We start from the raw sequence: 68,860 nt of genomic DNA on the forward strand, positions 1-68,860 counted from the left end.
AGGCTTCCCTTCAGCTTCGATTTGGGTCCCAGAAGAGCTCCTGGGCCCCCTGCAGAACTGTCGAGGAAGCTGTCCTCGCTGTCGCCGCCCGAGCCCTCTTCCTCCTGCTCGCTGCTGCCCGCGGGGTCTCCTGCTGGGGCCTCCAGCTTCTCCTCATCAGAGCTGTACACCTTCCCCTCTGCTGCGCGGGGCGGATGGAGAAGCCAGTGGATGCAGGAGGAGAGGCATGTGGAAGCATGGCCAGGAATGAGCAATTGACAACAGGGAACAACACATTCGGAGAGGAAGAGATGGGTCAGAAGAGACGGGATGGACGTCCAAGGGGGAGCGGGAAAAGGTTTAGAGGAGACAAAGAATGGGAAGAAAGGTTTTAGCCAGTAGACTTCACTATGGAAAGCAGGGAGGCCACATACATGCCAGTGATTCCCGCCCCCCCCCGCCCCAGCTTTCCCACCAGCCCAACGCATGCTCCCTACCACCTCCCGGCTCCCTCCAAACCTGGTACCCACCTGAGGTCCCATGTTGCACGTACACCCACCCTCCAAACCCAGACCTGCGGTCCCAGGATGAAGTAATGTGGAAGCTGACTGGAGAGAACTGGAGCTACACACAGCTTTTGTCCTCCCAGGAATCCTCTCCAGCCCCAAGAGCAAGCGGTATCCAGACTCTTAGCCCCTCAGACCCACATACTAGATCCAGGTCACGGAATCTTATGTCAAGATGGAAACTTTAGAGTCATCTGGTCTCATTTTAAGTCTGAAGCCAAGAAATTCTAAAGGCCGGAGAATGAGATCTCTTTGTCCACCTGGTTCCCCTTCTTTTTCTTTTTTTCTCCCCCCCCCACCCCCACCCCCGCCCAGACAGGGTTTCTCTGTGTAGTTTTGGTGCCTGTCCTAGATCTCGCTCTGTAGACCAGGCTGGCCTTGAACTCACAGTCTGCCTGGCTCTGCCTCCTGAGTGCTGGGACTAAAGGTGTGCACTGACTGGCTCCCCTTCTTAACCAAGACTGCCCTGATGGAAAGCTCCCAGCACTGCCACCTCCTTATCTGTGGCTGAACTTTCTCCCTGTCTCTTGGCCCCCTGGTCCCTTTCTAGGGCTCATCCTTAATATCATCAGCATGCCATCATCTCTTCCCTGCACAGACCCTGGCCAGGGCTGCCTGCACAGCACCAATGGAGGCTTCCTGAGGCTTCGTAGAGAGCTTGACGTCAGCAGAGAAGGCTGGAGGGAATGTGGGAATGTGACAAGGAGAAACTAGACAAGAGGGTGTAGAAAGACATCTTGACTCCTAGTGGGCGACTGTTGTCACAGGGTGTAAATATTTTAATCCATACTCAATTCTAAAAATCAACCCCTGGTTTTACTCGGATCCACTGATGTCTTTGTCACGGCTGCAAACAAAGCATTTCAAGTGCTTTTTAGGGCTGGGGAGATGACTCAGCTGTACAAGCATGAGGGACAGAGTAGGGATCCCCAACACCAACATACAGAGCCACATGTGGTCAGGTGTGGTGGCTCATGCCTGTACCCCCAGCCACGGGGCAGAGAGAGATCCTGGAGGCCACCAACAAACCAGTCTAGCTAAAATAAGCTCCAGTTTCAGTGAGAGACCCTGTCTCAAAACACTAAGGTGGAGGGCCAGAGAGATTGGTATAAGGGTGCTGCCAAGCCTGATGACGGTGTTCGGTCCCTGAGACTCACATAGTGAGAAGATGAAACCAACTTTCAAAAGCTGTCCCTCTGACTCTGTCTCTTTGTCTCTGTCTCTGTCTCTGTCTCTCTCTCTCTCTCTCTCTCTCTCTCTCTCTCACACACACACACACACACACCTAATTTCCTTTAAATATTTTTTTTCAGTATTTGAGTTTTACAAAGTCCTTTGTTTTCTGCCGAAAGGAAACAACAGAAATCCAAAAGACAGCCCACCAACCAGTAAGGGAAGAACACAAGGATGCTGTAACCTAGGAGCTCAGTGAAGGTAGCCTGGGTGAGAACAGTAGTGCAGCCCACATCCCCACATCCCCCACACCACACTCACACTCCTTAGGTGTGTTCAGAGGGGAGACCACAGCTCAGCAGGGCCTGGATCCCGGGTGCAGTGAACAGTGTATAAGATAAGAGGTATACAAAGGCATGGCGCCCCGGGGGCAGGCAGATGAGAACGGTCCTGCCTTATTGCAGCCCTCCTATAGACTGGGCCTACAGTCAGCAACCTCTTTCCACCCAGTGAGTCCACACGTGTTCCTTCATGCCTGCTCCTTCTTCTCAGGAGCTACGGCAACGTTTGCCTCGGAGGCCAAGTCCTCAACTGCACTACTACAGCAGTACCTTCATGCTGCCCAGGCCCCAGCCTGCAGCAGCCCAGCCAGGCTCCAAACTGCCCCTTACCTTCCCAGAAGCAGCCTGCCATTCAGGTGTCTCATGATGTCTACAAAAAGTGCCAACCTTGCCAGGCACGCCTTTAATCCCAGCACTTGGGAGGCAGAGGCAGGCAGATCTCTGTGAGTTCAAGGCCAGCCTAATCTACAGAGCAAGCTCCAGGACAGCCAGGACTATTATACAGAGAAACCCTGTCTAAAAAAAAAAAAGTAAATAAAATTTTAAAAAAGTGCCAACCTTACCTCAGCTCTGGCCACAAACACTGTGTTTTCTGCAAGATTAAGGCCTGGGAGCTGGAGAAATGGCTCAGTGGTTAAGAGCACTGGCTGCTCTCTCAGAGGACCAGTGTTCTATTCCAGTACCCACTAACAACGTGGTTCACAACCATCTGTAACTATAGTCCCAAGGTATCTGACGCCCTCTTCTGGTCTCCATGGGCACTGCACACACATAGCGCACAGACATGCATGCAGGTAAACATTCATATACACAAAATAAAAACAAATAAATCTTTTGTTAAAGATTCAGGACATGGGTGACCCTCCTTCCTCTTGCTAAGGGATTTTTGTTCACACCATTTTTTTTTTTTTATTTCACAGACTCAGATTTCTCAAGTCCCAAATGGAAATCTCAACCTTTCTCCCACCTTCCACCCTTAGCATTCTTCTCCACCTGGCCTGGTAGTACCCCTCCTCCTCATCTTCAGACGCCACCATGACAGCATTCTTCATTTCTCCCTCTCATGGCCCCACCCCATCCCCCCACAAATCTGCCTCTCAGATCTGACCAGAGCTGGGCCCTTCCTCACCACCTCCTCACCGACTTGGCTTCTTCTAGTGGTTTTCCTGTCTTCTGTGCCCACCCATCCCCAGCCCTCTCTCTGTTGGGGACACCCCATTCCTCCCCAGATCAAGCACTGGCTCCTCCCCTGGCTCCTTCAGGCTGGCCCTTCTTCCTTGACATCCTCTTAGAATTTAGATGCTTCTTGGATTCATCAGCTGCCATAATATGTGACATCAACTTCATTCACTTTATTAAAAAAAAAAAAAACAAAAAAAACTATGTCTCTTCCTATTAGAATATAAGCTTTGTCGGGCGGTGGTGGCGCACGCCTTTAATCCCAGCACTCAGGAGGCAGAGCCAGGCAGATCTCAGTGAGTTGGAGGCCAGCCTGGTCTCCAAAGCGAGTTCCAGGAAAGGCACAAAGCTACACAGAGAAACCCTGTCTCGAAAAACCAAAAAAAAAAAAAAAGAATATAAGCTTCACAAAAATATGGATTTCAGTCATATTTTGTTCATGGTTATAGCTTTGGTATCTTAAAAATTACCTATAGAGTAGGCATTTAATACATATTTAACAAGTGAAAGCAGCTGTTCCAGTGCGTGCCTGCCTGCTCTCCCCTCTCTCCATCAGTTCCCTTTCTCTCTTCTCCTGAGATACCCCTTCAACTCCACCCTTTCCCAGCACCAGTGGACCCCCTCCTCTGCTCATACCACCCCAGTGTCCAGCGTGCCTCAGATCTTCCCCGACACAGAGGAGTCCTGTAGGATCTCACGATGCTAAAAAAAGTGAAGAAAGTCCCAACACTGTTACTAAGTCCTGTGGTTTCAATTTTAAAAACATACTCTGTAGTAATTAATAATACGTTAACAAAAACATAGCCCAACGGTGCAATGTCTTCAACAGTGTTAAAAAGGCAGAAACTGGATTTCAGGGCTTGAAGGATAGAGCTATTTAGTACAGTGCCAAGCCCCCGGGGGGGCTTCCAATAAATCTAAATTGATGATGATGGAGAGCAGGCTCCCCGCTCCTCGATCCGGCAGAGCCCTCCTGAGATCATCTCATCCATCCCTCTGTCTTCAGACAGATCCAGAAACTCCAGCCCACACAAGCAGCCCGCCCTCGGTGCCGCTTTTAAAGCCGTCTGAGGAGCGAGGGTTCATGGCCTCTCTCCGTTTCTCGATCCCGGTGGGACACTGAGTGGCAGGGGCATGAGTGTCTGTCTGTGCCTTTATGATCATGACATTGAAGACTCTGATAAGCTACCTCTAGACCGGGGGTGGGGGTGGGGTAGCTGAGAGGAACACACAACCACTGGCCTCAGAGGACAGCTTTTGGAACAATGAAGGGCCCCGAAAGAGGGGAGACCGAAGGAAGGGGAGAAGCAGGCAGGAAGGGGAATAAAGTCAGCGGGAAACGGGGTTCAGAAGTGGCAGAAAATTAAATGATGAACCAGACAAAGTGAAAGGCTGAGTTCCATACAGAGACAAGGCAAACGGGGGGGGGGCGGGGCCAGGGGGAGCGACGACAAATTGAACAGTGCCATTTCCACCCTCCGCCCCCAACCCCCAGGACAGACACATCTGCTGCTGTCACTTGCTCTTTGCTCGACCAGCAGAGGGCACACTGAGAACCTGGATGGAGTCAGGGACCGGGAATGAGTGAGCTACTCAGCTACCCGTGGAAGAAGACAGGCCTTGGCAGGCAGCAAGTTCACTCAGCTTACCATTCCCACATAACTTAGTTAAAAAGAAATGCAGGGAGCTGGAACAACGGCTCATCCCAACCATCCGTAACTCCAGTTCCGGGAGATCGGATGCTCTCTTCTGACCTTCTTGGGTATCAAGGATGAGTGTGGTATACATACATGCGCACAAAACATTCACACATAAAACAAAAAATCCTTTTCAAAAAGAAAGCAAGGAAGGAAGGAGGGAGGGAGGGAGGGAAGGAAGGAAGTGAATGCAGCTGGATGCGATGGCATACATCTTTAATGCCAACATGGGACGCAGAGGCAGGCAGATCTTTATGGATTCAGGGCTAGTCTGATGTACACAGCGATTCCCTCAGCCAGGACTGCTTTAAAGAAGAAGAGGAGGAGGAAGAAGAAGGAAAGAAATGCAAGCCATTCTCCTTCTGCTTTATAATAAATGTCAACAGTGAAAGAGTCGAAACAAAAGTCACACATTTTTGTGGTTGACAAAAACGAGCAGAAGGCGGAAGCCTGCCGCTTGCTTGAGGTCAAGTCTCTCAATGGAGCCCTGTGCTTGGAACTTGTGATGGAGACCAGGCTGATCCTGAATTTGCAGCAATCTTCCTGTTTCTGCCTGCTGAGGGATTACATGGGTCTGGTTTATCATGCCTAGCTGTCAAACCTTTCTGGTAAATTTTCTGTTTGTGAAGTTTGATTTATAGGAATTGGACTAGATAGATGTCAGACTCACAGAAGTCAATTTCCAGTTGAAAATGAACATCTAAAAAAAATTTTTTTTGAGGCCAGGTCTCTCTAAGTAGCCCTGGCTGTCTTGGTACTCGCTATGTAGACCAAGCTGGACTCAGACTCACAGAGATCCACCTGTGTATGCCTCCTCAGTGCTGGGATTAAAGGCACGTGTTATCACAGCCAGCTTCCATTGAACAGCTTATAATGGAAAATAATGATCCGGTGCAGGAACTCTCCAACAAAATGAAAAGTGTTTTGAAATGTAAGTGGCTGAGAAGGCAGAAAGATCATGACCTCATGTATGAGAATGTCAGAACTGGTACCAGAGTGTGTGCTGGGCTCCCTGTGAGTCCAGAGCCTGTGGAAGCCTCAGTCTGGCCGGGGTGGTTGACGGTGCAGAAGGCTGGTTAGTTGGACACAGACAGAGTCCACAGGACTGCTCCTGTGACTTATAGACTGCTCATGGACTTATCCTGGGAACCAGAGATCTCAAAGCTTGAACTACAGTTACTCAGAGAGTTGATGCCGAGAAAGCTGTTACCCGACTGAGTCCAGAGACGGCACCAACATGTGGACAGTGGCTGCTTCCCAGAGGAAAGGCAGTGGCTCCACAGACTGGGAACACTATGGAGGTAAAGGGCCAGTCTGTGGAGGCCTCAGTAGTCTTTCCCCCATTTACTAAACAAAGAACTATGGGCAACTAAGGGAAAAGCCGGGAGAAAGAGCCTTCTCCATGGGAAGAGCACACCAATTGCTTATCCAGTAACAAAGTGGCCAGCCCTGAAAACATATATACCAGTAACATTATACAGACCAAGCAAGCTGTATTTAATACTATTCATGTATATACATACATGTATGTAATAACAATTAATGAAAAGAGGCCATGAATTTGGAAGAGAACAAGGAGGGGTGTGTGAGAGGGTTTGGAGGGAGAGAAGGGAGGGGAGACGTGATGTAATTATAGTATAATCTCAAAATCAAAGGGATAAAAGGGGTCCAGTTGGGCTAGAAAGGAGCCACACAGAATCTAGGGGAGGTATTTTCCCAGCAGAGAGAATACACAATGCTAAGGCTGGGCATCATAGTGCATGGCCGAAATCCTGGCACCAGGGAGGTCAAGCCTGGAGGCCAGCCTGGGACAGCACTGGACTTGCCTGCCAAAGGTGAGAATTCCACATTGGAGTCATCAAGGATGATGACCGCCATTGAAGGAATGTCTTCAGACTTACGGCCCAGGAGCACTCTCAGACTGAGCTGGTCTCTGGTGTCCCAGCTGCTGCTCTGTGCTCGCTTAGAGGAAAGCGGCTGTCTGGAGGACTGGAAGAAGTCCCATAGCTCTGACTTCGCCACTTCCTGACTCAGTTCCCAGGACACAGACCCTCCCTTCGTGAACTCCTCCCTGGACAGCCATCCTTTTCCTAGTAGTGAGGGTCAAAAGGTGGGAGAAATCCCAGGTCACTTCCCCAACGAGACCCAGCTGCACTTCCCAGTCCTCGGGGCACTCGCCTGCCAGGTGCCATCACCGAACCACTTTCTCCTGTCGGTGACTCCTCAGCCCCGCTTCAGATCATTCTTTGCGCATGGTCAGCATGCCACTGTCGCTCTGTTCCACGCCACGCCCGTAAGGAGCATTGCCGTCTCTTCCCTCTCCTCCGACCCCTTAGCATCCCTTGCTCCACATAACCAGGAGGACCTTCACTAGATCACTGATTCTGCCTCTCCCAGCTCTGTGACAAGCTCAGGGTGGTTCCAAGTCCCCACGTGTCCCAGTTAGTTCTTCTGTCTTGGCACAAGCTAGACTCATCTGGGAAGAGGGACTCTCAATGAGGGATTTCCTCCATCAGATTGGCCTGTGGGTATGTCTTTGGGGACATTTTCTTTTCTTTCTTTCTTTTTTCTTTCTTTCTTTTTTTTCTTTTCTTTTCTTTTTTTTTTTTTTTTTTTTGAGACAGGGTTTCTCTGTGTAGTTTTGGTGCCTGTCCTGGATCTCGCTCTATAGACCAGGCTGGACTCAAACTCACAGAGATCCGCCTGGCTCTGCCTCCCGAGTGAGTGCTGATATTAAGGGTGTGCGTCACCACTGCCAGGCAACATTTTCTTGATTAATGATTGACCAGACCACTGAGGATGGTGCCACCCTTGGGCAGGCGGTCTTGGATTATATTGGAAAGCAGGCTGAGTAAGTCATGAGTAAGCCAGTAAGCAGTGTTCCTCCATGGCCCCTGCTTTAGTTCCTGCCCCTGCTCCCCTTGACGACAGGCTCTGATTGGGACATATAAGCCATATAAACCCTTTCCTCCCCAATGCTCTATTGCAACAACAGAGAGCCAACAGGACACCATGCTGTTTCAGACCCAGCAACCTTTCGCGGTCCTCCACCATCAGTGTCCTGCATAGCCTTGGGCTTTTCAGAGTGGTCTCCAGGTTTTTTTCTTTACCCTGCTCCACTCTGTCAGCACAGACCCCAGCGTCGCTAACCTGACTATCAGGTGAAGGAAGTGGAATTGCAGAAAGACGAAATGGCTTTCCTAAGTCCCACAGCCAGGGACATTGCCCCATGTCCAGAATCTCGGTCTCTGAAATCTCCTGGCACTCCTTCCAGCCTTTCCAGCAGATTTTCTTCCCTCGCCTCCCACCTGAAGTAACAGCCCTTCCCAAGGGCCTCCTGGGAAGAAAACCTTTTTAAATTGTGTGGTTTGTTTTTATTTGTATGCGTGTTTTGTCTGCAAACATGTCTTGGTGCCAAACGTGTGTCTGGTGCCCAAAGGAGGCCAGAAGACAGCAGCCAATCCCCTGGGAATGGAGTTCCAGACGTTGTAAGTCTCCGAGTGGGTGCTGGGAATTGAACCTGGGTCCTCTAGAAGAGCAGCCAGTGCTCTTGACCGCTGAGCCATCTTTCCAGTCCTAAATAACCTTCTTATCAAACCTAAGTGTAAGACTCATTTCTTCCACATACACACAGACTCTAATTTAATCACTGAAATTACACCTGGCACGCTCACAGAAGATTCCTGAAATTGCCTCAGAAGAGGGCCCGTCACCAAGCATCACATTGTCTTTAGCAAGTGAATTCTCCCATTATTCCCAAGACAGAATTCCTACCAGATCTTTCTTACCCTTGAGAGCTTGTGTGATGGAATCTTACCAGTGAGTATACCTTTTCTTTGAAGATGTATTTTCTAAGTCTGGAGAGATGGCTCGGTGACTAAGGGCACATTCTGCTCTTGCAGAGGACCTGAGTTCTGTTCCCAGGACCCACTTGAGCTGGTTCACAATTGCCTGTAACTCCAGGTCCAGGGAGATCCCCTGTGGGAGTTCACATTCACATGCACGCACCCACCCACAGGCAGACACATGCACACTTAACACACAGAAAAACTCACACACATCCTCACATACACAGACATACACAGACACACATACACACACTTCCCTACAGACACACAAATACACACAATTAAATGTAAGTTTTAAAAAAGAGAAAAATATACCAGGCAGTGGTGGCACACACCTTTAATCCCAGTACTCATGAGGCAGGTGCAGGTGGATCTCTATGAGTTCAAGGCCAGCCTGGTCTTTAGAGTGAGTTCCATGTCTTGAAAAACAAAACAAAACAGGAGAGAGGAAAAAAAAAAGGTATAGTAGCACACACCTATAATCCCTGCACTCAGGAAGCTGAAGCAGGGGGATGGTGAGTTTAAGGGCCAGCCTAGGCTACAGGGTAAGACTACCTCAAAAGGGAGGAAGAGGGAGGACCAGGGCTGTAACTTAGTCAATCGTGTACACAAAGCCCTGAGTTTGGCGACCAGCACTACCTCGGCAGAGCTTCCTTAGGTTGGAATGGGAAGAAAAAGCCACAGCTTTGTGGAAGGGTAGAAGTTTTCCAACCCTGCCCTCCCCATCGCAGGTCCCAGTCTCTCAGGGCCTCCCTGACCTCTTCCCTGACCTCCGGCTGCTTCGCTGGTCCATGAGGAACCTGAGCATCTTCCCACCGGTGTTTCTCCCCCGTCCTGAAAGGCACTGGATGTTGCTTGCTGCCCTCCTTCTGGATCAGGAGGACTGGTGATTTTTTCCTTCTCCCTTTGCTCAACGACAACATCCCCTTCTTTGGGGCCTTGTTTTTCTTGGGCTGCACAGTACCTGGTAGCCCGTCAATCACATTTTTCTGTGCTTCTGTGCTCAGGTTGGCCTGTGGCTAGATGGGACCATAACGACATGCACATCCTGAGCACAGGTGTCATCCTGAGTTGTACACACAAGAATTTTAAGCAGGCGCTATGACAGGTGAGAGCTGTGGTATTGTGCCTCCTCGACTCTCTCTAGGGTGGGTGTCTTAGGGAAAGAAAGAGGGGAAGATGGAGAGAGGAGCCACAGAGAGAGGAGCCACAGAGAGAGGAGCCACAGAGAGAGGAGCCACAGAGAGGAGCCCACAGAGAGAGGAGCCACAGAGAGGAGCCACAGAGAGAGGAGCCACAGAGAGGGGAGCCCACAGAGAGAGGAGCCCACAGAGAGGGGAGCCACAGAGAGGGGCCCACAGAGAGAGGAGCCACAGAGAGGGGAGCCACAGAGAGGAGCCCACAGAGAGAGGAGCCACAGAGAGGGGAGCCACAGAGAGAGGAGCCACAGAGAGGAGTCCACAGAGAGAGGAGCCACAGAGAGGAGCCACAGAGAGAGGAGCCACAGAGAGGAGCCGACAGAGAGAGGAGCCACAGAGAGAGGAGCCGACAGAGAGGGGAGCCCACAGAGAGAGGAGCCCACAGAGAGGGGAGCCACAGAGAGAGGAGCCACAGAGAGGGGAGCCACAGAGAGAAGCCACAGAGAGGAGAGCCCACAGAGAGGAGCCACAGAGAGAGGAGCCACAGAGAGAGGAGCCCACAGAGAGGAGCCACAGAGAGGAGAGCCCACAGAGAGGAGCCACAGAGAGGAGAGCCCACAGAGAGGAGCCACAGAGAGGAGCCACAGAGAGAGGAGCCACAGAGAGAGGAGCCCACAGAGAGAGGAGTCACAGAGAGGGGAACCACAGAGAGGAGAGCCCACAGAGAGGAGCCACAGAGAGAGGAGCCCACAGAGAGAGGAGCCCACAGAGAGAGGAGCCCACAGAGAGAGGAGCCCACAGAGAGAGGAGCCACAGAGAGAGGAGCCACAGAGAGAGGAGCCACAGAGAGAGGAGCCACAGAGAGAGGAGCCCACAGAGAGAGGAGCCACAGAGAGAGGAGCCACAGAGAGAGGAGCCACAGAGAGAGGAGCCACAGAGAGAGGAGCCACAGAGAGGGGAGCCCACAGAGAGAGGAGCCCACAGAGAGAGGACCCACAGAGAGAGGAGCCACAGAGAGGGGAGCCCACAGAGAGAGGAGCCACAGAGAGGAGCCCACAGAGAGAGGAGCCACAGAGAGGGGAGCCACAGAGAGGAGCCACAGAGAGAGGAGCCACAGAGAGGGGAGCCCACAGAGAGAGGAGCCACAGAGAGGGGAGCCACAGAGAGGAGCCCACAGAGAGAGGAGCCCACATAGAGGGGAGCCACAGAGAGGGGAGCCACAGAGAGGAGCCCACAGAGAGAGGAGCCCACAGAGAGGAGCCACAGAGAGGGGAGCCACAGAGAGGGGAGCCACAGAGAGAGGAGCCCACACAGAGAGGAGCCCACAGAGAGGGGAGCCACAGAGAGAGGAGCCACAGAGAGAGGAGCCCACAGAGAGGAGCCACAGAGAGAGGAGCCACAGAGAGGAGCCCACAGAGAGGGGCCACAGAGAGGAGCCACAGAGAGAGGAGCCACAGAGAGAGGAAGGAAAACCCAACAGCATCTGCAGCTTTGGATGCTCTCAGGTACTTTGGTGTTCCATGAATCAACAAATGCCCATCTTAGCTTAAATTAAAGTTGAGGAGCTAGAAGCAATGGCTTCGTGGTTAAAAGCACTTGCTGCTCTTCTGGAGGTCCTAGGTTCAGTTCCCAGCACCCATGTCCAGTGGCTCACAACTCTGGTTTCCAGGGAATCTGATGGCACATGGAACATATACACACTCACACACACACACACAAAATAAATGATAAGTGAATTAATAAATTAATAAATGTTTTTTTAAATTATGGTTGAGCTGCAAAGCAGTCCTGAGTTAAATGTTGTCCTGAGCTGGCAGGTGGTGGCACACACCTCTAATTCCAGCACTTGGGAGGCAGAAGCAGGCAGATCTCTGTGAGTTTGAGGCCAGCCTGGCCTACAGAGTGAGTTCCAGGACAGCCAGGGCTACACTATGCGGGGTGGGGATGCTGTCACAAGTAGCAGCAACGATCACCAGACTGCAGACACATGAGGTCCTCCGCCCAACACCTCCAACACCCCATCCACACAATCCTGCCCCATTTCCCGAAGCTCTTCCTCAGAGCACCACCTAGTCTGGAAGTCGTTTGGAAGTTAAACATCTCTATAATCTACCAGAGTAAGAATTAGTATCATTCAATCAGCAGCTTTGCTCCTGGCACCGAACGGAAGCAGACAGGAGAAAAGGCTGGAGAGGGAGGGGCGTTCAGGAGAGAGCTTCGGTCAACATGGGAGACAGGGCCGGGCGCTGGTGGCGCACGCCTTTAATCCCAGCACTCGCGAGGCAGAGGCAGGTGGATCTTTGTGAGTTCGAGGCCAGCCTGGGCTACCAAGTGAGTTCCAGGAAAGGCACAAAGCTACACAGAGAAACCCTGTCTCGAAAAACCAAAAAAGGGAGACAGGGAAGTCTGAAGGGAAGAGAAAGAGTCAGGCACACAGGTGGCCGTGGTGGGCCACGTCTGAAACCCCAGTGTTTGGGAGGCTAAGGCAGGAGGATCATGGTTCAGGGCCAGCCTGGTCTACATAGTAAGACACTGTCTCTGTTCTCCCGCATTGGGGGGAAAGGCAGAGACAAACTGAAGCCTGGATTGTATTAGGCTCAGCAGGACATTCCATCCTGCCTGTCCCCTACAAAGTGCTGGGACGAATGTGTGCACCATCACCCCGGAAATGTCTCTTTGTCAGCAATGGTACCTCCCCTGTGTCACCCTAGGAAGGAGATCTCTCACAACAAGATTTTGTGGAAAGCTGCCAGCTATTTGAAGAGCTAAGACAATGATAATTCTGTTCCTATCCATCCATCCATCTATCTATCTACCTGTCTATCTATCTACCTGTCTGTCTGTCTGTCCGTCCGTCCATCCATCCATCCATCCATCCATCCATCCATCCATCCATCTATCTATCTATCTATCTATCTTTGAGTGTAGGGGTATTTTGCCTGGATGAATGTCTATTATTGCACGCATGCCTGGTGCTCATGAAAGTCAGAAGACAGTGTTGGGTCCTCTGGTATTGGAGTTATGGAAGGTTGTAAGCCATCGTTTGGTTGATGGGAATAGAACCCAATGCTCTTACCTGCTGAGCCATTGTTCCAATAATGCCCACCCCCCAACACTTTGATATAGTTTATCATATAGCTCCAGGTTGGCTTCAAATCCTCAAATCTACTGTTCATCAAGAATGACTTTGAAAAAAAAAAAAGAATGACCTTGAACTTCTAATCCTCCTGCCTCTACCTCCCCAGTGCTTAAATCCAAGGCGTGAGCCACCACACTTGGTTTTATGCGGTTCTAGGGATCTGGCTCACAGCTCCATACATTCTAGGCAAACAGTCCCTGACTCAGCTATATCCCTAGCCCTCCAGTAATACTTTCTTAAGTCCAGGACTCAGTGCAAGGGTCTTTCTGTTTACCTGGTAACTCTGAGAGATAAATGCCATGGCCCTCACTTCCCTCGTAAAGGGCTTTACAGGCTAGTTTTAGTTGTCTTCCTCCAAGAACTAGCACCACCGGCTCCATGCCTGTCGTTCCCGGGCACAGCCTGCCCTGGTGCCTCTGTACCCCTCCCGTCGCTAATACTGTGTAAAGAGATGGCATTGCAGTGTTACCTGACATAAAGAAGAACCTGGACGGGCAACAACAGAAAGTCAGGCACAGACTCCATAGCCCAGCTTCTCCTGCCCTGGTTGCCACCCTCCATCCACACCAGGGACACGCAAAATCCCTTCCACTGAGATGCCATAGCCTGGTTCCGCCTCCCTAGTCTCTGGTGGTAATGTCTTCCCAGCCTTAGACCCAGGCATGACATCCCCACACGGTGCACACAGCCAGCCGGCCTCTGACTTCTCCATGGACACTCCTTACCAGGAAGCACAGAATTCTCAGACCCCCTTGTTCAAGGTGCCTTTAATATATATTAAATATTACACACACACACACACACACACACACACACACACACACACACACACACACACAAGAGCCAAGGCATATCAGAAGAGGCATTAGGTCCCCCGAACTGGAATTACAGGCAGTTGTGAGCCACCACCTGGGTGCTGGGAACTGAATCCAGGTCCTCTGCAAGAGCAGCCAGCGCTCTTAATGGCTGAGCCGTCTCTCCAGGCTTTTAATGAAAGAATGACTCGTCAATAAAGGTATCCTTAAGGATCAAGCAGAATTGTAAACCAGGCTTGGTGGCACACACCTCTAACCCCAGCTAACTGAGAGGCTAAGGCAGGAGGACTGTGAGCTCTGGGCCAGCCTGGAACTGAGACCCACCCTCATCTTTCAAACAAACAAACAAATAATAAACTCAAGCATATTAAAAGACAAACAGGATTGTACAGCTCGAAACAACCGTAAAGATAACTTAATTCAAAGCCCTCATTTTACCGATGAGGAAGCGGAGAGGTGATGTGGCCAACACTGTGAGGTTCTGTGCGTGGGTGCATAATTCACGGGATTCCGGCCCTCGGAGCTTTTCTCCATCTCTCCTTAATGCTCCCTGTGAAAGCTCTCGCTTCACCATGACCCCCATTCTAACCTCTTTGCCCTTCACGGTTCAGAAAGCTGCTGCCACTACCCAGGCCACAAATGATTCTGTGTTTGGCTCCGTCCTGGTGTTTGCAAGGTGCTCACAGCCCGCATCCCCATGATTACCGCTGATCCTAACTCACATACAGATGTTCCTGCTACAGGAGACTCACTACTCGCCTCTACTCCATGGCCAGTGAAGACCCTACTCCATGGCTTTCACCAGCTTGGGCTGTCTTTCCTGAGGACACCTGAATTCAGCTCAGACTGCTCACAGCAAAGCCAAGCTTCTCTCCCTCTCTTCAGTCAATAGTTCCCTCCAAATTCAGGCAAGCTGGCGACTCCCCCTCCCACACACGTTCACAGTTCCACAAAGGCTGCCAGCCTCTCCTCTGCAGCTCGGAACCCAGCCTTCCCTGTGTCTGTGCACATAGACTGCAGCAGACCTTCACTTTTTTGTTGTTTTGTTTCTTGAGACAGGGTTTCTTTGTGTAACAGGTAACAGCTCTGGCTGTCCTGGAACGCTCTCTGTAGACCAGGCTGGCCTCGAACTTACGGAGATCCGCCTGCCTCTTCCTCCTGAGTGCTGGGATTAAAGGTGTGCGCCACCACCGCCCGGCTCAGACCCTCACTTCTCACACCCACTCCCACACGGCTGCTTCTCCCCACCCAGCCCGGGCATTCGTCCCCCATTCCCTCGAAGTCCGTGATTCTCAACCTTCCTAATGCTTCGGCCCTTTAACACAGTCCTTCATGCTGCGGTGACCCCTACCAAGACATTGTTTTCATTGCTGCTTCGTAACTATAATTTTGCTGCTCCTATGAACCATGATGTAAATATCTGTGTTTTCCAGTGGTCTTAGGAGACCCCTGCGAAAGGACCATTGAGAACGGATGCTCTAAGTCATGTTCTTGACTCCACCTCAACTCTTCTTAGTGCCCACCTAAGTCTCTTTTTTTGCACACCTGATTTCTATTTCCCAAAGTCAAGTTAGCTCACGGAAAAGACCAACTCTTGTACCACCTTCCAGGAGAGCACTTGCCTGTGGTCTTTTAAAGCAGCCTTGAGCTCAACGCAAAGCACTTGGCTCGAAATATCGCTATGTTCCCTCTTCTTTCCAATTGAAATATTTTCACCATCTCCACCCACAGAAGCAGCAGCAGCAGCAGCATTGAGACAGAGGCTCACTGTGCAGCCTTGGCTGGCCTGGGACTTTCTAGGTAAATCAGCCTGGCCTCGAACTTAGAGATCCACCTGCCTCTGCTTCTGGAGCTGGCAATTAAGGCGTGCACCACCACTCCCAGCCATTTATTTCTCTCTCTCTCTCTCTCTCTCTCTCTCTCTCTCTCTCTCTCTCTCTCTCTCTCTCTGTCTCTCTCTGTCTCTGTCTCTCTGTCTCTGTCTCTGCCTCTCTCTGTCTCTCTATCTGTCTGTCTCTGTCTCTGTCTGTCTCTCTCTCTCTCTTGAGACAGGGTCCCATGTAGCCCAGGCTGACCTCAAACTTATTCAAGAACAGAAAAGGCCTGGAATCCCTCCCTGCGTGCCTGACTGGCGCCTCCCACTATTCTTAGTGTCTTTCCCCCACTGTTCCCAGAACAGCCTCCCTGCCCATTACTCTGAGTGAAACAATTTTTTTCCTAAACTGGGAGTGATGGCACACGCCTTGAATCCCAGGTGGATCTCTGAGTTCAAGGCCAGCCTGGTCCACAAAGCAAGTCAGGGCTTTACAGATAAACCCTGTCTTCAAAAACCCAAAACAAGAAGAAAGAGCGTTTTCTCCCTAATCACCTGTAACACACGCTTCCACAGGTGTGCGCTGCTGCAGGAGCTGCTCCGCCCCACGTGAGCCAAGGCATCGAAGCTCTGTTCCAATCCCCCAGCAAAGCCTCCGATGAGAGGGCACCTCAGGAAAGGGACTTGGAGATTTCCCACTCCTTAGGGGTTCTCAAGCTCTTTGTACCATGAACTCCCCTGGCAGGTGATAAAAACCCACCAGCCCCTCCTTCTCAGCTTCAGCTACGTGGCAGAGAGTACAGTTTTATACGGGAAGCCAATTATATGAGAACACAGTTATCCAGGGCCGAAGAGATGGCTCAGGGGCTGAGTGTAGACCCCTCTTGCAGAGGACCAGAGTTCAGTTCCTACAGCCATGTCCGGAAGCTCAAATGTCTGCAACTTCAGGTCCAAAGGATCCAATACCTCCTTTTGGCCTCAGAAGGCACCTGTATTCATGTGCAAATACCCACATATAGTCACACATATTAACATATAATTAAAAATAGGCTGGGCAGTGGAGGCAGAGGCAGTCAGATCTCTGAGTTCAAGGCCAGCTTGGTCTATAGAGCAAGTTCCAGGACAGCCAGGACAAAAACCGAATAAAATAAAATCCTGAAAAATAAAGGAGTTGAAGAAATGGCTGGACAGATAAAAGCACTATTATTTGTTTGTTTGTTTGTTTGTTTGTTTGTTTGTTTGTTTGTCTGAGACAGGATTTCTCTGTACAAAAGCCCTAGCTGTCCTGGAACTTGCTTTGTAGACTAGGCTGTCCTCGAACTCAGAGATCCTCCTGTCTCTGCCTCCTGTGTGCCGAGATTAAATTAAAGGCATGTGCCATGCCCAGCAAAGAGTACTGGCTCTTTAAGACCCAGGTTGGGTCCCCAGCACCTACATGGTGGCTCACAACCATCCATGACTCCAGTTCCAGTGTATCAGATGCCCTCTTCTGACCTTGGTGGGCACCAGGCATGCACACGGTACACATACTTACATACAGGCAAAACATATGCATAAAATAAAATAAATTTTAAAAAGTTAATTAAAACAAAATACTTTTAAAAATACAGTTATCAAATATTTAAACTTAATCTTGTCATGTAATCATGCTTCTTTATTAACACGAGAAGCATTATCTCTCCAAAGAATGCAAACCTTCATAAAAACATGTGATTTCTATCCATGAAAAACTTCATGTATTGCTAAGATGATCATGGTTTTTTTGTTCCACAATCACACATTAAAGGACACACCAAGTTTTAGCCAGGAGTCAGCAGGAATAAAGACGTGACTTCTTCCACCCTGCCAAAAGATTCCTGAAAGGAGGTCCTTAGAGCTCAGGTTCAGATCCCGGCTTTAAACACTTGGTCTAGGAATAGAAAGGGACATCAAAGATCCCCTCAGTGGCTGGTGTGGCACACGCCTTTAATCCAGAGACAGGCAGACCTCCAGGAGTTCAAGGTCATCTTGGACTATATAGCAAGTTTCCAGGCCAGCATAACAGGTCTCAAAAACAAACAAACCACCGCAACAACAGGCAAGCAAACAAAACACAGTCAAACAACACACACACACACACACACACACACACACACACACACACACACACACAAACACACACACAATCACCTCAATGAAAACTTGATCTACACGAGGAAAGTAAAAGCCTAAAGATGTTTTGTGACAGTGACCCTCCCAAAGTGTCTTGAACACACTCGGCTCATAACAGACGTACAATAAAACATTCTCTCACTGGAGCAGTGTCAAAATTACACAGCAAAATAGTGACAAAGCTGAGACTTGAGCCCTTGAGTCAGAACTGCTAAAAAAAAAAAAAAAAGTTCTTTCAGCTACATTAAGGGAATGCAACGCTCGTTTTTAAATTGTATAATTATGTTACTATTCAGTGTGTCTGTGTGAGCATGCGCATGGAGGTCAAAGGACAACTTTCGGGAGTCAGTTTCCTCCCATGGAGGGCCCAGGGATTGAACTCAGGTCTTTGGACTTGACAGCAAGAGCTGACACCATTTCTCTCACCCAACTTTTGTCTTCCTTTAAAAGTCAACGGAGTTCTGGGCGTGGAGGCGCACGCCTTTAATCCCAGCACTCAGGAGGCAGAGCCAGCAGATCTTTGTGAGTTGAGGCCAGCCTGGTTCTAGGTCAGCCAGGGCTACATAGAGAGACTGTCTCAAAAAGAGAAGAGAAGAGGAGGGGAGGGGAGGGGAGGGGAGGAGACGGGAGAGGAGGAGAGGGGGGAAGACAGAAGTGAAGGAAGTCAGTGGAGGGTTAGCTGAGGCTGTAACATCACAAGTTCAAGGTCATCTTGTATGCGGTGAGTTTGAAGTCTGCCTGGGATACACAAGCCCTTGTCTCAAAATAAAAATAAAGATGGCTGGAGAGATGGCTCAGCAATTAGGCACACACACTGTTCTTCCCGGCACCCACGTCGTCAGGTGGCTCACAACTGCCTGTAGCTGCAGCTCCAGGGGCCCCAACAGTCTTCTGACTTCTGTATATATATGCATATAATTTTAAAAAATAAAATATTTCAAAAGACAAAATAAAAATAAAATGCGAAAAATCAACTGCACAAGCTGAGTGTAGTGGTTCACACCTTTAATCCCAACCCTTGGGAGGCTAAGGAGGTGGAGTGCCGTGAGTTTGAGACCAGCCTGGGCTACACAGTGAGTCTGAGGTTAGCCTGGGGAACAGAATGATATACCCTGTGTTAAAAAACAAAACAAAAAGTCAGTGGAACAATCAATCTCTCTGTGCACTTTCTCCAAAGTTCTAGGAAAATATACTCTAGGTCTTGGTCACCCCCCCAAAAAAAAAAATCTCTCGTTTTTAAACAGTAGAAATCTCTGGCTCTACAGCACGTCATTTCCTGTCTCCCTTTCATAGATAAATATCATATCTTGACAGTCATAATAGGCACCTATTCAGAAATTAATTAATGGTCATTTAAAAATGTTCCCCAGCTACAATCAGGCGCTCAGCTTACAGCAATCAGCCCTTGAACACCACGCTGCTCTGAAGTTTCCTGGTCCCTGTGTGATTACCATTATTACCGCAATCTCCATTCGGAAATTAGCAAATCCTTACCTGTTCAGTTTTTTTAAAAATAGTGCTCCCTACACTGACATCTCCCAGGTTGGTCCCTCACACTCTCTCATCCTCTACACCACCCTAGCTACAAATGTCTTCATTTGTTCCGCATCCAACACAGGCATCATGCCTCATGCCAGTCTCTCCTTGTATTTCTCACCCATCAAATGGTTACGCATGGCATACCCACACCCACTCACTGTCGAAGCTCCTGCATCCAAGAGGTCCAGCCTTCAAGTGGAAGACTCCAAATACTCTCTGTTTGAAATCCCAGCGTGCATTTTCCCCAAAGGATGGTTTTTTTCCATTACTCCCCAGCACACAGCGTCCTTCCCGGAGATCAGCTGTGTGATGCACAGCCTTGCCGTATCTGGCACACGGGTTAGCTGGGACTGACTTTCCCGCAGCCAGAGCTCACACACTTCCTCAGATCCCCAAGACCAGCTCAGACCCTCTTGGGGCTGAATCTGGTCTGTCCTCTGCCCGTTTCCTGGGATGCTGAGGATCTGCTACCCTACTTCCTTCCTCCACGGCTTTCGTGAGACTGGTCTTACAGACTCTTTAGATGTATTGATAGGGTCTCGTCAGCACCTGAAACATGGCTAGTTTGAAGACAGCTGAGCTGGGAGTGGGGAATATATGCACTGATTTCAAAGATGGTATGAAAAGAGGACACAAAATATGTCACTCAAATATTTATATGGATTAATGCTGAAAAGATATTTTGGACATATTTGATTAAAGAAGATTGTTATTCATTGCACTAGTTTCTTTTATCTTTTTAATGTGGCTAGTGAAACCTTTAAATTACATATATTAATAAAATAAAGGGCTTGCTTGATATTTCTAGTAGTCAGCTCTCACTTCTTTGGGTTTCTGTTGGTGTGTATGTGTGTGCACATGTATGTGTGTGAGCGAGTATTCGAGAGCTCAAGTGTGTGAGCACTTGTGTGTACTGAACACAAGCTAGGCAAGCCACCCCAGCTCCACTGGTCCGTATTTAATCCTCCCTACACCTTCAAAATTCTCTCCTAGTAAAAGGCTGCCTCCAGTTAGCCCCACTGCACCCCATGCTCCCAGCCTGGCACCCTTTCAACCTCCCATTCTCAGTGCTTTTCTGATCCATCATTTCTTGTCATAGTCCCCCCCCCCTCCATTTGCTAACATAGCTTTTACCCCTACAGTCAAATTATAATGAAGTTCAGGGCGTTTCCTTCTTCAGTTCTCATACAGAGCGACATCTGTCTTAATTCTTAACCAACTGAAAAAAATTTTCCTGTAATTCCCAAAGTATAGAACTTTTTCATTCTCCAAATTGGCCTGTCTTCCCTAGACGTTTTCTTCTTTTCTTTTCTTTTCAAAGATAGGGTTTCAAGTAACCCAGGCTGTCCCCCAACATAATATGGAGCTGTAGTTGGCTTTAATTCCTCTTCTGCCAGCCTCTACCTCCTAGTTATGGGTGCCACCCCACCCAGCTACTCTATAAGGTCATTTAAAGAGGCTAGCGATTATACATTACATATTCAACAAGTGTGAATGAGCAATAACTTCAGTCCAGTGCCACCCACTCATCCCCACCAGGAAAACAGCTGTCCCTCTGCCATTCTAAAGACTGTATTCCTTCCCAGACTTTTCTGTGAGGGCTCCTGTTCCATGCACAGTGAAGAACTCTCCTACTTCATCCCAAGTCCTCTGAGACAGTCCCCCAACAGAAGAAGGTTCCATTTCCCATCAGCCTCGGGGGCCATGTGCAGTCATTCCCCGGATGGATTTCATGCCTAACATTCCAGTAACTGCATTTTTTTTTCTTTCCACAGTCATGTCACGGACCACTCACACCTGGGAAGGCAGGGGAGTGGTGTTGGCCAAGGGCTGGGACAGCTGAACTGCAGGGGAAGACAGGTTCCAGCCCCTCTGAAGCCTGACTTCCTTACTGCTCTTCCGGTGCCCACAGTGATGCTGCCACAGATCTTCCCAGGCTGGGGCATGACCTTCAGCACAGACACTGTCAACACCCTCCCCTGCACCGGCTCCTTCCCATTATATCGCCAACAAAGCCCCTTCCTGGCGCTCCAGCGCACACACACACACACACACACACACACACACACACACACACCTCCTTTTCTTGTGGATTACATTTTCCTCAGATCAGAGAATCTCTTCTTTCTTCCCGCCTGTGACACCACCCTGTCATCGTCCTCAGTCCCCAGACCCCGTCTAGGAAACATTACTCCTGGTGCTGAAACTCTCGGCACGCCCTGGCATTTTTATTTCGCTCTCTCCCAGCCCTCCTGTGACAGAACTCTGCCTCGCACACTTTTTCAGTGAGATTGCTCACTTCTCATTCAGCCCAGCCCAGAGTTCCTCTTCCCACAGACAACCTGTTCCCTGTCCCCATCTCCAGTCAGTCCGCGTCTGTCGTCACCTCCCCCCCTGCCCGCCCCCCCCCCAGCTCTTTCCTCACTCCTTTCTTCTCAGGACTTCTCTCCTGTCCTCTTCTTCTGTTGATATATTTGGTTTACTAGCCAGTACTGGGTTTATTTCAGAAAAGAACCCCCTTTATACATAAGGGTGGAGAGGAGAGCCGGGGACCCTGGCAGTGTGTGGACGAGCTGTTTGCGCTCGCTCCCGTGGTGAGGGCACACCCCTCACTGTTGCTCCACCTCTGTGTCCCCTCCCACCTTCCCTGGCTTTCTTCTGGGCCTGGCTCTGCCCCCAGGCTCCATGGGTGGCCTCCACAGCACCTCTTCAGTAGCCAGCCCTGTTTTCCTGCTTTTGAATGACCCCGATCCCTCCTTCTTAAGGGGTTCCTGCTGCTCTCCACCCTCCGCCCTGCTCTGCCCCAACCCCTTGTCCTGAAGACGCTGTCTCCTATCTCCAGGTTTCTCATCTGCTCAGGGTCCTCCTGAGGAGCCTCTGCTCTGACTTCAGATCCTCTTGGGTCAGTTTAGAAAAGGAATTGCCAACAGAAGAATCCCCACAGTCAAAATGCCCAGAACTAAATCAAAACTGAAAGACAGGCTTCTTGACTGCCCCGTGGGCAGTTCACGGCAGAAGCCTGTCATCAGGAATTGCCTGCCTGCCCCGGCCAATGACACTTGGACCCTCTTCTTGCCTCTGCAATGGTCATCCTCCAGACCCATCGGGTCGTTGCCATCGGCTGAGCTAGGTGCCATGAACTGTGGAGCAGAAGTGGGCTCATCCCAGCGTGAAGGAAGTTTAAGCTCTCTACCCTTACACGGGCTATTTTTCTTAATTAGAACTCACCAGATTGCATAAGCCTTGATCTCGGCACACCTGGCTCTGCCTGGCTAGGAGAACGCTTTTTGGCCTTAGGATGCCGAGGGCAGGACAAGAGGACTTTGAGGGAATGGATTCTGATCAGGGTCCATTTACTACAGCCTGTCCCCGCGGAGAGGGCATCCTCCCAGGGCTCTTGAACGACCTGTCAGCTGAATCTTAGCAGGATCCTCAACTCTTCGTCTTCATGCCACACCCAACTCTAGCAGCCTTTAGCATCTCTAGTGCTAGGCTGCCCTGGTCCAGCGCCCTACCTGGTTCTCCAACGTTTAGGTCTAGTCTAAATGAGAATTCAAGAGTGATCTCTGCTAAGGGGAAGAAGCTACAGGCTCATCAGACCCTCCTTAGCCCTGCTTCCACAAAGCCCATGCCTACCATTTGAGTGCTGAGGGGTTGATTCACAATGCGCCCCCACATTCTAAACTGACAGTTGCCCCCAAATGTCCTGCTGGGGCCCTCAGGAAAAAACGAAGGGATTCTGAAAAAGAGACAGGGCTAGGCTTGTGGACTACAACGCCGCCGAGAGAAGCGTGCCACCGGTGAGGCTTCTGGCGCTCCGAGGCCAGAGCAGGGCTTTGGGACCTGGAGGCGTTGGGGACCGAATACCGCTCACGAGCTGGGATCTGGCACTCCAGGGCTCCAAGCAGGTGGTAGGAATCCTGGACTGACTGGTCCCGGTCTGGGACTTCCTTTCGGTGGAACCCATGTCGGTCCCAGCACTTACCCGGCAGACTCGGGAAAGTCTCTGAGAAGTGCGGTGGCTGGGGCGGCGGGGGTTCAGCCACTTTGTCGCGCGCCGGCAGCAGCTCGTCGGCGTCCAGCGCTCCCTCCGTGCGCCGGGCCGCGGGCTCGGGATTGCTTCGTGAGGCGGTAGAGGCGGCGGCGGCGGCGGCGGCAGCGGCGAGCTCCGGGGGTCCGTAGTAGGCATCGGGGGGCTCTGCGAAGCTGGGCAGCGCAGTGGTCAGCGCCACCATCGAGGGCACCGCCTGGCCCAGCCCAGCGCAGAAGGTGTTGCTCAGGCGGCCCGCGAAGGAGGCGAGCGGGGCGAGCGGCGGCAGGCCGGCGGGCAGCGGCGCCGGGGCCAGCGCCTGTGGCAGCACGAGGGGCCGGTAGGGCATGAACATGGGGTAGCCGGTGTAGAGCAGGTGGCCCGAGCGCGGCGGCGGCGGCCCGATGAGCGAGTCGATGGAGAAGGCGGCGCCCGGGCCGCCGCTGCCCCCGCCGCTGCCCCCGGGGGCGCCGCCGCCCGCCGCTCTCTGCATGGCGCTGCCCGGGCCCCGCCGTGCGCCCCGCGCGGACACGCAGGGCTCGCTGCGGGCGCGCGGGCCGAGGTGGCGGCGGGGCGCGGGCTCGGCGCAGTGTGGCTCCGGCGCCGCGCTCCCTCGCTCATAAGGAGGGAGGGGGCGGGCGGGCGGGCTGGGGGTGTCGCCCTCCGGACTCATCCATCTTCCTCAAATTACGCTTCACTTGCTCCCTCCGCCCGCCGCCGCGCCCGGCTCCCGCGCCCCGCGCCCCGCGCCTTCCCAGCGGCCGGGGCCGGCCCGGGACCCCGCCCGCCCCCCGCGGCCCAACCAACTATTATTAATGCAGATTGATGAGGCCGGACCCGGCGCTTTGTGAAAGTTTGCGGCGGGCGAGGAGGCGGCGGCGGCAGCTGGCCAGGTCCCCTCCCTGCGCCCGGACCTGCTCCCGGCTCGGCCCACGCGGCCCCGGCTCTGCGCCGCTCGAAGGGCGAGCGGGGCGCGGCGGGCGGGGCGGGGGCGCGGGCTGCGAGGACGCACCCCGGCCGGCATCCCACCCCGAGCCGGCGCAGGGACGCGACGGGAGACAGCAGGGGGCGCGCTCTCCGCCCAGGGCCCCGTGCGCGCCTGGGGCCACTCGTGGGCGACCGCTTCCCTGCTGTCGCCCCAGCCCCTTTGCACTCTCTGCCCTGGACTCGGTTTTCTAAGCATTGACTCTTGCCCCTTCTCCCTCCTTTCTCCTCCATCTCCAACTTCTCGCTTCTGTGGGAATTCGGGTGCCCACACTGGACCAAGCCCTTACCCTTCCTTCACCTTTCCCCTGCACCTCTCTCCCACCCTTTCCATTCCATTCCTTTTCTTTCTCTCACCCTTCTTCCCTCCCTTTCGGCCGGCCTCCTTTTTAATTCCGATTCCTCTCTTTTTGTTTCCCTATCCCAGTCTGTCTTACTCTATTTTCTCACTCCCTGCCTTTATCTGTATCTCTTCTGTCTGTCTATCTGTCTGTCTGTCTCTCGTGTTCTCTCTCTCTCTCTCTCTCTCTCTCTCTCTCTCTCTCTCTCTCTCTCTCCCCCTCTCTCTCTCTCCATTAATTTCCCTGATTGGCTCCCTGGCTCCAGCGCGTCTGATGAGCCCTATTCATTCTCGGGCCTGACACTCTCGACCTGCCCTGGCTGATTGCTGGGGGCTGGCCCCAGGAGCGCTGATGAGCCCCAAGGGTCAGCAGCGCTAATTATCTGCTAATTGCAGATGACTCTGCTCACCTCCCCCATCCTGCCTTGACTGTCCCCCTCCTCTGGTTCCCAGCAGCCGATTTGTCGTTCTAGAGGCAGAAGTCATTGGCTTTTGGCTGCATAAGCACCTCAGGTCAGTGAGTGAGGTCAAGACAAGCAAGAAGGGTGGCCCAAACCTGAGGATGCAGAGCAAGCTGGCCCACAAAAGTGCTGCCGCCTGTGGACGAGGAAACTCTTCAGGTGGGGCCAGGAAGAGCCTAATAGTTCTCAGGGACAATAGCAAAGACAGACAAGTTCAACAAGATGCAGCTTAGGAGTGCAAGGGATCCTACTCAGGTAAAGAGGAAAGCCTACCACACAGAGCTAGAGAGCTTGACAGAGGACAGAGGGGGGCAGAGGGGGGCAGAGGGGGGCAGAGGAGGGCAGCCGGCACTGCTGGGTCTCAGTGACATTTGTCCCAGTCGGGAGTGTTGTATTAGCTAGCGAGCAGAGCTGGTGTTAGGCTGAGGTACTCTAAGTGCCTTGGGTAGCCCCGAGGGAGGGGGCAGGATTAAACGAGGCAGGTATTAGGCTGCTTGCAATATTCTCAGCCTGAGAAGCAGAGGCAGGAGAATCAGAAATTCAAGGTCATCTTCAACTACATAGTGAGTTCTAGGCCAGTCTGAACCTGAGGCCAGGGCAGCCAGGGCTACAGAGTGAGGCTCTATGAGCTGGAGGAGCGGAGGAGAGAGGTCATGCCTCCAAAATCCACCAGAGAAGTGAGTGGAAGATGGTGTCATTTCTGTGTGGTCCAGATATACCTTGGGGTCTACATTCACCCAATGAAGACAAGAGACAGAACTGGGGAGAAGATGCCACCTTAGAGAGAGAAGAGGTGCTTGGGCTTAGGTCTGGGAACCCCAACTCACAATAAAGAGCTAGAATACACCATTGACGAAAGTCAGTCTGCCAAACAACTCTTCGTTGAGTTAACCAAGCCCTCCCCGGTGCTGATAATGAAGACCAGATTTCAGAAGCATATTGTACTGAAGAAGGGAGAGGTCAAGCACTTGGTTTGATGGCTTTGCAGTGTTGGATACATAATAGAGGCTTATTGACTTGATGAATTATGGAGGGAACTTTGAGCTTACAATTACTGCAATTAAAGCTGTATGAGCAGCTCCCGCACCAATCAAATGACACACGGAGAAGAGCCATTTTTAAAAGTAATTGCATTCATTTTTTGCATAGGTAATAACATCACATAGAACAAAATTTCAAAAGCTCAGGAGGACATATGTTGAAATATCTCTGCCCCAAAGCTCTGATAGGAAATGCACACTTAAACAAGCCTGCCATTCTCTGTGGCACAGAACGGATCATGCACTCTCAGGGACTGGAGGGTAAAAGACCTTCTGGTCTCAAAAATGTATGTCACCTACCTCAAGCCAAGAGCCTATTGTCTAGCACTTATACTCAGGGCAGTATACTCCCCACTCAAGCTGGCAAGGAGGTGGAGGTTTATATTTTGGTACCAATGAATCCCAGTGGGCAACCCACTTAGAAGTGATGATCTACGTGAGACCTCGGGGGCTTTGTGTTGACCTGGCATGTATGCCAGACACTGAGCTCTGCAGACCATTTATATCTTCAATCAGTCCCTTGCCCTGCTGGGGTCATGAAGACTGACTGCTCTGGTCTTTGATGTTCAGTAGCTGGTATCACATGTTTAGGGGTGACTGCTGCAGCCCACTTTCTATCCTTGCTCTTGCATTCAGGGTGGAACTGAGACCACACAGTAAATGGGGAAGCATTGCTGGAGATTACAACAAACAAACCAAAAACTGGAAAGCAAGTTCTAGCCTTCCCTGAGCCACATGGGCCTTGGCACCTCCGACTTAACTTTTCTGTGTTTGAGAGAGGGGACATAGGATCTACTCTGGCTGCTTACAAAGTAAGGATCACATGGAGATGAGGCAGTGTCCTCCAAACCGAATTCTTCCCGCAGGGAACAGGGGAAGAGCATGTCTGTCCAAGGTAGAGGGGGCTCACCTTCCACCCAGTCGGCAGCACTTCAGGACCAAGGACAGATGCCGTTGGCATCCAACCTGTCCAATTTGAACAAAGCTGGCTCTTGACTAGCAGAAAACTGGGACCTTGATGACGAATCCTTGAACACCTAGTACCTGGTCTTTCCTAAAATGGAACCAGGGAGCCAGAGAGATGATTGAGCCCTTAAAGAGCACTGGCTGCTCTTCCAGAGGACTTGGGTTCTGCTCCCAGCACCCATGTGGCTGCTCTCAGCGTTCTGTAACTTCAGTACCAGAGAATCTGACTCCCTCTCCCAACCTCCCTGGGAACCAGGCATGCACATACGTAGACAAAGCACTCATGCACATAAAACTAAATCTAAAAAGATTAAACACAAAGAATAAAATAAAATGGAGCTGTACATGTGCTCTGAGTCAGCCCGCTCTCACTGGACACAGCTTTGGGAAATGCTCCTGCACAGGAATTTGGGGGTTTGCTTCTTTTCATCTCTTTGTTGGAAATACTGTCTCAAATATGGTTATTTACTTATTTGGTTTTTAAAACAGGGTATGTGGGGAGGTGGAGGGTTGGCACACACCTTTAATCCCAGAGGCAGAGGCAGGTGGATCTCTAGGAGTTCGAGGCCAGCCTGGTCTACAGAGTGAGTTCCAGGACAGCCAGGGCTGCACAGAGAAACTCTATCTCCAAAAACAAACAGGCAGCAACAACTACAACAACAAAAATATGGCTTCGGCGGCCTGGCTGGCCTAGTTCTTGCTGTGTAGATCAGACTGGACTCAAACTCACAGAGATGCCCTCTGCAGGCATGCACCTCTACAAGTGGATAAGTAATTTGATCTACCCTCTCTGCTTGGTCTGTGTCAGGCCTCATCTTATGACCTCTCCTTCATGTGCTGGCAACTGCACCTAGGACACAAAAAATGAGCAAAATGTTCTAAAGCCAAAGCCAACAGGTCCATATTTCCGACTCACTCTGGCGGGAGTGCCCTCCCACTGCGGGCCAAGTCGGGTTCTGTCCGCGAGTACCCTCTGGTGGCACTAGAACGCAACTACAATCACAGCGAGGGAGGCGCGGAATGCCGCAGCGCCCCCTGGCGTTAGTCAAGAGAGTCACCAAGGGCAAAGGAACTAGAACTAGGCAAGAGGTCCAAGCTTCAGAGCGCTTCTTACTCCGGCAATGACTGCGGGGATCGGTGCGGGATGGTACTCGAGTATCTTGAAGTCTAGTGTGCGTGCATGTAGATATGTGCATCTTCATTGTGTCAGGGTTCTCGAATTCGGTGTATCTGTTATGTTGAATGTGTGATATGTGTGAGCCCACCCGTTCACGGGCGGATAGGTTGGTGGTAGGGAGGTCCGCGCCTCCAGTGCAGGGCGGAGTCCTCACGGAGGCGTGAAATTGGTTTGGAGCAAACACATTATGGAAAGCAATTACCAGGGAGAGGTTTTGGGCCCGGGGGACCATCAGCCAGGAGGCTGGGGAGGAAGCTCCCTGGTTTGCAAGTGTCTGGTTGTCTAACCCCAGAAAGGGCCTTCCTAATGCTGCTTCTTTAAGGGGCAAGGCATGGAGCTAGGCACAACCTCTTCAAACCAACCACGCCATACCACCTTTCTTGCCTTCCCTTCTTGGCTCCTGGAAAAGGAGTCCCATCCCTGGCATTCCCCAGACATGGCAGAAGAGCCTCTGGGGCTCCAACCCCTTTGTGGAGTCTTCTCATCATTCCCACCCTCCACACCTGGTTCTTTGTATTGTAACTTGTTCACATGTGTTCTGTGAGGGGGGTGTGTGTGAGTGTGTCGATAATGCTCTTAGGGCAGGGCCATGTCTCAGAGCCTTATATTTACCACCTTAACCCTGGCAGTGTGTGGAAGGGATTAAATAGAATCGTAAACAGGATGCATAGACAGTTGTCCCCTAGGCAACAAGGTCCTCTTGAAATAGGGTTCATGTACTTCAAATTCATTGGTCCATCCGGCCTTTGAACGCTTCTTCTTTGAGATGTCTAACAGGCTAATCTGGCTAACACAGACCTTTCTATCTCTCTTGCCTTACTTGTTCAAGCCAAAAAAAACTGTGAGGCATGCTAGGTGAGTCCCACATACAGACCACCAGCAAGCACTATCCATCCCCACAAAGACTTCCAAAGCTACTCCATTGCTCTCCCCGTCCCATCCCAGGATGGTTGCTAATGCCTCCGACTGACCTGGATTCTCTCTGCTTCCCCCATAAGGCAGCCACTCCCGGCCCGGCAGCCTGAGGGACACAGGCCCAGTTGCTCCTCTGCGATTCCCCACATTCACTTCCACGCTGGCTCCTCCCTGTCATTCTGATCTCAGGTTAAATGCCAGCCTCCTCAAAGAGTACGTTTCCCTGTCACTGAATCCAAAATAGCGCCCCATTGGCGTCACATCGCTGTCTGCATCTGTCTCTAGACTTAGTGCTATGTGCAGTAACTCTCTCTTGTTGGCCCGGCATTTCCAGCAGAGTAGTGAGGACCGAAGACCAGCCCCGGTGACCCCTGCAGCCTTGTCCCTGCCCAGCCTAGAACACAGGAGGCACAGCAGTTATGGGCAAATCAGTGAACTCCGGACATCTCAGGGATGAGACGGGGTCTCCCAGAGAGATTCCCGCAGGATGACGAAGGGCCTTCTTCAGTGGGTTCTCATCAACACCTGGAAATCTTCTTCTCCTGGTCCCAACCTTTATCTTTGCAAAGTGAAGGTCTGCGGGGGACCAGACAGCCAGGCGTTTCCACGGCTGAGGGTGCAAACAAACCTTGACCCTCTTGGTCGTACCAGGGGCCATTCGCCAGCTCTCAAGCCACATGCTCGCACCTGAAGCCTAGGCTAGCGGGTGAGTCCAAGGTGAGTCCAGGCTCAGGGGCCAGGCCACCCACCGCCAGTCCACTTGCCTCTATGGCCTTCTCGCCTCCAGGCCCCGCCCCACATAGTCTGGCTTCCTGTAGCCGGCTGGAAAAGCGCTCCCAAGCCTGGGAATTCTGTCCAGTGACCCTTGACATCAAGGACCACAGCACACTTGCTGCGTGCTCTGCGGCTGGATTGCCCCGCCCACTGCTGGCTGCCCTGGCTTCAGCTTGTAGGGTCCTGGTACTGCAGTGTGAGCAGCGGCACCCCCGGTCTATCGGTCCACAGAAGCAGCGGCACCCCCCCGTCTATCGGTCCACAGAAGCAGCGGCACCCCCCGGTCTATCGATCCACAGAAGCAGCGGCACCCCCCGTCTATCGGTCCACAGAAGCAGCGGCACCCCCCGTCTATCGGTCCACAGAAGTAGAAGCTTGAGTCTAGGGGAGGAGAATTTTGCTCCACAACAAGCTAACGGCAGAGTTGAGAGTAGAACCCAGCTCTGGTGACAGTTCCACATTCTTACCACGAAACTATGTTTAAAGAACCCAATTAATGCCAGGCTGGTAGCGCATGCCTTTCTTTAATCCCAGCACTCGGGAGGCAGAGGCAGGCGGATCTCTGTGAGTTCGAGGCCAGCCTGGGCTATAGAGTGATTTCCAGGACAGCCAGGGCTAATAGAGAAACTCTGCCACCACCACCCCCAAATAAACTGGATTAAAGGTGCAGAAAAGATGGCTCAGCAGTTAAGAGCACTGGCTGCTCTTCCCAAGGACCTAGGTTCAGTTCCCAGCACCCACATGGCAACTCACGATCATCTGGAACTCTAGTTCTAGAGAATCTGACTTCCTCTTCTGGTCTCCAAGGACACCAGGCATGTACACTATGCACGCCCACGTCCTTAAGTAAAACACCCTTCGGTAGAGTAAAAAATGAAGAAGCAGAGTCAAAGGAACAAGGACAGATGTGCACCGAGTGATGCTCCCTGACCTACAGGGTTAGGCAGTGGGTAAAAACGGTTGTTTTCCTAACCCTGGGCCTTGCTTCCTTTCTCTCCCACATATGCTGAGCGCCCCCCCTTCTCTTCCAGCCCCTGGCCACCAGCTTCCCTTTGCTCTTGCCTCTGTGGGCGCCATGGGCCCTGGCCCCCGACTGGGAGTGGCTGCAGCCTTGCTTGCTTGACCTTGATCAGATGTCCTCCCTATTCAGATTCCCTACCGGTATCCACCCTTCTGAATGCTTAAGGGAAGTTCCTTGTTGTGTATCCTGCATTTTGGGCGTTAACTACTTAGATGCAATAATGTAGAACATTGAGTCTGGAATGTAGACAGACCATTGACAGCGAACTTCTGCCCTCCGGGGGTTCCTCCATTTGTGCTGTAAGCCTGTATTTAAGGTTTCTTCCCCCTTTCAATAAACGGCATTCGACATCCAATCGTACGAATGACTCACTGTCTCTTGTCTCTATTTTTTAATCCGCAGCCCTTCGCTCGGACATGGTGAACGGTTATCGGTAACGCGGGCGTTACCGCTAAAGCCTCGGCCTTGCCCAGCCTTCAGGCTACCTATTCTGGCAAACTCTCACTCTGGAGGCTATTTACCATCTCCTGTGGGGAGAGGGGCAGGCCTGGCACCTGCTGGCGGATGCTGAAGGGAGAGGTGGGGCAGCTTGGGCAAGGGGCAACCCACACGGATTCTGTGTGGAGGAAATCACCTCAAGGAAGGTGGAGGCTTGTCGGAGACGGGACCAAATCACACGCCTTGCAGGGTGTAGTGGGTAGCCATTCCAGCTTTGGTCTGGAAGTTCCAACCCCCATTGAGGCTTCGGTAACTGTCACGCCTACGAGGCGGGGCTGAGAAAGGACCCTGAAGACCCGAGATCCATATGCGCCGCTTCTCTTGGTTTCTGGACCCTGGACACTGGAGGCAGACCGAGCAGAGTTCTCCAGAGAACACCTCCGGACTGTGCTACATCTTTCCCAGACCCTGTTACCTATCCTTTCACTTGTAAGTTACCCCACAAAATAAACCTCCCTTTTAACTACGTGGAGTGGCCTTAATAATTTCACCAATAGCAGGGGTTTTGTTTTTGTTTTTTAAAGACAAAGTCTCACCAAGTAGCACAATGTGACCACTCCCACCCTCCTGCCTCTACTTCCCAAGGACTAAGAGAACATCTGTGCCATTACGCCGGGCTTCAGCCTGGAGGTTTCCAGTGCACATACAGCTCTCTCTGCATCAGTATCGGCTGGATGGTCATCTGTTTTCTTCTCTCCAGTGTGGATCAAGGCATCCATTCCTGTCTTGAAGATGGACCTTGTGCTGGTGGGATGACCTGACTTGAGTCCCTGCAGAGAGGTGCCCCTTGGGGAGCCTGCTTTGTTCTCAGGGCAGGGCACACCTGGAAGCAGAGGAAGGGCAGCAAAGAACTCCAGTGGCCCTGGAAGCAGCTGCCTAGGGCCGGAACCATCGTCCGGCTCTCTTGCCTCCTGCCCATGTCCCGTCCCCAGGCATGGTGGCTGTCCCCGGAAGCCAGGACTCACCTAGTAAAGCACGTCCTCAAAGTCCAGCTGCAGGTAGCGGAGCAGACTGGAGGGCAGGGGAAGCCGTGGCAGCGCGTGGGGCAGAACGCCCTCCAGGTGACAGCGCAGTGCACAGCGGCTGAGATGCTGCAGCGACCTGGGCTGCCTCACCAAGGCAAAGAGGGACGAGTAGAATCGTTGGTGCTTCTGCAGACGGGAGGAGGGACTCGGTGAGGATAGCCTTGGAGCACCGGCTCCCGCTTCTTCTAACAGGACCAGGATGGTGACCACTGGGAGCCTCTCAAGAACCTCATGAACACTCTCAGAACTCACTCCAGAGCGTATACTTTTTCTAGGACATGAGTGGGCTGCTGGGTAATTTCTAGGGAAGATTGACAAGGCTGCCCCTTAGGGAATGGTGTCTCTCAGGGCCAAGCTGAGTGATGTGTCCTGGACACTGACCTGTGCAATTTCAGGTGGTACCAAGCCCTTGGCCTCCTCGGGAAGCTGCACCACACAGTAGGTGTTCATCAGGACCTCGATGGTGCGTGGGCACATGCACCAGCGCTCCAGCACCTGCAAGAGAAAGATTCATTAGGGGATCTTATCAGGTCACGTGGGATGTCGGGATGACAGTTGTAGGGTCAACTTTCTCCCCCAAATATACTAACAGCTGACATGCATGTGACCTCGTGTGAAAATGGGGGCTTATTTACTTCTGTTTTTTTTTTTAATTCTTATTTGCTTATTTAATTTAAAGATTTGTATTTAAAATTATTTCTGTGTATGAATGTGTTGCCTGTGTTTACGTCTGTACATCACATATGTGCAGTGCCTGTGGAGGCAGAAGAGGATGTCAGATGCCTGGAACTGGAATTAGAGACAGTTGTGAGCTGCCATGTGGGTGGTGGGACTCAAACCCGGGTCCTTTGGAAGATAACAAATGTTTTTTAACTGCCGAGTCATCTTTCCAGCTCCTTTTAATTTATTTATTGAGATAGGTCCCACTGTATAACCATGGCTTGCCTCAAAATTGTTATGTAGACTTGGTTGACCTCAAACTCACAGAGATCAACCTGCTTTTGCCTCCCAAGTGCTGGGACTAAAGATGTGTGCGACCTAATGCCTGACAAGAGTTTATTATTTATTTATTATGTGTCTTATGTGTCTGTGTGTGTATTCTAGTTTGTGGGTGCCTGCAGAGGTCAGATCCCACGGAACTGGAGTTACAGGCTGTGGTGAGCCACCCTTGTGGAGGCCCTTGAATTCTTGAATGCTGACATCACACATTTGCACCACCATGCTCAGTTTGGAAACAGGACTTTTGCAGATTCAGCTAAGTCAATGGTTATTAGGGTGGTCTCCATCTAATATGGCAGTTATTCTTATATGAAGACCAGGGCTTGGATATAGCTTAGCAATTTGCCTAGTGTTTCTGAGCTCCTGGTCCGATCCCCAGGACCACATAAACCAGGTGTGTGATGCCTGTGATCCCAGTAATCGAGAGATGAAAAGAGGAAGATCCAAAATTCAAGATCATCCTTGGTTCTATCACAAGTTCAGGGCCTGTCAGAAGAAAGGTGGCCCCGCGAGAATCTCAGAGTGATACGGCCACAAGCCAAGGAATACCAGGGAATCACCAGCGCTAGAAAGAGGTGTACAGTACACCTCCCTTGGAGCCTCCAGGAGGAACCAGCCTCGTCAGCATCTCTATTTCGTGCTCCAGGCTTCAAACCTGGGAGGGGAGGACTGCTGTGGCTGTCCACGGCCCTGTCTGTGGTACTTTGTTGGAGCAGCACCAGAAAACCAACAACTGTGCTTCTGGTGTTCCCGTGGCTTGTGCCCAATTCTTTCCCCATCACTTTGGAGGCATGGGCCTTTAATCCTCAGTCCTACTAGACAGGGACTGTTATTGTCCCCAGGTTACAAGTGAGGGAAACTGAGGCACAAAGAAGTCACAAAGCCTGGCCAGATTGCAGTTCTAGTAGGCATGCCTGGCCCAGTGGCTCTTGGCTCCCAACTACTACACCACTGTCTCTCCTGGACTTTTATGCTGGCTAAAAGGTAGCCCTGGCCTGGCTGTGGGCTCCTGAGCAGACACAAACACCCGAGCTTGTGTTTGGGATGCAGCTCAGGCGGTAGAGGAGTCGCCTTGCATACACAACGTCTTCGATACAATTAATTGTAAGCACCATGTGAACTTGGCGTGGGGTACAGGCCAGTCATTCTGGCACCGGGAAAGTGGAGGCAGAAGGATCAGAAGTTCAAGGTCATCTTTGGCTCCATAGAGAGTTTGAAGCATCTGGGCTACACGAGACCCTTCTCATAAACACAAAAGCCCTCACTGGAGGGATGCCTCCACGGTTAAGAGCACTTGCTGCTCTTGAAGATGACCCAGCATCTACGTGGCATCTCACAACCATAGTAACTACAGTTCCAAGGGACCCCACACCCTCTTCTGGCTTCTGTAGACACCAGGCATCTATGTGGTGCACAGACAAGAACGCAGGCAAAATACTCAATACACGTAAAAATGTTTTAAGTTAAAAAAAAAAATCAGGCACAGTGGCACATGCCTTTAATCCCAGCACGCAGAGGTAGTGAATTACTATGTGCTGTCTCCCTGGGGAGCATTTCCACACAGGACCTGCACCTAGCCCATCATAGACACCACGGCCCACGCCAGGAACCTGGAAACCCCTGCTTCCGGTGAGCAGTGGGGGCAGGTGGAAGGACCTTGTTCCAGCCCAGGGGCTCCTGGAGTCAGCACTTGATGGGTCTAGTGCTTCCGGTTCTTGCCCTGTCTCTGGGCTGTGCTTACCAGAGCTGTCTCAACTTAGTCTGCCAGGACTTTAGCTTACATCTCCGCTGGAAGTGCCTGCTCTGATCCCTCCCTCTCTCCAAGGAGTCCCTGCACCAAGTCCCACCTCCAGGAAGCCCACACGGAGGCTGCGCCAGCCAGCCTTGCCCTCTCCCCTGCCTCATCTGTATATTGGTGCAACGGATGCCTGACAGCTTAGAACGATCTTTCTCACGCATCAGCTTCATCCCAGAACACCAGTTAAGGCACCCTGAGCACCATGCATAGGCCATGCACCGTATTTCCCACGCTATCTCTAAGATGTAAGGAACTCCCCCGACCCCACTATCTTTTTAAAGATGAGGAAACGGGCATGGGAAGATGAAGCATCTTGCACACACCCTGCGCCCTGCCTTGGAGCCTACTTTTTTCATGGTCACCAGACTGGCAGGCTGTTGGCGGGCTGGGCAGCCCAGTGTGCACTGTCTGGGAGGCACTGGCCTTCTCTGCACTACTACAACTTCCTATCCCCTTCAGCACGGGCTATATGCCGTGCTAGGAGCTTGTCGAAGTCAGAGCCGCATGCAGTCTTCAGCAACCAGCGCAGTGCATGTCTCCCCGAGAACTGCTGAGGCCGTCGGGGCACACAGACAGTCTCAGAGCCAGCCTTGCTGGGAGGGCTGGGACTCTAGCCAAGGCCCGAGGGGCTGCGGACCGTGAGAAAGGGACACACGCTGTCCTTTACTCTGCCAGTCACCCCGTTCCCCCGGAGACAGCTAAGGGCCAGAGGAGGCTGGCGGGGGCAGGTGTAGGGGCAGAGGTGGGGGTCTTGGAATGTCTGTCTGCTGCTGTACCAGGTCCTCTTCCTGCCCCCGCCCGGCGGGGAAATCATTAGCTGTCAGAACCGCAGTCAGATTACAGGGAATTGCTCGTCTCCTAATTATCTGGTGTTAATAGGAGATTAATTAGTGTTAATTGTTGATTTTCTTGTATTTTCCCAAAGGGGAGACCAATCTGCCGAACTCTCGGGCTGTTTAATTATTTGGTCTTGCTTAGGAATCCAGACAGATGCTGCTAGGTTTGTTGGCAAAGGGGAGAGGCGGGGACCACAGGAATGACTCAGGGGAGGAGGGCTGGGCTAGCGGGCCGTGCCTGTAGCCGGCACCCCTCCAAGAAGGCCAATTTCGTCTTGACATATCCCTTTGAGAACAACTGTCCGCCGCCGCAGGCCCAGCAGCCTCCACGTTACAATGCAGCTCAGCGCAGCATGAGCCAAGTTCCTTCCCAGGACACCCTACCCCAGCATCTCAAGTGGAACCCACTTCGGAGACGCTGACCTAAGACACAACTGAGAGGTGACAGTGAAAAGCATTGTCAGAGGTGGGGACAGGTGGCTGGCAGTGGCTGGGGGCGGGGGGAGGTTGTCCTAAACGTCAGAAAGCAGGGCTGTGTTCCCTTGCCCTTGAGCCCTGGGGAGCAGTGGATTCAAGCTCTGTCCACGGGAAGGCTCGCCCAGGTCCAGGGCACATCTTGCTCAGCGGATCCTGCTGCTGCGTCAGATCTCTTCCGACTCTGTCCCAGGGTCTGAGGAAGGCCCCCTAAGCCCTCACTGCTCCCCTCATCGGTCCTGGCTCTTCTGTCCACTAATCTGTCTGCTCAAGGCCTCCCAGTTACTTGAAGAAGTAAACATGACTTTGAAAGGCAAACATGTCTCTCCCGGCCCCCAAACCACAATGACCTTCCCCTGCCTTCAGCCCCATGCCCCCTGTACCTTGGGGAGCGCCCCTGGCCAGACTCGGACGGCACCGTGGTTGAGGAGAGCTCGCACCGTGTGCTCGGGGCTGCGGGCCAGGGCTGTAGCTGGGCCTTGCAGAGCACAGTGCAGAGGTGTGTGTCCCCCATAGTCCATGGCGTTAGCGCTGACACCGCAGGACAGGAGCAGCTCCACGACAGTCGAATGGCCACGGCGGCAGGCCAGGTGCAGGGGCCGCTGCTTGTCCTGGTCGGCAGCGTCGGCATCCGCCCCAGCCGACAGCAGCAAGCTGCACAGTTGGAAACAGCGGCCGGTGGTGGTCGCGGCATCGGTCGGGGATGGACAGCGGACATCACAGGCAGCCAGCAGTGGTGTCCAACCTTCGGCATTGCGGGCGTCAGGACACGCACCCCATCTCAGAAGCAGGTCTGCTAGTTCCACATGGCCCAGCCGGGCAGCTGTGTGCAGAGGAGTCTCTTCTTCATCCTCAGACCGACCATCCACGTGTGCTCCAAACTTCAGGAGCAACTCCACACACCTAATCAGGGAGAGAGAGGAGGCAAGCAAGGTGCATTTCTGCCGGTCTGAGCACAGCAAAGACACCAGGACTCTGCGGACCTCAGGGTTCTACACCCTCCTTCCATCCAGGCTTTCCCAGAAACAGGAGGCAGAGTCAGCAGGGGACCCTCTGTGCTTGCTCTCCAGTTCTGGAACTCAGATGATCTCTTCTCTGCCTCTAAAGTTCTGGGATTACAGGCACCAGCCATCACAGCCCATGGTGACACCTTCCTGGGTTTTGTTTGAAAAGGTTTCTTTTTACTATTTTTAAAATGGTGTGTGTGTGTGTGTGTGTGTGTGTGTGTGTGTGTGTGTGTGTGTGTGTAAGCATGTGTGCTCAAAGGCATTTGATCCCCTGAAGCTAGAGTTATTGGCAGTTGTGAACTGCTTGATATGGGTGCTAGGAATCAAACTCGGGTCTCTGTGAAAACAGTACACGCTCTTAACTGCTGAGCCATCTCTTCAGCCACTAGCCTCAAAACCAAACTCTCAGGAGTTGGAGAGATGGCTTAGCAATCAGGAACATTGCTGCTTTTCCAGAGGACCCAGGTTCAATCCCCAGCAACCATATGGTGGCTTACAACCATCCAAACTCCAGTTCTAGGAAACCCTATATCCTTCTTCTGACCTCCTTAGGCACCAGACACATACATGGCACACATACATATATGTAGGCAAAACATACACATAAAATAAAATAACCTTTAAAACACAACAAGCCGGGCGGTGGTGGCGCACGCATTTAATCCCAGCACTCGGGAGGCAGAGCCAGGCAGATCTCTGTGAGTTCGAGGCCAGCCTGGACTACCAAGTGAGTTCCAGGAAAGGTGCAAAACTACACAGAGAAACCCTGTCTCAAAAAATAAATTAAATTAAAATAAAATAAAATAAAATAAAAATAAAAATAAAAAAACAAAACCTGAGTTCTTTCTGCAGGAATCATCCTCATGCGAACACAAGCCACAAGAAGTCACCATGTGGTTGGAACATGTTCCTCTGATGGCCCGGCCTCAGTCCCTGGTACTCTATCACTCTCACATCCTAGAGCACACCAAAGCTGTTAGGACGGGGATCTTGCACAGCCTTATGCATTAGTGAGAGATGGAGCTGACAGAGCTCAGCGATTAAGAGCACTGACTGCTTTTCCAAAAGACCCTTGTTTGGTTCCCCGTACCCACGTAGTACCACCATTCCTGGTATGGATTTATTTTATTTTTTTGAGGCAGGGTTTCTCTGTAGTTTTGAAGCTTATCCTGGAACTCACTCTGCAGATCAGGATGGCCTTGAACTCACAGAGATCCACCTGTCTCTGCCTCCTGAGTGCTGGGATTAAAGGTGTGCACCACCACCACCCAGCTGGAAATTTTTATATTGTATGTATTTCACTGCAATTGCCTACTTACTTTTTTGTTAGGGCTTCTAGGGAACTTTAAATTACATCCACGGCTCACCTGTTCCCTCTCTCTTCCTCTCAGTCTTGTTTTGTTGAGAAAGGGTCTGATCTGAAACTTGATATGTAGCCTACACTGTCCTAAAAGTCACTATGTAGCCAAGGATGACCTTGAACTCCACTCCTCCCGCCTGCATGTGCCATCGCTAGGACTGCGGGTGTGTGCCGCTGTGCCCTGATCCACTTTAGAGTTCTATTGGACCATACTGGTGTGTGCCGCTGTGCCCCGATCTACTTTAGATTTCTATTGGACCATACTGGTGTGTGCCGCTGTGCCCCGATCTACTTTAGAGTTCTATTGGACCATACTGGTGTGTGCCGCTGTGCCCCGATCTACTTTAGATTTCTATTGGACCATACTGGTGTAGACTATTTCAACTGTGATGTGACTAACCCCGGAAACCCCCTGGGGGTGAATGAGCTTACAGGGGAACAAGGCCTATAGGAGGGCACTCGATGGGTGACTTGTCCCTTTCTGCAAGGCATAAAGTCCTGGAGGGAGGGCCTGAGTTCATGGGGTTTCCAAGGACCCTTTTGTTCAGATTCCACAGTGACGGCAAGTGGTAAGTGGGGTCTCATCCTCTCAGGGTCCTGAATCACAGGTCACAATTATTTAGATCAACGCAAAGGAATATTTCCCTGTGGAAGATGAATCACAGACACACTTTGATGTGCCAATCAGTATCTTATGAGCTTAAACTAGTTTTTCTGGTTGGGCGGTGGTGGTGCACACCTTTAATCCCAGCACTCAGGAGGCAGAGCCAGGCAGATCTCTGTGAGTTCGAGGCCAGCCTGGGCTACCAAGTGAGTTCCAGGAAAGGCGCAAAGCTACACAGAGAAACCCTGTCTTGAAAAACAAACAAATGACAAACAAAAAAAATTAGTTTTTCTGTTGTGCTTGGGATAAGACCCTGGGCTCTGGGAGGCAAGCGCTCCACCACTGAGCCACATCCCCCTGAACCTAGTCCTTTCCCCCCTCGGTATGCAGCCAAGGATGGCGGTGAACTCCTAACCCTCCTGCCTCCATCTCTCAAGATGCTGGTATTTTAAGCATGCACCACCAGGCCTGGTCCTTAAGCTATTCTTGAGCTCATGGACGTGGGCTCACCCTGATGATTCGGGAATCAGCCTGCCGCTCTACCCACTCCCAGTCCTTCAGAGTCTGTTTGAGCTACAGGGCAGCAGGTCCCCTGAGGATAGGACCCTGGAACACTGGATGAGCGAAGAAAATGTTAAAATTTCACAGTGGTACCATCTTCTCCGCTACGAAGCTGGCCAGAGCCCTCAGTGAAGGCCATGAGGCTGGGCCCCTGCTCCAGATCTCCACACTCCCCCAGGGGAACAGAAAAACCATCTCAAGTTGGTGCTCCTGTTCTCGTTCTCTCTCTCGTTATTTCGAGACAGGGTTTCTCCATGTAGTTTCGGTGCCTGTCCTGGAACTCACTTGGTAGCCCAGGCTGGCCTCGAACTCACTGAGATCTGCCTGGCTCTGCCTCCCGAGTGCTGGGATTAAAGGCGTGCACCACCACCACCACCCGGCTTCCTGCGGTTTCCTAACCTGGACCAATGGATGTCTTGGGAGTGACTGCATGTTGACAGCACCAGCCCATCCTGCCCCCTTGAGAGTGGGTCCAGGATGAGGTCACTCACTCAAGGACACCAGGGCCCCGGCAGAGGTGCAAAGGGCGTTTCCCATCCTGGTCAGGGGTGTTGGGGTCCGCTCCGGCTACCAGCAGCACATGGACGCAGGCAGTGTGACCTGCAGCACAGGCTTCATGCAGGGCAGTGCGGCCTCCAGGGGCACTGTCCGGCTTGGCTCGACGCTTCAACAGCAACCGAAGAACTTCAGTGTGGCCCCGGCTGGCTGCCACGTGCAGCGGAGTGGTCAGCTCCTCTTCATACGTCAGAGACCAGAGTCCTAGGGAGAGGGGGACAGGGCTCTCAGATCTCGCGGGATGGGGAAGAGCTGCCAGGCAAAGGGATGAAGCTGATAGAGGCGGAACGAAGGAACCCGGCTTGGTCTAAAGCCTCCCCTCCCCCGCGCGGACCCCTCCACGCCCCGCCCATACTCAGAGCACGGATGTTGAAGCGGAAATCTCTCCATCGCTCTGGGTCGCTGGTATCGAAGATGGAGTCAGGAGCCAGGCCAGTGCTGGAGTCCGCAAGGATTTGAGAGACAGAGCCCACATCCCCGGCCAGTACTGCCTGCCAGAAGGCAAGGGCAGGTCCTGAAGCCGTGCGGGTGATGATAGGTCCCAGGCCTGGCTCGAGGTGCTCCTCAGACCCTCTGTCAGGCTTCTCCACCAGCCTGGCACAGAGGGTGTGTCTGTCACCCTGAGGCTCTCCCTGGCACTCCTCTGGGGACCAGCTCATGAGCATATGGGGAAAGGGAGAGTATCAGGGAGGAAGAGGAAGGGACTGTATGCAGAGAGGGGGAAACACAGGCAGAGGGAGCAGAGGTCCCGTGTCCCACGCTGGAGCCTGACCTGGCCACAGTGTCCGACAAGAGCTATTCTGGGCTCCACATGACTTCTATCTTGGGCCAAGGTCTAGATTGGGAAAGTTTGGCGTGAGGGAACAGCAGCTAAGGACTTCAGCTTGCCCTTAGTCCTTGGGACCCCTATTCCTGAGGCAGCCTGCCCTGCTCCCACCCCTGGCCTCCCCAGCCCCAGCTGCCCCTCACCCCTCTGGTGGCTGCTCCAGCGAGGCTCAGCTGCCCGGCTCTCCAGCAGCAGGTCAGCTGTGCTGTGCGGGGGGAACAGGTCCTGCAGCCTCGCCAGGTCCCCAGTGTACAGTGCGTTCTGCAGAGCCATGTCACGGCAGAGCAGTGGTGATGACCGAGGGGTCCTCTGGGCCGAATAGGACTGAGCTCTCCAGATCTGGCAGGTAAGGGCAGAGGGGCGACACCCCAGATGATGTCTTCGGTGGGGTGGAGAACTCCTTCCCCCAGGCATGGCTGGTTTCTAGGAGAGGGAGCCAAAGGAGCAAGACTTGAGCTGCGCTGAAGTTGGACTGTGCAGGCAATGCTGGGCCCCGGCCAGGGGGAGCCCGCTATGGGAGGAGCAGGAGGGCCACCGGGCCAGCTGTAAATAGCGCCGGCCTCTGAGGGCCCAATGGAATGCTCCTGCTGGAGAGAGGAGAGAGAGGAGCAGGACAGAGTGGTGCAGAAGCCACTCCGAGCTTCACTCCCAGGCTGAATGGCGTCAGGGTTGATGCTCTGCCCAAGCCATTGCCTCGCAGACAAAAACAAAAAGTTCCAGAGGAGAGGGTGTGCCTAGGGACACACGGGTAACTTGCCCCAGCGCCAGGACTGGACCTGTGATCCTAAGCCACTTGTTCCATCATCAGTCAGCTCCAGCTGCCTAGTCTGTGACCTCCAGGGAGGCTGCTGATTCCTGTTCCTCGAATACAACCTTCCGCTCCTAAACACAGAGGAACTTGGTGTAGATGAGCACCAGAGACTCTGTGTGAGGCACTCTCAGGGGGGTCTCTGGAAGACAGACTTCTGTCCAGGAAAACAGGGCTCAGTCCTCAGGCAGCAAAAGAATCACTCCCACGCCCATCCCAGCTGCTGACCTGCTCTGATCATCAACGCCTATCCCAGATGCTGGCCCTCGTTCCCATCCCAGGCACCAACTTCCCACCCAGCTCAAGTTCTGGCCTCCCATCATGGTACCAGCCCCCCATACACATCCCAGGCATCAGCTTCCCCTGCCCATCTCAGGTGCCAACTTCACTCCCTGGATGCCTCCCAGCATCTCCTACACGGCATCTCTACCCCTCCATAACTGTACGGAAGTCTTAGCTGGAAGTGACATAGAAAACCTCTCTGACCACTCAGCCCAGAAGATAGACTGCTTTTGTTGAGGAAGGCGGGAATAAAAGGCCAAAGAATGGAGAAAGGAAAAGCGGAGGGAAGCTCTTGGGCGCGGTTCTGTGGAGTCTGCCTGCTGCGGGCTCTGTGCTCTCACCTGGTCTGGCTCACACTGGCAGGGCGCCGTGGGCACTGACTGACTTTTCTCATACCCTCTGTACAAAGTTGGCATGTCTGCCTTCCGAGAAAGCAACTGCGTCTTCTTTAGCCCTTGCTGACACGGTAGTGCTGACCGCTTGAGTTTCCTACCCCCTAGGAGGGGGGTCTTTGTAGGAAAGAGGTTGGAATAGTTACTTTTCTGCTTGCCATGACAAAACAAAAATAAAAACAAAAAACCATCACCACCAACAAAAACCCACACAACAACAACAAACAAACTTGAGAAAAACAACTTAAGGAAGGCAGGATTTATTCTGGCTCACAGTTCGGGGGGGATACAGTCCATGATATTGGGCAGGTGGGCAGCAGAAACGGGAGGCAGCTGGTCACAGTGCTTCCGGGAAGCACAGAGTAAAGAATGCTAGTGCCCAGCTTATCTTCTCTTTCGCGTTCAGTCAGTATACCAACCCGTGAAATGGATCCACCTATATTCAGGGTGCATCTTCCCACCTCAATCAACCCAGTCTACAAACTTCCTCCCAGGTATACCCAGAGATTTGTGTCCAAGGTGACTCTAGATCCTGCCTACCAAGGTGACAGTCAGTATTAACCATTCACCATCATGGAGGGGAGGACCACTCAAAGGGCATTGCCTCTACCCCCTCTACGGTCCACCGTAGCCTCTCCAGCTCCACCTCCATTCCCACCCAAGCGTCCTCACCTACTTCACCCCCTCACCCTGGAGATGCTTGGGCTAGAACTGAGTTCCAGGTCGGGAAGAACCTTAGAGGATGTCCTGTCCAACCTCTCCTCACTTTATTTTTATTTATTTATTTATTTATTTATTTTTGGTTTTTCGAGACAGGGTTTCTCTGTGTAGCTTTGTGCCTCTCCTGGAACTCACTCGGTAGCCCAGGCTGGCCTCGAACTCACAGAGATTCACCTGGCTCTGCCTCCCGAGTGCTGGGATTAAAGGCATGCGCCACCACCGCCCGGCCCTCTCCTCACTTTATAAAGAAGGAAACTGAGGCTCAGACAGGTTCCAGGGGGAGTGATTGCCAGTGGGCTATGGGCAGTAGACTGGGCATTTCTCCCTTTGGGTCCTCTCGCTTCTGTCCTTCCCTTCCTGGGTCTCCCCTCTCCACCCACTCCTTAAGAAACTTGAGCAAGTGAAGTGGAGAGCCAGCACAGGAAATGACAAGGTAAAGCCACAGGTGTGGTAGGTAGGAGGGGCTCTGGCCGCCGGAGCAGAGGCTAGATGAGCCAGGGTGGAGAGGTGGCGGAAGGGGGCGGGGCCCAGGGACAGGAAGCCATGAAGGTGGTGACCAAGAGAAGAAAGCCCTCAGGAGCCACCTGGGCCTTTATGTGTCTGTCCCTCCCCTTGGCCCTGGAGGCCCCTCCCATTCACCACAGCACCCCCCACAGGTCCACCATCACTTCCTCTTCTTCTTCTCCTTTGCCAGTCTGGCCTCCTCAGCCTCCTGTTGGTCCTTGGTAAACTTCATATTCTTTCTTCCCAGGGGAGTCTTGAAATACCATTCCTGGGGTGGCAGAGGAGCGGGGACTGAGTCCACTGGATGCAAACCCTCCTTTCCCCTGGCAATTTTCTTCCACCATCCCCCAGGTTTGGGGGGTGGGGTGGGCAGGTGCCCCATCACAGCAGGGGCTTCTCCTAGATTCCAGTAGGTACTCCGGGCCCCAGTGCCAGCCCTTCTTGAGAGGTGCATGTCCCTCCACCCCCACAGGCCTCTGTGGCTCCTGATGTCAACCTGCCTCCAGGGACGGTCATCAAGTCCACAGTGACAGCTAGCGCCAGCAGCCAGGTGGCACTCGCCAGCTTCTTTGCTCAGGCTCCGACACCTCGGTCCTTTCCCCGGTATTCCTAGTCCCTTTCCCAGCAGAAGCCCAAGTTCATTTGCCCTGACCATCTCCTGGCAACAGGGCCACAATGGGAGGGAGCCCAGGCATGCGGAGGGCTGACTCCAGGCTGGCACTGCTGAGCCCACTGGCCCTGCCCCTGGCACTTTCACCTTCAGGGATTCCTCCTCTTCCCTGTACACTGGATCCAGCCTCGCCAGGTGGCTCACGAACTCAGAGGCCACCAGCGGCTTCTTGGACAGCTGAAGGATCCGCCGCTCGGTCAGCACTGACTGGATGACTTGTAGAATGTGACCAGGTGTGTAGCCGTCAGACACCCGAGCCAGGGCACTGACGTCCAGACTCTGGGTCAGATGTGTTCCCCGGTTCTCTATCATGCGCTTCCAGAGCACTGCAGGCAGAGGAGAGGGTGGGGTGTGAAGGTCAGAGGGCAACAGAAAAGCCAGGCCCACAGACAGCTCTGGCTGTGTCTAAGCAGCTCTGAGCCCCCCGGAGAGCAGGAAGGTGTGGGACCTGGAGAGGTGGGGATGATGTTGTAGTTACATACCCAGTGTCCATGACACGGAGGTCAGGAGCCAGTGAGCCTGGCTGCTAGTGTAAGGTCTTTCCAGACCTGTCATCTGGTGCTAGAGCTGAGGCTCGAAGCAGCAGTGGGGGATGGGGAGAGGGCGGGGGGGGGGGCTCAGAAGGGTCGTGGTCCCTGGGTTCCACTCCTGGCCTCACCATAACGAGAAGCATAATCGGGCCGGGGTATGAAGAGGATGCGCTCGTAGAATCGGCACAGCCCCTTCAACTCCGCTAGCTGTGGACGGTCGGTCGTGCCTATCAACATCACACGGTCACCAGGGCTCAGCAGTTTGGTGGCCTTCATGAGGTCCTTCTTTATTCTCTTTGGGTCCAACTGCTCCAAGGAGAGAAGGTTGCAGGGTTGAGGCATGGTGACTGGGCCTGGGAGAGCCCCGTTCTCAGAGCACATGACATCAGCTCTGAGTGTCACAGGCCTTCTAAAGCAGGCATGACAAGAACGGAGACTGTGAGCAAGACGCCAGTCTCGTTTTCAATGACTTGAGCAGGATTTCCAGCCTCACCCCAGGCTCTGGTTGTCCCTCACAGCCCTTTCTGTCCACACTCCTCACCCTCCTTTCTTCCTTTGGGATCTTCTTATAGAAGGTTTTCTCAGTGTTTCCAATCCAGATGACAGAGGGCTGGTAGACCCGGGCCACCTGGATAGGTTGGAGCGTAGAAACCAGGTGTCAGGCATCCTGGGCAAGGGGCAGACCCAAGCAGCTGACCCTGGGCAAGGGGCAGACCCCAGCAGCTGACCCCAGGCAAGGGGCAGATCCCAGCAGCTGACCCCGGGCAAGGGGCAGACCCCAGCAGCTGACCCCGGGCAAGGGGCAGATCCCAGCAGCTGACCCTGGGCAAGGGGAAGACCCCAGCAGCTGAGCTGACCCCGGGCAAGGGGCAGACCCCAGCAGCTGACCCCAGGCAAGGGGCAGATCCCAGCAGCTGACCCTGGGCAAGGGGAAGACCCCAGCAGCTGACCCCAGGCAAGGGGCAGACCCAAGCAGCTGACCCCGGGCAAGGGGCAGACCCGAGCAGCTGACCTTGCAGCCCCTAGCTCCCATTTGCTCTCCTCTGCCTTCATCTCCTCCCACATCCCCAGCATAAGGCTCCCACAAGGGCTGCTGGGCAGACATGGGCTCAGGTCCCTGTATCTCAGCGCTATATAGGTCATCCCTAGAGCGCTCAGAAAGCCCCCCCTCTGCGGCTCTCTGCACCCGGAGAAGTCGCCCTGCCCCTCAAGGCTGCAGACCTTGAAGACAGTGTGCACCAGCAGTTGCGCCCCATTCTTTCCAGGGTATTTGCCCATCACGTTGCCAGGTGACAGGTCAAACAGGTTGGCACCGGTTTCTGTGCATACCGCATGGACCAACATCTTCTTCCCCATGCCAGAGGGTCCCACCAGGAGGATGGAGCGGACATGGGGAGCCATGGAATGTATGTCGTGGGAGCCTGGGAGGAAGCAGAGAGGGCTGGGGCAGGCCATGGACCAAAACTGGGCCGTAGGCTGTAGAAGACCCTTGAGTTGTGCCAAGGCCTGGGGCTGAGAGTGTGAGATGCAGGTGTGGGCTGTGCTGCCTCCCCCTGCCTCCCCCAATACTTGAGCAGCTTCCCCCAGACTGCAGAAGCGGCGGCCCTGCTTAGCAACCCCCGCAGTAGGGAACCGAGTGTGAGGCCAGGAGGGACCGCTGCTGTTTTCCATACCACACATTTCCACCCCTGGGTTATGGTGGGTGGCGCTGAAAGGCACATGACACACTGGTTTGGAAAGCTCCTGGTCTCTGGCATTTAGCAAGCTCTGACTACAGGGTGTCACTTGGGACGGAGCAAGTCATGGACGCCCTTGATCTCTGGGGTGGCCCAATCTGAGTGTAACCGCAGAAGGATCTGTGACAGTCGCGAGTCCTATACCCACTAAGGCTAGGGAGAATCAAGCTTGCATACCCCGCTCAGCCATGCTTTCCTGGTCCTACCCAGCCCTGGCTTTTCACTCCCCTGGGGTTCTCACCCAGCCGAAGAACCCCGTACAAGGCCATGTTCTGTCGTATATCAAACAGGGAAGGCATGGGCATCTTGTTTGCCAATGTTAGCGTGGACCCAAGATAGAGGCAGTCACCTGTGGGGAGAGGGAGGGGCCACCTGATGAATGGCACTCCTGTGGGTGTCCGGAGGAGAGATCTGCTGGAGGAGCAGCATCAGGAGGGGGCAAGGGTCAGGAGGCCTCCCTGGGGGGGGGGCTCACCAATGTAGTCATTCAGCGTCACCAGCATACTCTTCTTTATAAGGCCGATGACAACAAGCTCTTCAAACAACGAGTCCACAGTCCTGGGGGAGAGAGGTCCGGGAGGACCTCACAGACAGTGAGAGAGGGCGAGGGAAAAGGAAGGTGGAGGTGGGCGCGGGGCTTTGGCACAAGAAGAGGGGACAGGGGGTCCCCTGGTAACATTCTGTGATCAGAAATGTCAACAGAGCTTCTGGACAGCCAGAATCAGAAGATGGGGTCCCGGCCACGGTGTCAAGGGACAGGTACTCCACAGCGGGTGCCCTGTGGAATGTGGCAGGAGCCCACGCCCCCTGTGACAAATGCCCACCAGCCTTTCATGTCCACCATTTGAAATCTGGGTTCATTGCAACCCCCTCTCCCTCTTCCCAAGCCAAGTGTAGGGTGAGAATGTCCTTGTGAGTCGTGGTCCTCGGGCACCTGGCGTTAGTGGGGAGAAGGCTTTGGGCAGGTCCTTCAGTCCCCCAGGGTGGTTAACACAGGCACAGATGGAAAGGACGGAGCCAAGCAAAGGTTGGAGGGATAACATGTATGGTGATTATAAACCCCATGCGCGTTGTTCCGTGTTGTCGGTGTGTGTGTGTGTGTGTGTGTGTGTGTGTGTGTGTGTGTGTGTGTGACGTACATTTGGCATGCAAACATGTAAGTGTGGGTGTGTGCACACAAGCATGTGTGTGCGCATGCATGCTGAAGTCAGAGGTCAACACCAGGTTATCTTTCCCGGATTGCTCAATCCTACCTTTATTTTATGAGACAGGGCCTCTCACTGAACTGAGAGCCTATCAATTTTGCTTGACTAGCTAGCCAATAGTTTCAGGGATCCACTTGTCTTCCCCCCCCACACACACACCTCATCCCCTGATTCAAAAGCAGGCAACAACCACGTCCGACTTTTTTGTTGTTGTTGTTGTTTTGTTTTTGAAGACAAAGTTTCTCTGTGTAGCCTTGGCTATCCTGGAACTCACTCTGTAGACCAGGCTGTCCTCCAAACTCAGAGATCTGCCTGCCTTTGCCTCCAGAGTGCTGGGATTAAAGCGTGTGCCACCACCACCCAGAGGTGTTTTCATTTTTAAAGGCACTTGGTGGACAAGGTTAGGGGTTCAGCGAGGTGAGGTAACTTCTCCAATGTCACACAGCAATAGAACCAAGCCCAGAAATCAGGCTTTCTATCCTGGACCCCCTCCCCAACACAGCGCAAGGCATGTGCAGCAGGACCCTCTACCTGTCCGGGGTCAGATCTTTCTCCTTCCTCTTCTTCCCACTTTTCTTCGCAGCTTTTTTCTGGTGGGCAATGAATATACAGGTCACTGCTTTTTATTGCCTCCTCACCCCCGGGCCCTCCGCTCCCCAGCCCTGGACCCTTATCTGCTTTTGGAGCCTTCAGGGGCCTGCCCTCCTCCTTGTCCACAGCCAGGCGCAAATTCTTCAGTTCCTGTCGCATCAGCTCGTCCACCTGGGGACGTGGCGGGGTGTGTAGTGGGCAGACGGGGGAGAAGTGGGAGGGGAGGAAGAGGAGGCTCAGGAGAAAGTCCAGGTGGGGAGGCTGGGAGTCGGCAGCCACCAAGGCTTTCCCACTACAGAGATAGCAGCTCTCCTTCCCGCCATTGCTCCTGCCCACACCAGATCTGAAACCGCATCTTGTTCTCCATGATGTGAGAAGCCACCCTCCCCCCCCCGCCAGCCATTAACATGGGATGGAGTCCATCAAACAGAGTTGGAGCCAGAAACCCACCCTTTACAAATCTCTGTACCTAAGCCGCTGTAGGTTTTATGTGGGCTCTGGAAGCCAGGACCCTAGCAAGGATGGGACTGAAGGATGACATATCCCTCCCAGCAGATAGCCCAGGTGGTCCAGTCACGAGGTTTGGGGGTGGGCATGCTCAGCACCAGGCCCAATCTGACCGTGGTTCTGGGCCCCTCCTCCTGCCCTCACGTCTTTACTGGTCCCTGAGGGGAAAGGGGACCCCGGGAAAGCCAGGGGCAGTGTGGGTGATGGGACAGTAGGTAGAACCTGGCCTGTGTACAGAGAACAGAGGTTCACAGAGCATTGGCTAGATGCCCAGGGTGGGGGGACCGGAGGGCATGGGTGGCGAGGGCTCGGAAGTGGCTAGGCATTCCAGAGGCGGACAGAAGGTAGCAGCTGAGGGAAGCCTCAGGCTGTGTGCACACCTGTGCCCGGATCTCCAGCTCCACTTCCTTCCTTTTTTCTTCCCGGAGGGTCTCGGAGTCAAAGTTCTGGCTGGGGTGCTTGTTGTCATAGCGACTCTTCCACAAACCTGACCACATTTTTAAAAAGGTCAGAGGCGGGGTGTGTGTGTGTGTGTGTGTGTGTGTGTGTGTGTGTGTGTGTGTGTGAGAGAGAGAGAGAGAGAGAGAGAGAGAGAGAGAGAGAGAGAGAGAGATAGCCTCCTGTTCTTGCTGGCTGCCCTAGGCTTAACTGCTGGACTCCAGCATTCAGAAGAAAACCAGTAACATTCCCACCCAGGCAGCCATCACACCCTCCTTTACCGTCTCTCCTATCATCCGCCAGTGTCACACCTATGGCAGATTCCACTTTCTCCATCCCCAGGCTCAACACCCCCCAACACCCCCCAGGCCACTCCCTTCTTACTCGTGTATTCCTCGTGGCCAGCGTTAATCACAGGGATGAATTTGGATGGCAGCACTTTGAACGTCACATCTGGTTCCTAGTATGGAAACGTGAGACGGAGCTCGCCTCCTGACCTGTGCCTACAGGCAGCTGGGAGATCCTTCCTGGGAGCTGGCTACTGTGATGCCTCAGGCTCTCCCTCCCGGCCCACCGGCTCCTCTGCAGGGCTAACCTTTTTGGCCTTTTCGTCCTTGGTTTTCTTTTTCTTCTCTTTTTTTTCCTTCTCTTTGTCCTTACCCTTCTCTTGTTCCTTCTTCTTGCTCTCCTGGGCCTGCATCTCCAGTTCTATTCTCACCTGGATCCAACAACAAGCGGTGTTCTGGAGAAGCCAGCCGGGTGGCGGTGGCGCATGCCTTTAATGCCAGCACTCAGGAGGCAGAGCCAGGCCGATCTCTGTGAGTTCGAGGCCAGCCTGGTCTATACAGTGACACCCTGTCTCAAAAAACAAAACAAAACAAAACAAAAACAAAAACAAAACAAACAGCCGGGCGGTGGTGGCGCATGCCTTTAATCCCAGCACTCAGGAGGCAGAGCCAGGTGGATCTCTGTGAGTTCAAGGCCAGCCTGGGCTACCAAGTGAGTTCCAGGAAAGGTGCAAAGCTACACAGAGAAACCCTGTCTCGAAAAACCAGAATGAAAAAAAAAACAAACCTGGAAGAACCTAAAGCCTGGCATGGGAGGACCTGGATCCTCACAGCCTGGGGAAACTGCCAAGGTAGAGACAGCTGAGTGTGCAGAGATGGCACTTGGAAGGGGTGGGTGTCAAACGAGAAAAAGATGCCGAGGAGGACCATTCTCATTGGAGCTGCTGCCCTCTCCAGGCCCATGTGACTTCGGAGCCTCAACGGTCCCACCAGACCTCCCGCGTCAGGGCCATGGCTGCCTTTAGTCCCATTCATCTTTGCTCTGGCCACAGCTATCTCGGTTAAGGCTGACCCTTCCCCATCCACGGCCACATCCTCAGCTCACATTCACTCTTGTCTTTAATCCGAGGCTGAGCCTGTCCCCAACTCAAGAGTACCTGCTCTGGAGTCTTGTCTGCAAAGATCAGGTAGGATCCACCCGAAGCCTCGTCTGGATAATCAGGGAACCGACCAGTAAGGGCACTGAGTGGGTACAGTGTAGTTAGAGAGAGAGAGATGAATGGATAGATAGACGGGTGGGTGGAGGAATGGATGGGTAGAGGATGAACTGAATAGACTGATGGATAAATGAATAGGTGCACTGAGGGGGTGGTTAGCTGGATGGGAGGAAGGATAAATGGATAAAGGGAAAGAGACTGGGGATGTAGAACGCATAGGAGGTTTAGACTGGAAAGGGCCATTCACAGTCCTCTCCCTATTCTGTCCTGGTACCTTCTCTTCTCTCAGGGAAATGGGAAGGCAGGTGTGGAGATGGTCCTTATCGTGGGGCTCAGGGTCTAGACCAAGAGTGTTAGGAAGAAGTGGGAGTTGATGCAAAGGGGGGCCATCTCTCCAGAGAGAACAGGTTGGGGCATGATGAGGCGGGAGCTGTCCTAGGGACAATGGAGTGAGGAGGGGCGGGGTATAGAAGGTCGGGTCAGCTGCGGCTGTGGACACTGACTGGCACTCAATAAACCACTGTCGGATTTGATCCTTCATCTTCTCCTTCATGTCAGGTCCCTCGGTCTCTGTGAGAGAATCGTGGGTCTTCCCTATAGCATCCTGGAATTCCTCTTCCTTCTCTACCTGCCGGATCCTCCGGGACTCATCCCCCAGGAAGGCCTGGCTAAGGATGCTCAGGCGTGCTGTCTGGTCGGGCGAGGGGAGCTGGGGAAGTGGAGAGAGGCAGGGGGCTCAGGATTTTACACGGGATGGCCCAGCCCCCGCGTTTAGACACACACACCTGCCCTCACTCGGCCCCCAACACACCCACACATTCGCCCAACTCCAGGGCACATGCCCTCACGGAACAACGGGTATGCCTGCATCAGGAGAAATTGTGTTTGGAGCCGAAATTTGTCTGTGTAAATTACCCTGGTAATGAGTTTGCTAGATGCATCCGGGCTGCCCCCCGCCCAGCAGCCCTCCCCCGTGAGCCTGGGGCCCCAGCCCCCACGCACGCCCCGCCCGGCGGCCGAGTTGGCAGCCGCTCTCACAGCCACTTTCCCGCCTCATTGGCTCCCAAATGTATTTTAAATATCACTCTGCGCAGAGACAATTACTGAAAACGCTGAGCTCACACTGTTGATGGGCCCGGGCGGCCGTGCTCATTCCTCACCCACTACTGTTGCCCCCACCCCTGCTCTCCCTCCTGGGGGGTCCCATTCTGCAGCCTCTGAGCAAGTCTTCGACCTCTACTCATACACAGCAGCTCCCCCCAGTAGTCGTCCAGGCTGCATCCTTCTCGTCCCTCTGGCCTTGGCCTCGCCCCCAACCCCTCTGCCAGCCAGGTCTCCACAGGATCTATCCAGGGCAAAGCTCCTCTCCCCAGAGTGTGACCCTCGCCCAGTCAAGGCCTTCAACAGAGACTGGCTGGATGAGGGGAGGGTTTGAGAGCCGAGGACACTTTAAGAGAATAGGGCTGCTCACTCCAACTGGACACACACACACACACACACACACACACACACACACACACACACGGACCGTACAAGGGTCTCAGCCCCTTCCAGTACCTGCCCCCATGTGCAATCACTCAGTCGAGCAGAGGAGCTCATCTGGGCTCCCAGAGCAAGTGGGGGGGGCCTGTGACCTCACAAGTCCTGTTTAGGGGTGTATTCCTACCCCAACATGGCTTCCAGTGGTTCCCTGAGACTAGAAGAGACCTGGGGGATACCATGGGGTACTCCTGCTGGACCCATCCCTGCAGCCTCTGCTCCCAGCTAGGTCAGAGATGCAAGGTCCAGGATGCTCTGTGCCATCATTTTTCTGCCCCCACCCCCACATTTGAGATCCTGTGGGATGCTCTAGAAGGGGGCCGAGTGGACAAGCCCAGTGAGTTCCCTGTCCTTAGGCTTCTTTCTCCCCCAGGGTCTACTGCCCTGCCTCAGTGGACCCTGCGACAGGGGTGCAGAGGACGGAGATGGGGAAGGAAAAGCCCTGTGTGGGCCAGGGAGGGCTCACCATGCCAATGAACTCCATCTCCATGCGCCGATCCTGCTCAATGCGTTTCCTCTGCAGGTAACCTTTCCACACCTGGGGTTGGGGACACATGTCACCCAGCTGCTCTCCAGGCCACATGACCTCAGGCCTAGCAGGGAGCAGCAGGGGTGCCTCTTGCTGACTGATGTCTCCTAAAGTCTTGGCCCAGGAGGTTAGGGTGGGCCCGGAGAAAGGAGGGTGACGGATGCCCTAGAACTGGAGTTACAGATGATTGTGAGCTACCATGTCGGGGCTAAGACCCAAACTCAGCTCCTTTGCAAGAACAGCCAGTGCTCTGGCCGGGCGGTGGTGGGCATGCCTTTAATCCCAGCACTCGGGAGGCAGAGGCAGGCGGATCTCTGTGAGTTCGAGGCCAGCCTGGGCTACCAAGTGAGTTCCAGGAAAGGTGCAAAGCTACACAGAGAAACCCTGTCTCGAAAAACCAAAAAAAAAAAAAAAAAAAAAAAAAAAGAACAGCCAGTGCTCATAACCTCTCCAGCCCCTCCTGGCAGTTTTGATCTAAGGGAACTGGGCTAGAGATGAGAGAGAACCTCTCTAGGACCTAGGTACAGAGTGGACCAGGGTGCTTTCCTAGGTGCTGGGCATAGCCATCCCAAGACACCTTTGTGCTTGGCCTCATTGATAGATTAAGGTCCCGGGTTTGGCGTCAAGCTGTGGACCACAGACTTGAGGCACCTTCCTGCATTCCTGGGATTAACTACTGAGCCCAGCCAGCTCTTACTGGGAGAGAGGAGTCTACCCTGGTCCTCTTTCTGCCACCCAGGGTTACCTTCTGTATGACAATGGCTCCCTGGTCCTGACTGAATTTCTGTCGCCCATTCTCCCGAATCCTCTTATCCCGTTCCTCCTCTTTCCGAATCTCTCGCATGAAGGTGGCTCGCAGTCGGCCCTGCCTGGCCCGCTCAGCACTCTGCACTAGAATTAGGGCCTCGGTCCGGCCCATTCCTCGAAAACTCTGGCCGTGACAAAAGAACAGGAAGACATGAGGGAACGCTTGTGCCCAGGGTGGGCAGCCGAGAGATGGGTCACTGAGGGTGTGCTGGGGTCACAGTCCCAGGTGCTGGAGATCTGTCCTGCAAGGTGTTGAAAGGTTCCAGGGAATACGAGAGCGGCCTTGGAGGAGGCTGGGGATTGCCAAGGAGCACTCTGAAGTGGGAACAGGATAGGGCAAGACCTGTCTGTCCTGGGGAAAGAGGTGTAGGAGGGCTCTGGAAGGGTGTCCCTCACTTACAGTGGACATCCTGGCGGAAGGAAGATGTTCAGAGGAGGCACCTGTGGCCCTCTCTTTCGCTGTCAGGTGACTGAGACAACGAACCCCAAGGAATTGGGGGAAGAAGGAAGGTGCTGGAAGCCTGCGGCCAGCCAGAGGGTGAGCTTGTTCCCCAGAAAAAGACACTTCAGAGTCGTGACAATTGTTAGCCCACAGGCTCGCAGGAAAGACTGGAGCCCAGACCACGGTGCTGGGTGGGACTTTGAGGGGACTGCTTAGTGATGCATAGTTCTGGCCCTGTATGTAAACCTGAACCTCATGTTGTGACCCTGAAGATGAACTTGGAATCACTTCTTTGTGCCTCTTCCCAAGGTGGCCACACTGAGTACATCTTTCTCTGCTCTTCACTATAAACTTGTCTAATTAGCCAGTGGAGGGCACAAAGCTGAACCTACCTGCTTTGTTAAGGCTTCCAGGACTCGGGTGCTGGCCTACGTGACTCTAGCAACATTACCTCTTGAGCAATCAGTGGCTCCAGTCTGCTCAGGATCTGGGCCAGCATCTGCTGCCGTGCCTTCATGGTGCTGGACTGCTCCAGCTGAAAGTACTTGGGGATGGGGACCTCCAGGTCTGCCTTTAGCACGATATGGGGGGGAGGGGGGTCAGGAATTAGAAACCCAGGCCCTCTGGCCCTCTGCTGGGTTTCCAGCCACGCCTGCATCCCTTGACATCATTTCCCTCCCACCTAGAAGCCTGGCATGGGAAACTTACAGACTCTGGTTTATGACCGGAGTCACCCCTTTCTTATCCTGCCCCACACCTGACTGAGAGGAATTCTGGGGGTACCAAACCCAGCCGTGCCTCAGGATCTATAGGAAAGATTTGATAGTGCCTTTCTCATCCTGACTCCTACATAAGAACGTGGGATCTTGGGGACCCCTCTTCCCCACCCCACCCCCAAGTCTACTGGGAGCTAGCTGGGGGAAATCTTGAGACTGTTGGACTATGAGCAAGGACTGAATCCTGGCCTTGATGGGACAGGACTGGGGAGTGCCCAGCGCTGTGCTCTGAAACCTCCAGAACTTGGCTGTGCTCACAGGTCTCCTGGGATGTTTCAAGAAACACGGGCAGATTTAGCGGGCCTGAGATAGACTCTGCATTTCCAACAAGCTCCTAGGTAATGACCAGGGACCATACTCTGAGAAGCAGCCTCCCTAAGACCCTTCTCCTCATCTATCCCCTGAGGTTCCCAGGTCTTCTCAGACGCAATATGAGGCCAACTCTTCAAAAGCCCCCCAGTTCCTGGGAATCTAAACCTCAACCCTCATCACCCTGCTCCCTAATAGAACTGCCTCAGGTCAAGGCCCACCCAGTCCCAACCTATGACTCTGCACGGGCCCAACCCTCCAATCCCCAGCCCCACTCAGGCGGCTGCTTACGCACTGGGGTCAGTTTGAGATCCTGCAACACTCGGTCCAGGCAGTGGGTCTCGCACAGGTCAACTCGCACCAGCTCATCCTTGAGCTCCAGCACGCGGCCTGCCACACCGTCTAACAGGCGACGCAGCAGCCGGCGCTTCTGTGGCTGGACCATCTGGTCGTAGGCCATGTCGAAGCGGCGCAGCAGCCCCAGGTAGTACAAGTAGTGCACCGAGAGCCTGTACTGGAAGTTCTGCCGCTCCTGGCTGGGCACGGGTTCCAGCAGAGATGGCTCTTTCTCCAGCACCTCTTCCAGAGTCACATGGGAGGCCTCCCAGAGGCGTTGGTAAGCTCTAGAGAGAGTGCAATGGTCGTGTGCCTCAACAGCACCACAGAGGGGACTGGGCACGGGGAACAGAGTTGCTGCCTTTGGGGGACCGTGAACTTGGGGTTCCAGAGGGACTGATGCTCTTCATGGTGTCAAAGTGGACTTCAATGAAGTAAGGGGCCGCTGGGGAATGAGTGGACAAGGGCCTGGCTTGGAGGGCTAGGATAAAGGCCTTCAGGTGTTGATGGATCAGCAAGGAGAGTCTGGGAAGTCAGCAGCCTAGGCCTGGTGTTCCCGGGAGGAGGGGAGTCTGGAAGCATGGAGTCCTTTGTAAGGAAGAGTACTGCCTCATCCACCATGCAGTGAAGGTCTGGAGTTGTGGGTGAGGAATGAGGAGAGGGATGCATCCATTCCACAGAGCCCTGGGGCTGGACTGGATTGTTCAGGGCAAGTCTGCAGACTGAAAACTAGCCCCAGGCAGGTGCAAGCAGGGACCATGGGAATGCCCAAATCCACCCAGGGCCTGCCAGCACTCAGCTCCCCTCTCTGCCTGGGCCTCCCGGGTCCAGTGCGCTCTTTGCTCTTTGCCCCCTCTAGCCCTCCACTCACCTCTCAGACATGGTGTCTTCACCCCTCAATGCCCTTTGTGAGTTGCGGGGACTGCGGCGGCTGTCCAGGGGCAGAACAGTCTGGCTTGAAGAATTCTGACCCATTGTACCTATGTGTTCTAAAGCTGAGGGGTGGGGCTGGCGAGCGCAGGGCTGGGGAAACTTGTCCAGGAGTACATCCCCGGGGCTGCAAGCGAAAAGTCCCTGGGCAGTGGCTGGAGAAAGGTCAGGGCAGGACGTGGGACAACTGACCCTTTTCTTGTGCCCACCAATAAAGGAACGGTCTCGATTTGGTGCCACCTGTGAGCTGGAGGGGGCGGGCAGGTTGAGCGCATGTTCCAAGGGCGTCGTTCCAACTGGAACTGCTCGTCCAGAGTACTTCTGGGGGAGTTTGACTATGGTTTCCACCCACTTCCCTCCTCGGTCTCCTGAGTGGCAGGTGTGCAATTGTACACTCTTTTGGTTACTTTTCTAGTGTTGTGATAAAAAAAACCCACCATGGCCAAAGCAACTTAGAGAAGATTTTGGCTTATGGTTCCAGAGAGCTAGAGTCCACAATGACCGGACGGGGACTGCAGGCAGGCAAGGCAGCCGGAGCAGGAAGATGAGCGCCCACATCTTCAACCTCATGCCCAGAGCAGAGAGAGAACTGCACGCAGGGCAAGAAGGCCTTAAGCTCTCAAAACCCACCCTAGTGACAGGCTTCTTCTAGAGAGGCAAAAGTTCCTAAACCTCCCCCAACAGCGTCATCATCCAAGGACAAAATATTCAAATGTGGCACACTAAGAGACATCTCACTCAACCACCACATACACTGTGACTGTCCCCTTCTCCCGTGCTTTTAGTCCCTGTGTGTGGGGAGACTATTGGGAAGGGAACGAGGGCCTGGTATACGATAGGCACAGTCTACCCCTGGGCTGCCGCCTCAGCCGGGTCTCTACTCTTGTGTATGACCTCCCTGAGAAGTCCCTATGGTAGGAGCAGGGAAAGGCACTGGATTGCAGTCAGAAAGCCCTGAACTCTCCCTTTCCCTGATTTTGGCCCCCCCCCCGGGGGGGGCGACTTTTTTGGCTCAGTGTTAAGCAAGGGCAAGAAGGAAGGAGGAAGAGAGGAAGGAAGAAGGAAGAGAGGAGGGAAGAAGGAAGGAGGAAGAGAGGAAGGAGGAAGAGAGGACGGAAGAAGGAAGAGGGGAAGGAAGAAGGAAGAGAGAAAGGGAGGGAGGGAGGAAGGGCCAGGGAGGAGGGAGGAGAGGGCAGAGAGGGACATGGGGGCAGAACAGGCACCTTCACACTTGCTGTAGACAACCGGAGGCTGTTTTTAGATGGCGAGCCCCCTCGGGGCTGAGGTGTGCTCCTCACTCCTGGGTCTCCCAGGGGACCTGCTGCTGCCGCTGTTAGTGCAGGAATCACACCTTCAGCATCAACCCAAGCGGTGAAGCGGAGCAGAGCTGAGGCTCAGGCCGGACACCCTGGGTCTGCATTTCCTCGCAGCTGTGGAACCCAAGTGTGAACTCTCAACACGAAGCTGGAGACGTGAGTGTAGTGTGAGGTGAGTGCTCTCTAGAGTGACATGTCAGCCATCATCTCAAGGTGGGTCCTTTCATGACAAGCCAGGCCTGTCTCCCTCCCACAAAGCGAACACAGAGTGTTAAATTTGCCTAAGTCAGTCCCTGCTCTGGTCTCCCCCTTTAAACTTAGAGTAGGTGGCTCTTCAGGGAACCCGGTGAAAGAGAAAGCATGTACGTGGCAAGCGGGGGTCCAGGCAGAGGGCAGGCTAGTGGAGACCCTAACTACAATTTTTTGTGTGTGTGAATGTTTTTCAAATGTCTCAAAACACAAAGGAGAAAATTTATGAATCTCACAAACATCTTAAGTTGAGAGGGGAGAAATTATTAGAAAATATTAGAGGAAAGTTAAAAATTCAACAAGGCGGGCACAGTGGTGCATGCCTCTAAAATCCCAGCACTCAGGAGGCAGAGGCGGGTGGATCTGTGAGTTCAAGGCCAGCCTGATCTACATAGTGAGTTCCAGGCTAGTTAAGATTCCTTAGTGAGATTTTATCTCCAAAATAACCTAAATAAATAAATAAGGGCGGTGGTGGCACACGCCTTTAATCCCAGCACTCGGGAGGCAGAGGCAGGCGGATCTCTGTGAGTTCGAGGCCAGCCTGGTCTACCAAGTGAGTTCCAGGAAAGGCACAAAGCTACACAGAGAAACCCTGTCTCGAAAAACCAAAATAAATAAATAAATAAATAAATAAATAAAATAGTGCTTTTTTAGGTTATTTAGAAACTGGTCTAACCTATACTTTACATATATATGAAATGTTATTAGCTGCATGTTATTTCTTTCTGAGGTAGAGTTACATACTTTGAACTCAGGCTAGTCTTGAACTTGAGTCAATCCTGCCTGTGCCTCTTGAGTGCTGGGATTACAGATGTGAGCCACACTCCTGTTTTCCTATCTTGAAGAGTAGATTTGCAGCCTGGGCTGTAGCCTAGTGGGTAGAGCTCTTGCGTAGCATGCACAAAGCCCTGGACTGGACAAACAGCTCAGTGGTGCACATCTGTAATCTCAGCTTTAGGGAGATGGAAGGAGAATGAGTTCAAGGTCATCCTCAGCTAAATAAGGAGATTGAGGCTAGCCTTGGCTACATGAAACCCTGTTTCAAAAGGGTTTTCGAACCAGGGTTTCTCTGTATAGCTTTGCACCCTGGAACTCACTCTGTAGCCTAGGCTGGCCGCAAACTCACAGAGATCCGCCTGCCTCTGCCTCCCGAGTGCTGAGATTAAAGGCTTGTGCTACCACCACCTGGCGATGTGTGCTTCTATTTATTTATTTTTATTTTTATTTTAAAGATTTATTTATTTATTATGTGCTGTGGATATCGCTCTATATAAATAAAACACTGATGGCCAGTGACCAGAGAGGAAGTATAGGTGGGACAAGGAGAGAGGAGAATTGGGGAAACAGGAAGAAGGAGGGAGAGACAATGCAGCCACCACCAGGATAAGAAGCATGTAAAGACGCCGGTAAGCGACCAGCCACGTGGCAAGGCATAGATTTATAAAAATGTGTTAAGATAAAAGAACAGTTAGCAAGAAGCCTGCCACGGCCATACAGTTTATAAATAATATAAGTGTCTGAGTGATTATTTTATATGTGGATTGTGGGACTGCGGGGTTTGGTGGAACCTGGAGAGAAGCCCTCCAGCAACAATTATGTATACAACATGTATGACTGCAGACCAGAAGAGGGCACCCGATCTCATTACAGATGGTCATGAGCCACCATGTGGTTGCTGGGAATTGAACTCAGAACCTCTGGAAGAGCAGCCAGTGCTCTTAACCTCTGAGCCATCTCTCCAGCCCATGAGCCATCTCTCCAGCCCCAGTATACGCTTTTAAACCCAGCCCTTGGAGGCAGAGCAGACAGATCTCTGAGAGTTCAAGGCCAGCCTGGTCTACAGAACAAGTCCCAGGACAGCCAGGGCTACACAAACTCTGTCTTGAAAATTATGTCACAAAGAAACCATGTCTCAAACAAAACAAAACGTGGCAAGAGTTACATAAGGATCTGAGTCCAATCATCCCCCCCCCACAACAAACAAACAAACAAACCAACCTGCAGTCTCCCAGCACACTGTTACGTAGCATACAATGACATGGATGAGAGCTGATGGCCCAAACCCATCGTCTTAGGGTAACACATCCCAGGGATTGTGGGCCCAGGAATGGAAACAGCATAAATGCAGTCCTCTGGTCCTGGCCCTGGTCCTTCTTCAGCTCACTGTGCTAAAACAGTCATTTATTTACAAAGCACTGTCACCTGTCACTTACGGCATGTCTCCAGACAGCAGTTTTTATAAAGTGTATTGTGATTCCGCCTGTGGTAGCTCCAAACACTGAGAACACTGTTGCCCCAGACAACACTCTGGTTTAACACATCCCTTTTTCAAATCAACACTGCCCGGGATCATACGCCACTTGGAGCTGGTGGACTAGGTGGTGGTCTCGGTGCTCTGATACAGCGTGCTTGGCCGGCTCTCCAGGCAACAACACACACACAGCTGTCTGGACTTTCCAGGAAGTCAGTGGTTCAGCCAGGTTGGGCCAGCTAGATGGCCTTGCCAGCTGGCCATTCAAAAGGTATCACTCAAAAAGGAGTTGTGGCCACTCAAAAACAAGTTGGTTGTCAACTTGACATACCTGGGAAGAGGGACCCTCAGTTGAAGAACCGCCTCCATCAGATTGGCTTATCCTCTTGTCTGTGGGCTATTTTCTTGATTGCTAATGATTGTAGGAGGGCCCTGCCCACTGCAGGCAGTACTATCCCTAGGCCAATGGGCCTGGGCTGTGTAAGAGAGGAGCTGAACTTGACCCTGAACACAAGCCTGTAAGCAACATTCCTTGGTGGTTTCTGCTCCACATTCTTCCCTGCTTGGACGTTCCTGTTCTGACTTCCCTCAAGAAGGACTGCAAGCTGTAAGCAGAAATGAACCCTTGCTTCTCTGAGTTGTTTTTGGTCATTGTGTTCAAAGCAGCAACAGAATGCAAACAAGGAGAGTTCGTGATCAACCGGTGGCCTTGGCAGAGTGTGGATGTCAGGGACCTCGGTGTTAATGGAGGCTTTCAAGGAGAATGGCGACCGAGACCCCAATCCTGACACACAGACACAGGAAGCAGAGTTTCCTACCGTCATGTTTTTGGCAGTAGACCAAATATATAGTGACAGTGGTCCATATGATTACATGGCCTAGTGACAGCTATGGCCAATGCTATTTTTTTGCAAGTTTACTCTAACATTCACATAAGGACAAAACTAAAAATGAATTTCTTAGAAACAGTTTCATTGTTCAACATGAGGCTGTAAATCCAATTTTATTTTTTATTTGCTCTGTGTGTGTGTGTGTGTGTGTGTGTGTGTGTGTGTGTGCGCGCGCACGCGCGCGCGCGCACGCTTGCCATGGTAGGCATGTGAAGGTGAGAGCACAGCTCTTGCAGCCAGTTCTCACGCTGTGTGGATTCTAGTTATCAAACGAGTCACCAGGCCCGGAGGCAAGCGCCTTTACCCTCGAGGCATCTCGCTGGCCCTGTACACAAAGTTTCAGTGAAGTTTATCTGACTACAAGCTGATGCTATCTACCCCTTGCAGGTCAGCGTCTTTAGTCAACATATGGGCAATTATACGTGCATTTTGTCCCGTCCCCCCCCATTTGTGTGTGTGTGTGAATGTGTGTGAGTCAGAGGTCGACATTGTCTTTCTCAATTATTTTCCACCTACTTTTTCCTCTATGTTTTTATGTGTATGGGTGTTTTGCCTGAAAGTATGTCTGCATACTTGTGTACAGTGTCCAAGGAAGCCAGAAGAGGGCATAAAATTCCTTTGGTCTAGAGTTAGAGAAGTTGTGAACTGCCTTGTGGATGCTAGGAATTGAACCCAGGTCCTCTGTAAAAGCAGTAAGTGCCCTTAACTGCCAAGTCATCTCTCCACCTTATTCAAATTTTGACAAATGTATTTATTTATACATCCAATGTCTCAGTCACAATATTCTATCACCCTAGAATGTTCCTTATTGTTCTTCCCAATTTCCCTCCCCATCCAAGGCAACTGTTTTCACTTCTCCCTCCTGTCTAGTTTGGCATATACAATTTCCCATCAGTGAGCTCATACAGTATATATTCCTTTGTGTGGGATAGTCTCTTGATTGCTATTGATGTAGGAAGACCCAGCCCATTATAGGCAATGCTATCTCTAGGCAGGTGGGCCTGGGATGTAGGACGATAGCTAGCTGAACTTGAACCTGAGAGCAAGCCAGTGAACAGCATTTCTTTTTTTTTTTTTGTTTTTTTGTTTTTTGTTTTTGAGACAGGGTTTCTCTGTGTAGTTTTGCACCTTTCCTGGAACTCACTTGGTAGCCCAGGCTGATCTCGAACTCACAGAGATCTGCCTGCCTCTGCCTCCCTAGTGCTGGGATTAAAGGCGTGTGCCGCCACCACCATCCGGCCGGCATTTCTTTATTTGTGATGAAAACAGCAAGATTCAGCAGGGGCAGGGAGACAGAGCCGGCAGACCCGAGCACACAGGCTGCAGAGATGGCGCAGACACGTTAACAGTGCTTGCTTGCTGCTCTTGCGGTTTGTTCTTTGAGACAGATTCTCACTATGTAGCTTGGGCTGGCTTTGAACTTGACACCTTCCTGCCTCAACCTCCTATGTGCTGGGTTACAGGCACGCACCACCATGCCTGGCTGGTTTGCTTTTTGTTAGTTTTGGTTCTGTTTTTTTTTTGTTGTTTAGTTTCAAGACAGGTTTCTCTGTGTAGCCCTGGCTGTCCAGGAACTCACTCTGTAGACTGGGCCGGCCTCCAACTCTGATCCTCCTGCCTCTGCCTCCCCAGAGCTGGGATTCAAGGAGTGCACCACCACTGCCTTGCTTTGTTTATGCATTTTTGTGGAAATACTTTTTATTTTTCCTTTTCTAAAAAAACTTTATTTCTTTTGATACTTAGTTTGATTTGAGTGGATTATGGATTACAAGGTTTCCCCTCTTATTTTTTGAGACAGGGTCTCTCACTGAATTTAGGGCCTACCAACTGAGTTAGACTTCCTGGCCAGCAAGCCCTAGGAATCCTCCTGACTCTATTTCCCCAGTGCTGGGATTACAGGGATATGCTGGTGTGCCCAGCTTTTTACATGGATGCTAGAGATCCATGGGCCTTTTTGTTGATAGATTTTATGTTTGTATGTGCACAGGCTTACAGTCCTCAGAGACTCTGGAGCTGGAGCTACAGATGGTTGTGAGCCACCCAGCATGGTGAGTACTAACTAGGAACTGAACATGGACCCCCTGAAAGAGCAACCAGCACTCCAAACCGCTGAGCCATCTCTCCAGCCCTGGGTACTCAGGTCTAACTGTGCCATTTCCCTGCACCTGCACCTTGCTGTTTTCATCAGTGCATGTCCACAGCTGTCTAAGTGACAGTTCACACCGAGGGTTGCTGTGTGCGATCAGAGTGCTGCTCTTCAACTGCATCTGAGTCCCGAGGAGGTGAGTTATCCCTGGAGGTGACATTCTCAGAGGGAGGACTGTCAAAGCGTTTGTTCACCTAACTGGTGTTTGGTGAGCAAGTTACTGTCCAGAAAGGATATCTGTGTGACAGTCACTGCATCGCTGGACCAGGAAGTAGGTGACCTATGGTTGGACTGACCACAGTTACCTTGACTTTCAAGGCACTTCCCTCTGTGCTTCTTTTTCCAGCACAGAAACTTGGGAACTAGGTGGGTCTGTTATAGAAAGGTAGTAGGGACCTGATGACAACCTAAGATGTGAAGGGGGTGGGGGGGCAGACGACTTGGTCAGTATAAAGTGGGAGAGAAGTGGCTAAGCCAGTGGGCAAGTTGGAGCTGGCTGGGTACCTTACCAGCCACTGCTCTGGCCATCCTCGCCAGCAGAAGGCTGCAGCTAGTCAGGATCTTGGTCATCTTGTCATTAGGGCCGCCTGGGTGAACAGCAGCTCTCAGCTCAATGAGGACACCAGGCCATCAGTGTGTCCACCACCCTCTCCCGAGTCCACCCTGACCCAGGCCATCAGCCACCCTCTCCCGAGTCCACCCTGACCCAGCCTTCAGTGTGTCCACCACCCTCTCCCGAGTCCACCCTAACTCAGGCCATCAGCCACCCTCTCCCGAGTCCACCCTGACCCAACCTTCTGTCAGATTTTGATCCCAAATCTGAGCTAAGCCACAGATTCTTGAATACTGTGACAACAGAAGCCCAGAATAGCTCAAAATATACCAATTTTTGGGAAAGGAGGGTCCCACAAATCAGAAACAGTGTGTGTGTTGAGGGTGGGTGGGCGGGCACAGCCACAAATGCCACCTGCCTGCATGTGAAAACACGCAGCCCTGCCACCCCCACTCCATTTTGAAAAACCTGGTGACTTTTATCGCAGCTGCTGTTGCTTCCAGGCCGAGGGCAGTTCTGAATCCAAACAAGGCACAGCTAATTTTAGATAATTTGCAGACTTTCTAGGCATTCTTAAAATGGTCAAATCGGTTTTCTTCTGCCGTGGGTGTAGGAAACAAATGCACTGACTGGATTATGAGGTTGAGTACACTTCCCTTCCTCCAGATGCCAAGTCCTTTCAACCCTGAGCTCCAGGGGCCCAGTGGTTTGTTTTTTGTCTTTTGTTTTGGTGGTAGTGGTAAAGCAGGGTCAGGAACCCAGGCTGGCCTCAAACTCCCTCATGTTGGGATTCTAGGCCTGTGCCGCACCTGGTTTGAGTTCCTAGTAACAGGTAGTTGATTTGCTCCGGCCCAGCTAGCAGAGCAAGTGCTCTGGGGCTATGGTGGAGCAGAGACCCGCTAGTCTCCGCTCTCAGTGGAAAGCCTTGGTTCCTCTGCTAAGCAGCTCTGGGACCTCACCATCTGGGGAGGACAGACCCTTATCACTTTTAAGGGAACAGGACCAAGTTTGCCTTTCTAGGCTGTGGTCAGAGATCTTCCTCCCTTTTGAGTACTTCTGACCCTCCTAGTATTCAAGCCACAATTTAGCATTTAAAGATTTATAGCCTTTCTGTCTTGTTGGCTTTCCCACTGGATTGTAAGCTCTTAGATGTGCTGTTAACACAGTTAAAATGGCTGGTGTGCTTTCCAACAAAGATGGACGCTGAGGTTTCAGAGGCAAGTGACAGCCACCCTCAGGTAAGGTAGTACCTGCTGGCATGAAGCCTCAAGGTTCCAAAGGAACCCTGGCTAGATGCAGGCTAGGCACAGCTAATAAGGGGTAGGTGTAGAGAAGATAAAGCACTCCATCAGTGGAGGAACTGCAGACTCCGCATCTCTCCCGCTCCACCGAAGGCAGCCGACAGGTCTAGCTGAGAAACCTGGATTTCTAACAAATGCCCTATGTGATGTGAGGAGGCAGCCAGAGCATATCATACTGCGAAGTATGGTCCGTGACCTGCTGCTCAGCATCCACACTAGGAAACCTGTTAGGAATGTTAGTTCCTAGCTGCTTCCAGTACTCCCAAAAATTTGGCAAGATCCACCTCTGTGACCTGACAAGCCCTCTCTACACCCAAGTCTGATGGAACACAGGCCTAAGGAAAAGCTTGACCTGGAAGGGGCGGGGGCAGTACATTACTGTAGCTCCAGAGGGCCTGACTTCTCTGCCTTACAGGCTTGCTGAGGGGAAGTGATGCTGACTGCAGGGAGAGGAAGAATGCTGAGGCCCAGGGAGGAGAGACCGTGGATTCCTCTTTATTGGACTCTTTGTAGATGACACACAGATCTACAGTTAAATAATTATTAAAATACCGACCAGGACTACGGCCCTGGCCCAGGGCTCCAAACCAGAAGCAATAAGGAATGGGGGTGGTGGGCTGGCAGTATTCCTCCAACATCACCAAAACCCATAAAACGAGGCTCTTGAATCCTTCCAGGGCCAGACCAGGGCTTGGGCCCTTGGGTTAACCCAGGGACCCTTGGCTGCATCTCTCAGGGTAAGGTAACCAGCAAGGGTCTGGAGGAACAGCCAGCCAGTCCAGACACAGACAGACCCAAATGGAAGGAGGATGGGAGACGGACAGGTGCTGTCCAGCTGGAGAAGATGCAGCGAAGGCAGGCTGAGGGGAGGCTGGGGGCAGTATTGCAGCAGTGCGGGAGTGCAGCCCCAGGGTCCTGTCCTGAGTGGCTGGTCAGGGGTCAGCTGGCAGGCTCCAGGTGGCATTCCTGACCCAAGCCTGGCCGAGGGCTCACACGTTGTGGGTCCTCTTGGTGAGCTGGGGCTCCTCATCCACCAGCTTAGATTTGAGGTGCTCCTTGTAAGCCAGGATGTCTCCAGGCCACTTAGTGATTGTCTGCTTCTCACAGACCCAAATCTCCTGTGCAACCTGGAAGCAGATGCTGGGTTCAATCTGGCCAGTCCCCGGCACCCTCTCCACCACCAGGACTATCATGAGGCTTCCTGAGTGAAACAGCCTCTCATTGAGGCCTCACCCAAACCCATATCCAGCTTACTCTCTCTGGGGACATTTTACTCAAGAGCACTATAACCAGTATTCTAGAAGTTTCTAAGCCAGATCCCACCTGCCACCACCCTACTGTGAGGTCTCCAGCAGGCTCCCCACGTATTCAGAGGCTTCATGAGCCACATGTTTTTCTACCCTTGCTTTTTTAGAAATACAGAATACAGAAATGGCCAGCAGCCTTCCTCCTCTTAATCTAAATCCTTCTTACTACAACACTTATTTTTGGGCTGAAGAATCTTGACACAGTAATAAAGGTCTGATTTCCTCATTTGGGTCATCTATACCAAGTTAACTACTATCCCCACAGAGTCATGAGATCTGGTTCTTACCAGGTCACATAGACCCGAGCCCCTTCCCTGATTTAGCAAACGTGTGTTATGCCCTCCATGTGCTACAACTGTGCTTCATACAACCTTCCGCCCATCACTCCATTCTGTGCCTCAGGCCCCACTCACCTGCTGGATGAGTCTGAAGTCATGGCTGACTAGCATCATACCACCCTCGAACTCATTGATGGCATCTGCCAGTGCATCAATGGTCTCTATGTCCAGGTGATTGGTAGGCTCGTCCAGAAAGAGCATGTGAGGGTTCTGCCAGGCCAGCCAGGCCAGACACACTCGGCACTTCTGCCCATCCGACAGGTTCCGGATTGGGCTCACCTAGAGGAACCATGACATAAGAACTTGGTGTTACACCTGCCATGCAGCATGGGACTTCTCTCCCCTCTCTGGCTCCTGTTACCATTATTGCCTTTTTTTTTGGTGAGATGTGAGCTTAGGATGACCCAAGATCACACAGCAAAGATACTGGCCAGGCCGTTAGTCTTGAGACCTGACGGGATACCTAGAAACATGACCACTCAGCCTCTTGCTATTAGCATGTAAGTTCTGGTGTAATGACATGATCCGGTGATCCTACAGTTTCATGTCTGTTTTCTAGCTCTCTCAAGCACTCTGGCTCAAGAGCCTGTCAAGAGTCCTGCTCACTGTCCTAATGGAGGAGACTCTGGGATCTCTTCCAAACCTAGGCGTGATGGCAGTGTTCCCTGGTCATCTGGGGTCCTCCCCAGCCCTCCTCTCTCACCTGCTGTTTCCCAGTGAGGCCGTATCTCCCAATGATCTTCCTCATCTCCTCCTTCTCCTTGATCTCTGGGTAGCACTTCATCATATACTCCAATGGTGAAAGGTCCAGGTCCAGCTGCTCCTGTAAATGCTGCAGAGAAAGCAAGACCACCACATTTGGGGGAACCTCCTCCTAACGGAGGCCACTTGGTGTAACGGGGCCTACCCTAAAAGGGGCCTGCCCCAGGAGCCCACCCAGACACTTGCTCAGGGTCCAAGAAGCAGGGAGAAGCTGATGTTCCTAGAGGAGGGGCTTGGACAGATGTGGTCCCTTCTACGCTGACCCCCAGCCTTAACGCCGACCCCAAGCCTTAACGCCAGGCCTGTACCTGATGGTAACGCCCTATCTTGACATGAGAATGCTTCCGGATCATTCCATCTGTGGGTAGAAGCTAGGAAAGAATTAAGTAGAATCAGAAAAGTAAGCGTGCCAAAAAAGAATCCCCAACAGAAGCAAACACACAGGGCTTGGACAACCTCCCAATCAATGTACTTCTCTCACACAGACTAACTACCGTCTAGGCACTCTTCAGTGTTACGGAGGCGGGGCTGACGCTCAGTGGATGAAGGCACTTGACAACCT

At 52.7% G+C, this 68,860-nt stretch overlaps 4 protein-coding genes across 7 annotated transcripts in view; all 4 read right to left on the reverse strand.

Moving 5' to 3' along the window:
* The window catches only part of Gbx1 (gastrulation brain homeobox 1), a 25,094-nt gene extending 980 nt beyond the window's left edge, over positions 1-24,114 (reverse strand). The window contains exons 1-2 of the mRNA XM_028879465.2: positions 23,365-24,114; positions 1-181 (exon numbers count right to left, since the gene is read on the reverse strand). The exon at positions 1-181 is cut by the window's left edge and continues 980 nt beyond it. Of these exons, the coding sequence (XP_028735298.1) occupies positions 1-181; positions 23,365-24,082 (899 nt within the window). The 5' untranslated portion in view covers positions 24,083-24,114. The remainder of the gene's footprint in view (positions 182-23,364) is intronic.
* A 7,974-nt stretch (positions 24,115-32,088) lies between these two features.
* Positions 32,089-42,138, reverse strand: Asb10 (ankyrin repeat and SOCS box containing 10). Of its 3 annotated transcripts, none has more exons than XM_028879541.2 (6): positions 41,774-42,138; positions 40,741-41,008; positions 37,101-37,620; positions 32,992-33,105; positions 32,551-32,736; positions 32,089-32,408 (listed from the first exon to the last, which is right to left on the reverse strand). In XM_028879541.2, exons 1-5 carry the CDS (start codon positions 42,042-42,044, stop codon positions 32,551-32,553), a joined length of 1,359 nt encoding a protein of 452 aa, XP_028735374.1. In that variant the 5' UTR covers positions 42,045-42,138; the 3' UTR covers positions 32,089-32,408. The 3 variants fall into 3 exon arrangements, with proteins under 3 accessions (XP_028735374.1, XP_028735373.1, XP_028735372.1); XM_028879540.2 differs by lacking the exon at positions 41,774-42,138 and adding an exon at positions 41,160-41,570 and having other exon boundaries at positions 32,089-32,355; XM_028879539.2 differs by lacking the exon at positions 41,774-42,138 and adding an exon at positions 41,160-41,570.
* A 2,252-nt stretch (positions 42,139-44,390) lies between these two features.
* On the reverse strand, positions 44,391-57,196 carry Iqca1l (IQ motif containing with AAA domain 1 like). The gene is made up of 19 exons (XM_028879464.2): positions 57,127-57,196; positions 56,215-56,542; positions 55,286-55,405; positions 54,331-54,516; positions 53,523-53,594; positions 52,021-52,226; positions 51,458-51,542; positions 50,609-50,731; positions 50,398-50,473; positions 49,956-50,062; positions 49,156-49,239; positions 49,009-49,067; positions 47,748-47,830; positions 47,514-47,621; positions 46,758-46,957; positions 46,078-46,164; positions 45,665-45,842; positions 45,094-45,332; positions 44,391-44,604 (listed from the first exon to the last, which is right to left on the reverse strand). The coding sequence occupies exons 1-19, from the start codon at positions 57,135-57,137 to the stop codon at positions 44,497-44,499; spliced, it is 2,460 nt and encodes an 819-aa protein (XP_028735297.1). The 5' UTR covers positions 57,138-57,196; the 3' UTR covers positions 44,391-44,496.
* A 9,167-nt stretch (positions 57,197-66,363) lies between these two features.
* The window catches only part of LOC114700076 (ATP-binding cassette sub-family F member 2), a 12,430-nt gene continuing 9,933 nt past the window's right edge, over positions 66,364-68,860 (reverse strand). For both annotated transcript variants that reach the window (XM_028879537.2, XM_028879538.2), the window contains exons 12-15: positions 68,607-68,669; positions 68,240-68,368; positions 67,612-67,815; positions 66,364-67,018 (exon numbers count right to left, since the gene is read on the reverse strand). In XM_028879537.2, the coding sequence (XP_028735370.1) occupies positions 66,881-67,018; positions 67,612-67,815; positions 68,240-68,368; positions 68,607-68,669 (534 nt within the window). In that variant the 3' untranslated portion in view covers positions 66,364-66,880. The remainder of the gene's footprint in view (positions 67,019-67,611; positions 67,816-68,239; positions 68,369-68,606; positions 68,670-68,860) is intronic.

This window comes from Peromyscus leucopus, chromosome 3 (assembly GCF_004664715.2).
Source record: "Peromyscus leucopus breed LL Stock chromosome 3, UCI_PerLeu_2.1, whole genome shotgun sequence".
In the NCBI taxonomy this organism is placed as follows: Eukaryota; Metazoa; Chordata; class Mammalia; order Rodentia; family Cricetidae; genus Peromyscus; species Peromyscus leucopus.

What these genes read in the sequence shown, in the direction of transcription:
- Asb10 (XM_028879540.2), bottom strand. Translation starts at nt 41,469, where the DNA reads ATGCTCATGAGCTGGTCCCCAGAGGAGTGCCAGGGAGAGCCTCAGGGT. An exon ending in GGCCAGGGGCGCTCCCCAAG is followed by an intron (nt 33,106 to 37,100) that starts GTACAGGGGGCA and finishes TTTCTCTTGCAG; the next exon opens with GTGCTGGAGCGCTGGTGCAT. An exon ending in TACCACCTGAAATTGCACAG is followed by an intron (nt 32,737 to 32,991) that starts GTCAGTGTCCAG and finishes TCCCGTCTGCAG; the next exon opens with AAGCACCAACGATTCTACTC.
- Iqca1l (XM_028879464.2), bottom strand. An exon ending in GGCCCCTGAAGGCTCCAAAA is followed by an intron (nt 49,068 to 49,155) that starts GCAGATAAGGGT and finishes ATTGCCCACCAG; the next exon opens with AAAAAAGCTGCGAAGAAAAG. An exon ending in AAAGATCTGACCCCGGACAG is followed by an intron (nt 47,831 to 49,008) that starts GTAGAGGGTCCT and finishes TCTCTCCCCCAG; the next exon opens with GACTGTGGACTCGTTGTTTG.